The 59,443-nt window shown below is 35.3% G+C and overlaps 1 protein-coding gene across 2 annotated transcripts; it reads left to right on the top strand.

Moving 5' to 3' along the window:
- Window positions 1-17,950: 17,950 nt before the first annotated feature.
- On the top strand, window positions 17,951-58,801 carry LOC149795485 (uncharacterized). Of its 2 annotated transcripts, none has more exons than XM_089965288.1 (7): window positions 17,951-18,113; window positions 25,393-25,663; window positions 28,885-29,998; window positions 31,552-31,632; window positions 38,480-38,888; window positions 41,467-41,669; window positions 43,801-58,801. In XM_089965288.1, the coding sequence occupies exons 2-7, from the start codon at window positions 25,631-25,633 to the stop codon at window positions 43,899-43,901; spliced, it is 1,941 nt and encodes a 646-aa protein (XP_089821414.1). In that variant the 5' UTR covers window positions 17,951-18,113; window positions 25,393-25,630; the 3' UTR covers window positions 43,902-58,801. The 2 variants fall into 2 exon arrangements, with proteins under 2 accessions (XP_089821414.1, XP_089821415.1); XM_089965289.1 differs by lacking the exon at window positions 17,951-18,113 and adding an exon at window positions 18,410-18,660.
- Window positions 58,802-59,443: the final 642 nt, after the last annotated feature.

The following is a 59,443-nucleotide window of genomic DNA, read 5'->3' as shown; positions in this document are numbered from 1 at the left end:
GCATGGTAACCTTATGTAAGAGATTAAGCCTAGCCTGCGGCAATGTTTAGACATCAAAACATGGCCTGTAATAATACCTTAATTTATACAAGACTTACGAACTGGGGCTGAGCAAACATGACAAACCCATGCATGAGAATAAAATCAGGATTTTATTCCCCCAAAATTGCTCCAGATGCTAAAGTGCATTACTACATGCAATAAAAGAAACAAAATTATAATGACACTGACTATGGACACGAATATACACACATATAGTTATCTACAGAGCAATCTATGCCATTTCAGTGCTCCTGTTCATGAAATCAGTGCCTATGATCTCGGTTCCTTTCAGGTATCTGATCTGCATCACATCAAGTATCCATCTGACAATTTCGCCTGCACAAGACAGGCGATGGGTTGGTGGTCAGTCTCTAATTTGAACTTCTGCCCATATAAGTACCACTTGAACTGTGATATCCCGAATACGATTTAGAGGCATTACCTCTCTGATACAGAGTAGTTCTTCTTGGCAGCAGACAGTTTCCGACTGCCGTTCACGACAGAAAAAAAGCATCTCCTAGTGCTCTTGCAGTAATAATGCTCCCAGGCCTGTGTCACATGTGTCAGTGCAGAGCACGAAGTCTTTGGACAGATCAGGTAGACGGACAACAGCATTGGAGTTCAGCCTATCCTTCAACGTTAGGAAAGCATGCTCACATGCATCCGTCCAAATAACTTTACTCTGGGCCCATGTCCTGGTCAGGTCAGACAATGGCCCTGCAATCGCACTGAAATTGGCCACATACCTCCGGTAATACCCGACCAATCCCAGGAATGACCTCACCTCAGTTTTCTTGGTGGGGCATGTGGCGTTTCTCAGCTGCTCCACCTTCAACTTCTCTGGGGACAGTGTGCCTTGACTCAGGGTGTGTCCCAAATAGTCCAACATCCAGAACCCAAAGTTTCATTTGGAAGAGCGAGCCATCAATCCTGCCTGACATAGATGCTCCAAAATGTCAGCTATCAGAGTGAGGTGCTCACCCCACATCTCTGTTGCTAGCAAGAGATCATCCATGACGCTGTTAACGCCCCTATTGCGCAAGGGCTCCAACAACATTCACATCATTCTAGTGAAGATGCTGGGCGCATTCTGGACTCTGAATGGCATGACTAACCATTGGTAGGTCCCAACAAGAGTAGCAAAAGTGAGCTTTGATCTATCCTCCTCCATTAAAAGAATTTGCCAAAAGCCCTTGGACAAAACAAACTTCGAAAAAATATTTTGCTTTTGAGACAAAAGCAAAAGTATGTTCTGGGTCAGGTAGTATTTTGACTTGAAATTCTGTCACCTGATTAAGCTTCCAGTAGTTTACTTAAAACTGATGTGTGCCATCCTTCTTTTGCACTAAAACTACAGGAGAGCTGTACAGAGAATTGGTGGGCTCGATTACTCCCAGAGCAATCATCTGCTTAATCTCTTCTCTTACAACTTGTCGGTTCACATGGGGCAATGGGTAGGGTTTCCACTGGACTGGCTGGTCGTCCATCAGCTTTAACCCAAACTCGACAAGTGACGTTCTCCCAGGTATTTCTGTAAGCACATCATAATACCTTACCAGAAACGTCTCTGTCTCTTCTCGCTGCTCCGCAGTCAACATGTGGTCACACTTAACATCCGAGGGTGTCTAAGCCCTCATTAATGGACAACTTGGGACAGTGTTTGCACCTTCTGTATCGCCTTCAGCTCCTCTGATATTAGGACTAAGCTGCAACATATAGGCAGGATGTCACACGATCTAATGCCTGTTCCGATCCAAAATGTCAGATCTTCTCTCTTGTCACAGTAACCTTGCACAAGAGATTAACTCTTGCCTGCAGCAATATTTAGACATCAAAATATGGCCAGTAATAATGCCTTAGTTTATGCACGACTTACAAACTGGGGCTGAACAAATGTGACAGTATGTTTATTACGTTCATAATATGTGAAAGCAGGCAGAGGAATATAGATAAAAAATTCAATCCCTAGTAAAGACATTATAAAATGAATATTTAACTGTGAAGTCTTCAGTAACTTTGAAGTTTATACATTACAGTCCAAATATAGAAGTACAACACAGAAGATGCTGGCTGGTGTCGAGACCATAATTGTGATTTTATATTGTATTTCTTCTTTTGCTTCTTGTTCTTCTTCTTATCATCATTATCATCATTACTATTATTATTATTATTATTATTATTATTATTATTACTGACGTTGCTACCATCATTTGTTCTCTATTTTCAGTAGTATAGTACAGTAAAAAGAGGCATCATTTTTGTTGTTCGTAGTGGTGATTTCAAAAACCATCATCAGTGGATTTGATTTTTTAAATGAATAAGTTTACATAACACAATTTTACCATGCTTTAAAGATTTTATATGTCTGATCTTTTACTGTATACAACTTTTACAGAATTTCAACATCTTTACTTTTTAACTTTTATTGATAAGAACTTAAAAGTTTTGGAAGGCTTTATTTTCCTATTTATTTTGTCTGTGCATGTGGGTGCAATTATTTTTATATTTTCATTTTTGGAATTTTTCTTTTAATTGACACTATATAGCTGGTACTGTGTTGATGCACCATTCAACCCTACCAATAATAAAAGTACTACCATAATAATCTTGAATTAATTTTGTTTTTACCAGCTTTGTTACATGATGCAATTACTATTGAATAGTTTTGATTAGATTATGTCAACTTGTATGTACAATGTACTGAGATTTTGTTAACATATGTACATCTGTTTGTACAGAAAACTAACAACAAATGTCAATTACATGGTCAACTATAAGGTTTGCCATTGGTGGAAGAGTGTGTGGCATGTTATTCTAATTAGCCATGAAGCAGTCCTTCAATGTGTATTCATTGTGTATTCACCAGCCATTGCAATTTTTACCTTCTTCTCAAAAACCACAGAACCAGTTTCAACCAAACTTGGTAGCGACTATCCTGGCATGAAGGTCTTTAATACTGGCCCAGATGATGCCTATCTGCCATGCAATATGGCTGCCATTACTAAATATAGACAAATGTTCATAAGAATTCTTTTAAAAAACTACTCAAAAGAATTTAACCAAGCATGTGACTTCTGGGCAGAATTACATTTTGTTTGCAGGAGATCTTGTGTTGTCCTGCTTTAAAACCAGAAAATTTTAAACACTTGAATGCATATATGCGTTTATGGTCAAATATTTTGTTTAGCCATTGCTGGGTAAAGGCCATTATGGCCACAAAATTATTTCAGTGATGGTATTTATGATAAGAGCCTAATCTCAAAATAAAATCAACTTTACTTTACTTTTCTACTTATCTACTGATATTATTATTATTCCCATTTTATAAAATTTACTTCATTCTATTTGTAATTATTTGCATTCATTGCAATAATTGTCATTCTTTTAAACTGAAAGAGATAGATAAGGAGAAGGGGTCAATAACTACTTAAAAGTACTTCAGGCTTTGGATCAACTGCAAACCTGTACAAAGGACATGCCTTAGTAGTATGTGAAACTGCTCCATTGGCCAAATGGTTGGAGCATCTGCCTAAGAAGCAGGAGGTAGTGGGTTCGAACCCCGACCGAATCATACCAAAGACTTACAAAAATGGTACTAACATCTGCCTTGCTAGGCACTCACCATTAAGAGATTAAATGTTAGGACTGGTCAGCCTCCTGTCAGGATAATGTGACTGGGTTGGACATCATGCTACATGTCTGTGGCATGATGCCCCAGTACTAGACATGACTATAAACTGCCACACTGCAGACATCGTAGCAATATGACTGAATTTTTTTTTAAAGCTACATTAAATCTAAATCACACACACACACACACACACACACACACAAGAAACAGCCACTTGATTCAAAATCACATTATGAACTTTTTACTTTTGAAACTGCCCATTTAAGATCATGAGGACATAAGACCATATTCCGATTTCATATTATGGCTTCCAGAGTGGTAAGAAGTTCAACCAGTCACCTGCAAGATCACTTCATAAATATGCATGGGTTTCACTAATTACTGAATCAGTCCAAGATCTTGTTAACAGAAACATGTATTCAAAGATTGATCAAAAACAGAATCAGTGTGGCTTCAAGAGTGGCAACTTATTATGCCAATATGATGCAAGATTACCTAATTAATAAGCATGGATCTTGCTCATTGTCAAACCAATATATTGTGAATTTAATTCCAAATAATCATAAACATCCTGTCACAAGTCCAAAAATATATAATGTTTCAAATGAACTACAGTATCCTTCAATGTCCTGATGTGCCACAATGATAAGATCCAGAATGTCTTTGAATGAGCTCAATCCAAAAAGTCAATGATCACATTAGTCATTTCAGTGAGTCATTGAAATAAATAACTTCCCTCAAATTATATCCAAACATAAATTCAAACTCTGACCAAGGACTCCATAAACTGACATAGAGCAGCAATGAACTATTTGTTCATCAAATAACTATTTACACACAGAATCACTTGACCTATAAGATAATAAAAACACTAGTCTAACTTTAAAGAAACTTGACCTTGAACATTTGATATGTACACATGTTGTTTACAACTTACAGTCATTGACAAACTTTAGCTGAGTAAACACTCTCTTTGGGGTTGTCCATTAATTATGTCAACAAAATGGGGGGAGGGGGTTTGAAGAAGTTTGACAATTGTTGACAGGGGGAGGGGGAGTTCAAGATAAATTGACGTCAACAATGTTATTTTTTACAATAAATTTAATAAATCAAAAAATAGGAAATTAGTCGGTGCATTGGTATGGCACACGCTTGCTCGTCAACAGCCCACCAGTTTAATCCTAAACCGGTTGAGCTCTTGCTGTGGATGGTGGACCGGATGAAAATCCGAGGTATCAAAAAGTTATTGCTGTGTCAATTCATCATTTTGTGAAGCAGAACCTCGATGCATTGTTCGTTGCAACGAATGCGCCTGGTAGGAGTGCATTTAATCAAGTAGAAAGGTGAATGGTTCCTTTGAGTCGAGAATTGTCACGCCTAATTTTACCACATGAGCATTTTGGAAGCCACCTTGACTCACAAGGTCGAACAATTGATGAAGAATTGGAAAAATCAAATTTCAAATATGCTGGCGAAACACTGTCAGAAGTATGGATGCAAGTAACTATAGATAATTTTCCAACAGTGGCAGAGTATATTGTGCCTGAAGTGTCTGAGCTTGAGGCAGAAAATTTGCTAACTAAGGGTCAAGATTGGTGCAAAAACCATGTAAGAACAAGTCAATACTTTTTACAAATTGTAAAATGCCATGATGTAAATTGTTGCCAACTGATTCGAAGCTCGTACTTTGAGATTATCGCCGACAGATTCATTCCACCACCAATTCCAGTCTGCCAAACTAGTGAAGGCCTTAAAGCACCAGATGCATCTAAGAGCGACTAACACAGATTTCCATCTCTTTTCTTCAATCAGTCTTTGAAAGTTGATAACATGCTACCTCGATCGGCAAAGGCATTCAAAATTCTTCCATATGATCTATATTGTCCTTCCATTCAGTTGTCGTTGCTTGAACGGATCTGCAAAATCTGACACCTCTGTGTTGCTTCACAAGTCATGTTGAAGAAGCATGTTCAACAGCACCTACAACGCGATCTTGGGCCTAGGCAATTACCACATGCTCCTCAACTACAAAGAATTCTGCCAATACGAGTGGCTGCCAAAAGACAGAGAGAGCTGATGGCAATTATTGCTCATGGAGAGATGTTAAGCGCAGAATGGTTAGATGAAGATGATGTTGACTTGTCGGGTGTATCGGTTCCACAAGAAATTAATGAATCAGCCAATATGCCCATTATAACAATTGAGGAACATTTGGCTTCCCCATGGGAAGATGATAGAAGCTAGAATATAAACTCGAGATTTTTTCATGAATTCAAAGTGTTATAGTCAATTTGAAATCTGTTAAGCAAGTAAAAAAAATGTATCAAAATTTATTTGTAGATCTTTTAATTTCCATAATTCTATTTTTAGCATAAAAGCCAGACGAATAAAATATTGTCAGTTTGTAGGGGGTGTAAAATTTTATTAGGGTGGTCACTGAAAGTTTGACAGTTGTTGACAAGGGGGGGAGGGAGGTAAAAAATTGCCTAAAAATTGTTGACATAATTAATGGACATCCCCTTTACAACTTACTACATTGACAAAAGCATACAAATTAAATTAAATATACATATCAAATTTACAAAATGTACAAGCCTTACAATATAAGAGTCAAAATTTGGTTATCATATTGTGTCAATATTGTTCTGCTTAAAGTAATGGTGGCCATATTTGATTGTGGATCTATATAATAAATGTTGAAGGCCTTTAAGCTAGGATGCTGTAAGTCAAGATCGGTAAAAATTTGTTTTCAGAAGATGTTATTACTACTGTTTTATTTTCAAATCCACTGGCACTTTTATAGTTAGATCAAGTGTACAAACTTACAAACTATTCATGCCAGGATGCTTTGTCAAATTTGGTCAAATTGTGCCTTTTGATAATACATCTTTTTCTGACTCTTTAAAAAATGTATATTTTAGTAACAGTGGCCATGTTTGATGACAGTAAATTTGTATCAATTGTAGAAATTTGGAAGCCCTTTTTGCTTGAACAATTTCTGTCAAATTTGGTCAAATTTTGATTTTAAGTTTCTTTTGAGGTCGTTTAATTTTTTTCTTCTGTTTTAATCTTTTGTAACCATGGAAATAGCTGAGAACATTATAATATTGTTTGGATAACACTGAAAGGCTCAAGATGCTTTCTGTCAAATTTGGTCAATACTGTTGAGCAGTTCTATAAAAGTAACTTAAAGATTATTCTATTTTTTGTAATAGTGGCCATATTTGATGGCAGAGATCAGCATCTTTTGTACAAAAATTAAAGCCATCTATACCATGATGCCTTATGTCAAATTTGGTCAAATATGCTTGAACAGGTCAGTTATAGAGGATTCTGTCTAAATATATGTTTGGGCCTTCCTTACCTGAAAACTCCATATTATAAATTTCCACTGCAACATTTACAAAGTATAAAACAATCACACAATTTGTTATTCCAAAACCTCAACACCTGTGTTGCGCTGTCAGCTATTTGGATTAAATGACTGCTGACCTTGAGCTGGAAAGTGATTCGCTGAACCAGAAGACTCACAGGATATGATCTTGAATGGTAGAAGTAGGTTTTGTAATATGGGATGTGGTATTTGTACATGTCATAACAGCCATCTCATAACTCTTCCATATCGCCTTTGTATGAAGGGTATCAAATCCAACATATCACCAACCTTGAAAATCATTATTTAAGTAAACAATCAAGTTTATTTGGTCAGATATCTTCAGCCAGTCTAAACAGATCTGTACACATGTCCTGATTACTGAACTTTTGTCCTTGAAACTTATAACCAAAGAAAATGATCTTTTTCATGACGAGCTTTAAACATCATATTTTGTCCAGAGCTTGGAGATTTGCTTCAGCATCAGTGATAAATCATTACAATAAAATAAGCTTTAAAAATCTGACCCGTCATTTTTAAATGGATTTATACAAACAAATAATAGAGTTTGTAATACAAAGAAATAAAAATTGTAAAATCATTTTGTCTTCAATTTTTACATGAATATTCAAGGTAATGGTTCTTTTAGAAACTATTGTACAATATAGGAAACTAAGCTTCATCCCCTAACTTTTCAGTCAAGGTCAATGAGTATCTTTTCTCATTTTGTTGAAGGAAAACAAAGTTTTCACTCAGCTGAAATCTTGAGGGGTAAAAATCTTTGAATTAAAATCTTAAATGAATCATTGCAACATCATATCTAATGCTAGTCTTTATTCTTGATGTGGATAGTTTGTGGATAGTATTCATAATTATGTTTAGCTCTACATTTCTTTGTCTGCAGTGTTGACATTCCAGGAAATGAAAAAGTTGTGCCAATGGCCCTAGAAAAGTAAAAAAGGGAGGTAACTTAAACCAAAACAGAGGTTGCAAATATTGTAAGCTATTTCTTGTTTATGCAATAAACTTAAAACACAAATGTCTATCAATAACAACCTCTACTGCTAAAAGCCCTCCATACCAGGATCTGAATTGTTCAAATTTTTCTCCTCTAGAATTTCTTTTTGACATTTGTGTCATCGTTTATTTTTCCCTATACTTTTTGAAGATTTCGTTTTCTCTTATGTACATTTTCTGTCCTTGATCATCATCTATGTGTTCTTTATTGGTACCCATTAAAACTAATAAACATCAGTGAGAGATTTATGTCAGCCAAAAGAAACTGATCATCTTGTGTTTCTTTCACAATCAGTGCACTGATTTTGCCAGCATGCTCAATTCAATCTAAATTTGACTCTAATGATAATTTTTTTCTGTTGTCTTTTGTTTTGCACCCTACAGTTACCACAAAGGCAACTTTATTGTGTCAAAAGATGACCAGCTTAAGTTGAGCCCATGCTATTAAACATTATATTGATACTGACTTTCCAGTTAATCTCATTTTGTTATTGATAAATCACAAAAAATTCATATCCCTATGGGCACTATCGTTTCAATTTTCATTGATAAATCACAAAAAATTCATATCCCTATGGGCACTATCATTTCAATTTTCATTGATAAATCACACAAAAATTCATATCCCCATGGGCACTATCATTCCAGTTTTCACTGATAAATCACACAAAAAATCATATCTCTATGGGCACTATCATTCCAGTTTTCATTGATAAATCACAAAAAATTCATATCCCTATGGGCACTATCATTTCAATTTTCATTGATAAATCACAAAAAATTCATATCCCTATGGGCACCATCATTCCAGTTTTCACTGATAAATCACACAAAAAAATCATATCCCTATGGGCACTATCATTCCAGTTTTCACTGATAAATCACAACATATTCATATCCCTATGGGCACTATCATTCCAGTTTTCACTGATAAATCACAACAAATTTATATCCCTATGGGCACTATCATTCCAGTTTTCATTGATAAATCACAAAAGATTCATATCCCCATGGGCACCATCATTCCAGTTTTCATTGATAAATCACACAAAAAATCATATCCCTATGGGCACTATCATTCCAGTTTTCATTGATAAATCACAACAAATTCATATCCCCATGGGCACTATCATTCCAGTTTTCATTGATAAATCACAACAAATTCATATCCCTATAGGCACTACCATTCCAGTTTTCACTGATAAATCACAACAAATTCATATCCCTAGGGGCACTATCATTCCAGTTTTCACTGATAAATCACAACAAATTCATATCCCTAGGGGCACTATCATTCCAGTTTTCATTGATAAATCACAAAAGATTCATATCCCTATGGGCACTAACATTCCAGTTTACTGAAGGCACAGTATTGGGATTGTTAAGCAAAATGCCTGCATGATAGACAAACCCTCAGCACATCATGTCTAACACATCTTCAAAGTCTTGGCACTAAACCTTTCATTATAAAAAGTTCCATACAGCAGTTTATGATTCAAACACATTCAGTCATCTACATAAAATATAACTATGTTCCTTTCTTCTGTGTTTAGGAGGTTCAGAGGCCGTTCTGACGAAATTGCCTGTGTTACACTAATAAGACAAAATTGCCTGTGTCACACTAATAAGACACCATCTTTCTCACCATTTATGTTACTGTTTTCACTTTTTCCAAACTTGACTCAATGATACTCTTTGATATGTATTATATCTCACATAATAACAAATGACCATGTCTAGAATTGTGTTCAGGATCAGGGTTTGTACTGGGAATTTTCTAATTCTGATCAGGGTTTGTACTGGGGTTTTCTCTAATTCATTTTTACCTTTTATTTTTTAAACATCTCTGATAGTCTTGAGAAATTTTCAAGATGGCCACCATAGTTTTCATACTGGATAAAATATTAAGCAGTATTTAATTTAGGATGAACTAGACATCATCAGAAGTCTTATGGCAAAAAAACCATGTTCATAACTACCAGGGGCCCCGAGTGGCCGAGTGGTCTAAAGTGCTCACCATTACGGATCACTGCCATCTCACCTCTGCTTGTGTGGGTTTGAGTCTCTGATTTGGCCAATGTGGGTATGTGAGAAAGCTTGCCAGTAGCTCCTTGAGGGTCGGTGGTTCTTTCCGAGATTTTCACGGGTTCTTCTTCCACCATTATTACTGGCTGCCATGTATAGCCTATCGTGTGCTGAAAAATGGCGTTAAACCCTACAACAACAACAACATCATTATGGTGACTATATTGCATTTAAGATTACTATAATTTCATTTAGGACTAACTAGATATCATAAGAAGTCATTTGGTCAATCTGGATGAGTAGCAAACCCAATATTTTCAAGATGTCAGAGCAGCAGCATGTTCCTTTGGGACCGTCAAGGCACCATAAAAAAATATTTCTTGAAAACACAATGTCAATAAGACTTTCTGTTCAGGAGGCATAGTGATAAAATTATTTTCAAGATGACTGCCATACCTGATGTCAGAACCATATTCATTTGGACTAACTAAACATCATACAAAGTAATTTTGTTGAAAACCTCATACTGATATGACCAACTACCCAGGAGTAAAGGAGATTTCAAAATGGCTGTTAGTGTAACATTATGCTTCAGCATGCCATACTCCTCAAAGTCACACAATTCCATAAATCATTTAACATTACTGATCTACTATTATGGCCATTCTAATTATAAGTAATTCTCTATTGATATAAAAAAAAGGTCAGAAAAATTATGCATTTTTGTTTGGGAAAGTTTCTGTTTCTTAAAACTTATTTCTTGTTTGTATTTCTATGCACAATATTTTTTTGTTATATCAATGCATCATCTCGGTCCCAACGTATTGCATCACGATGAATGAAAAATTATGGACATTGTTAGCCAGTACATGCATTGGCAGAAAGAAATATTGTAATACTGATGTCCACTGATTAATTATTACACCTCTAGGTTTTAGCTTACCTGGACATAAGACCAGGAAAATTTATGATACAGATTAATTGTGCATTCTTTGTTATTTTTAACTTCCTTAAAAAAAACCCACAAAACCAATTTCAATCAAACATGACAGATAGCATATTGGAATGAAGGCCTTTCATGTTGGTGCAAATGTTGCCTATTACACATGAAATATGGCAGCCATTAACACATTAACCCCTAGAGACGACTTAACGGGGCAGGAGGTAGTAGCCTACTGCCGAGTTCTGTAGTATCATGGTCATGCATGATACACTAAAGTGGGTGGTATTATAGAAAGGTAGACAGATGTAGCTCTAAAATGATACCAAATAATCTGGAATATCTAGATGCACTACAAAATACAGATAAGAAACCTCATTTTTTGCACCCGACTTTTTTCTACCCAAAATTTGCCCGTGGTCGGAATCCGATTTTGTGTCTGGATTTTAAACTTTTTGGTCTCAGATCTAAGGCGAACTGGAATGAACTGCAAACAGACAGATAAGCCTTTGCAAAAAGTAGGGTAAGATCAGCATTTGGAATAAAGAGTGGTCTCCACACAAAAATAATGGCTCCGTTTAGCAACAAAAAAAAATTTTTTAAAACTTTATTTAAAAAATACAAGTTTACCCTTCGGCTCATGTGCGTGTCAAATAGCCAATGAAAGATGATGTTTCTAATACAACTAGGCAATATGTTATTGAAAGATCAGCGGGGATTTGGTGTTTTCGAATCTATTCAGAAATAGCTTTCAAAATGTGTTTCCTACTTGATTTTCAGACGAAAATGATGAAAAACTCCAGGGGTTAATGTGTTAATAAAAACAGATTAATATTAAAATGACTTCTTTTCACACCTATGGTTTTAAGTTCAGGTGGCCATAAGATTTTCAAGTCTATGCTCTTAAAATAGGTAAATGAAAAGAATGAAAGACAACAAGCTTTGTAAAAGTTAACAAATAATTTATTTCCCTAGAATACAAAATGAAAATGAGAAGGAAAAAAACTTTAGGTATTATGAACTAAATCCCAAAATAATCCAAGAATTACAGACACAAGTCCTAATAATATAAAGTCCTGAATAAAATTCAGTAAAAGTCCAGTATTAATCCAAAAACTAAAGGCAATGATGCTTATGTGGTAGCTTCTAAAGTGTTGATGTGTCAACAATCTTTTGTTGCATCACAGAAATATAATTCCAAGTTTTAATTCACTTTAAATTCCAGTGAATGTCTCTATCCAAGAATTTTATCAGAGCACATTTGTATTTCCAGAGAAAATAATCACTTGAATTAAATAATTGGAAGAAAATTGATTCCAGCCCAAAATTCAATAATTCAAAGAAAACAGATTCCAGCCCAAAATTCAATAATTCAAAGAAAATAGATTCCAGCCCAAAATTACTGGTCACAACATATGATACAACTTGATTGTGCTAAGACTAAAAGCATGAATGAGATAATCCCCTCAGCTACAAGTTTATATAATTCTCTACTTGACCTCAGGTCACAATTAGCATTTTCTATTTTTAAAATAACTATTAACTAATATATAATTCTCTACTTGACTTCAGGTCACAATTAGCATTTTCTTTAAAAAAAAACTATTACCTAATGGAAAATAACCTTCTAGAATGATCCTGATGTTTACAAAATAAAACTCAAACACGGATTACACTCAGGAAATTCCTAAACCTAAACCCAAATAAACATATTTACATCTTCCATTAATAATGATCATGATATGAAGCCCATATGAAAAGACAATAATTCAGCCATGTATTAGTTATTTACATGGAAAAAAATAAAAAAATCAATTTGGGTCAAACTGAAATGAACTCTGTTTTGGACAAGGTCAAGTCCAACATACAACGTTACTTTAAAATAGCATGTAGTGAAATAAAAAATTAAAGTAAAACTAACTCGCAAACAAAGCAAATTAAATATACATAACACTTCCCCTCATAAAGAAAAAGAAAGATTTATGCAATAAAGATTTCTTTTTACTATTAGTCAAATATACATGTGGCAAAAATATTACATAAGATAAACTCTTATAAATGACAAAATATGCTTGAAACAATAAATTTCTATACATGCAAAAATGCATCTGCTATTAAATTGTCTTTTCTCTTGCCATGCGCGATGTCATTATTATATTGCTGCAGCATCAAACTCCATATTAATAATTTCCAATTTTTGTTTTTCATCTTGCCAATTAAAGTGGGGGGGGATCACTAAAAGCAATAGTCAGAGAATGAGCTGATATAATATAGACTTCAAAGTGTTGTAATGCCAATATCAAAGCCAGACATTCCTTCTCAATTGTGGAATAATTTCTCTGGTGATTATTTAATTTCTTTGAAAAATAGTACATTTCTCACCAGCAGGTACATCAGGTGTTCTTCATTTTCTCATAAGAATCACATTTTTAATGAAATAACAAACACGTACTTGTGTGGCTTCAATTTCACTAATGGCCTTTTGAAACAAACAAATAATCTCAGTATCTTTTTCCTATTTGACGACAGTGCTTGTCATCTGTCACCCTGATTAAAATAAAGAGAATGAGTAGTTAAAAGAGGATCACTGTGATCAATACCCTTTGACTGATCCAAACAAGGAGTAAAAGTGACCTCATTTAAAGCCTAACCAATACATGTGTCAGCTAAAGAAATACTTTCCTGATCAACATCATTCTCAAGCTCTTTATTTGACATAGCTCTGGTAACTGCACAAGCTGGACAAAACTCAAGGATTTCATTTTCAATAGGATTGACAATGATGTGTCTGTGGTAAAACAAAAACCATAATATGGATTACAATTCCTAAACCTAGACCCAAATAAACATATTTACTTTTATTAATAATGCTCCTGATATTAAGCCTATACACAGAAATATAATTTAGCTATGTATTATTTGTTTACACAGAATAAAAGTTTCAAAAAATTCAATTTGGGTCAAACAGAACTGAACTAATTTTTGTACAAGGTCAAGTCCAACATACAATGTTACATTACAATAGCATGTAATGAAATAAAAAATTAAAATATAACTAACACACAAAGCAAATTAAATATATTTAACAATAAGACTAACTAAGCTTACTGTATGGCCTTGCCAATTGTACATCTTATGTCCTTCAGTGTGCATCCATAAGTTATTGTGATTTTTAACTTCTTCTGAAAAACCACAGAACCAATTTCAACCAGACTTGGTAGTGACCATCCTGGCATGAAGGCCTTTAATACTGGCCCAAATGATGCCTATCTGCCATGCAATATGGCTGCCATTTCTAAAAATAGACAAATGTTCACATGAATTCTTTTCAAAAACTGGTCAAAAGAATTTAACCAAATCTGAGCAAATAGCATCTAGACACATGCAGCTTTTAATTTGTTTTACAAATGATCTGATTCAGCTTCATATATGGTCACCATTACTAAAAACAGAAAAACCTCCTTTATACGACTTCTTAAAAACTGCTAAAGAGAAGTCGACCAAAATTTGACATAAAGTATCATGGCATGAATGTATTTCAAGTTTGTATAAATGTTGCTGATCTGCTCTCAAATATGGCTGCCACTGTTAAAGACAAAAATCATTCAACAAATTCTTCTCATAAATGCTTATTTGAATTTTACCAAATTTGACATAAAGTATGCATTATAACGCATAAAGGCCTTCTAATTACTAAATAATGCTGATTTACCATTAAATATAACAACTACAACTACAATTAGAAAATATTTCAAAACAACTAATCATCCCAGAAACTTCTTAAAGGAATTTGTGCAAACTTAACAAAATGAACTCTGGCAAGAAAGCCCTTAAATTTTCTACAGTTGATGCCAAAATGTTCAAAATTACTGCAAGCAGAAACTCTATCAAACAACATATCAAAAACCACTAAGGAGAATTAACCAAATATGAAAGAAAAGTCCTTGCATTGAGGGCTTTCAAGTTTGTATTAATGATGCCAATCCACCATCAAATATGGCAACTGTTACTAAAAATGTTAAAAGAATTAAGTAATAAAAACATTTTTCTTGATCTGAACAGACTTTAACCAAATTTGACAGAAAGCATCATATGTTCAAAAACTTCAGAATTTGTACAAATGATGCTGCTCTGCCATGAAATATAGCCAGTATTACAAAAAACAGAAAACATAACTTTATCTGAACAACCAAAAAATACCTAACAGAATTTGACCAACTTTGATAGAGAACACCTGGGAACTGAAGCATGTCAATAGTAGTCAAAATCTTGCAGATGTGTTGAAGACACCAAAAATAAAGGAAGCCTCACACATTTTTATGGCTTGCAACGTATCTTTATCATCTACACAATATATTTAGGTAGGTATACTTATTTCACAATATACTGTGGTAGGTATGCTTATTTCACAATATAATGTAGTAGGTATACTTATTTCACAATATACTGTGGTAGGTATGCTTATTTCACAATATACTGTGGTAGGTATGCTTATTTCACAATATAATGTGGTAGGTATGCTTATTTCACAATATACTGTGGTAGGTATGCTTATTTCACAATATACTGTGGTAGGTATGCTTATTTCACAATATAAAGTGGTAGGTATGCTTATTTCGCAATATACTGTGGTAGGTATGCTTATTTCACAATATACTGTGGTAGGTATGCTTATTTCACAATATACTGTGGTAGGTATGCTTATTTCACAATATAATGCGGTAGGTATGCTTATTTCACAATATACTGTGGTAGGTATGCTTATTTCACAATATACTGTGGTATGTATGCTTATTTCACAATATACTGTGGTAGGTATGCTTATTTCACAATATAATGTAGTAGGTATGCTTATTTCACAATATACTGTGGTAGGTATGCTTATTTCACAATATACTGTGGTAGGTATGCTTATTTCACAATATACTGTGGTAGGTATGCTTATTTCACAATATACTGTGGTAGGTATGCTTAATTTAAAGGTTTGTTCTTATAAAGAGATGCCTCATACTTCATGATGAACTGATATGATTCAGTTGCATTTTTTGTGTGCATATAAAACACTTGCAACACTTTAAAAAAATAGACTATTAAACTGAAACTGGGAATGTTGGTCATAAAGATGGACAGAAAAGTGTATGGAAGAAAAAGTCTAATAACCACTTTCAAAACTGTAGCATATTTGTAATGGTTTGAAGGTATTTAATCACTCTTGTACTATGAGCTTGTAAAACACGTAAAAATTCTTTATTTGAAGATAAATATTAGCATTTTAACGGTGGAAAATAATTACAATGAGGGCTATTGAGTGACGATTAAGCACATTTAAAAGAATACAGCCAAGTAATCAATCTGGATTGTTCAGAGCTTAATGCTTAGTTAACTGACCAGAAGAAAACTACAAAGATTGAATGATAATTTTTCTGAGACTCTTGGATAACGATTTTGTATATGGCACAAACAGGATGTCACAAAGTTAGGAACTGTTTAATTTGAAAATTCTTTATCCCCAAAGATGGATGGATGGATGGATTGTTAAAACTATGGACTTAAACTATGTGACAGAAAGGAAACAAATCCAACCAGTTTAGTAAAACTAACAAATAATTCATTCTCTAAGTTACAAAGTGAAAATTAATGAAGAATTTACAGTATTGGAATTTAAATCTTAAATAATCTTAGATGTAATATCACAAGTCCAAAAATATAAAATTTTCCTTGAATATCTTGATGTATCCCAATGATATAATCCAGAATGTCTTTAAATGAGTCCTCAATAATCCAAACGTTTTAGTCCAAAAAGTCAACAAGCGCCTTGTAATTCAAATGAACAATTAAAATTCTTCTGGAATTATATCTGGACACTTATACCAACTCTGATCAGGGAGTCCCAAAGAATGATATTAAAACGAGCATGATTAATGGTTTACCTCATCCTATACTAGTCTAATAAACCAACCCCACAATTCTGTGTCGATACCGATGGACGACCCGAAAATCAATATCATCATGGGGGAAGGGCTGATTTATAGACCTAATCATGTACCTACTAATTTCAGGGAAAAACCAAGGTCTTGCAGTTAGCTCCAGGTAAACATCTTTATAATAAAAAAAAGACAAATGTCAGGTAGGCCAAAACTCTACCCTCAATAACGGACAGCATTAAAACACAACATAATTGAATATATACATAACATTATTATTAAAATTTACAATTTATTATTTTTATTCAATTTTATTTTTATTATTATTATTATTATTATTATTATTATTATTATTATTAAATGTCCATAATGAAAATTATTGTTTTTATTAACTTTGGTTTCTAGTATTTTACACGCGTGTGCGTTTCATCAAGTGAAGTAAAATATGACAGGCAGGGAGACAAAATAGAGGCCAAAATAATCATGAATACCAACGACAAGCCTAATTTACAATTACGGGTCATTCAACACAAGTTAAATCCAATGTTCCTAACTGTTATGCCAAAGTATCCCCATGGTTCTCGCAAAACTTTACATAGGTATGAACACGGATCGTTACGATCTAAAAATTTGTGTCAAACCAGCAGAAACCTGTTGACGCAAGTCAAACGTTTTCTGACCGATTTGTACAAAGGTTAGCTATTTTTAGTAACAAAATGATAAAATGTTATTTATCCTCCATTATGTCGTTCATTCCAACTGGTAGTAAACCCTGCTGTTCCTCTCGGGATTATTTTAAATTCTGCCTTTTGAAACTAACTCCTAAATTATTCTGAATGTGGTAAATTGTTTTTACACGAGGGCAATCGAACTTTCTTGCATGTTCTCGAACTCGTAAACAAGCGCATTATGGGCGTGGTCTAAGAATAGGAACAATTTGATTGGTTTAGATAGTGACCTTCATCTTACATCATATGGGCACGTGACAATATTTCCCGCAATTCTGTAGAACCAAAACAAACTCCATGTTGGAAAGAATTCAGCATGTAAACAGTAACAGTTTGTCCTGAAAGTGGAAAAGTTCTTTGGCGGCATTGTGGATACTTGTAAGGAAAAAGCAAAGGAAGGGTTGATTAGAGAAAATGAAACTGATTTAGTCAGGTAAGTCGCTTTGTTTGATCATTATTTCACATCCAAAATTTTGACAGCTGCACCACGATTTCACAAATTGGGTCAATGGACGATTGTGTAACATAACGATGAAAAGTAATTTTGCCTTTGATAGATTTTTAACGAATAGATAGATGATGGTTATATTCGCACTTTCAGTTTCAGCAATCGCAAAAGGTTTGCTGTGTCAGCTGTTCTTTTTTTCTTTCTTGTTCCCTTAACAGGTCTTTTTACTGTAGGTTTACACTTTTGACCCAAGGATCCGGTTATGCTGTTTACGCGATCAGTTCTGTTTTTGGCGATGATTCAGTCAGATAGTGTCAGTATTCAGTACGGGAGGATGACACGTGTAACATACATTCATATTATGGAGGGAAAAAAAGACTATCCAGTTCTTGTTACAGATGGTTGAACCTTCACATCCTCTGTAACAAAACTATACTGATTGAATGTACATGTACAGTTATGGCTCCCTGTTCAGCTGAGAATGAGTCATCGAAAGTTACTGTACGGTCAAAACAGTGAGACTGTTTACTAGGTAAGTGGGGTCATTAAGATAATTTCATACCCCACAATTTTAATTTTGTTTACAATTATAAATATTATTAATTGCCTGTTGAAAATGAATGTGTCCATATTTTTGACAAGGATGTTCTTAAAGAAGTTTGATTTTTTTTAGCAAGAAATCTGAATAATTTGTTTTCAGTAAGCTGTGTATCAGATATATTACATGCATTCAAACTAGTATTATGAACAAAATATAGGTCATATTTATTCGAAATTTCCAACATTTTGTATTAATTTTTTTTTTGAATTGCTTGTATTAGATTACATTCTCTATCTTTAATGACAGTCAAAAAGGCAGATTCTTAACCTTCCAGTTACCAGGTTTTGTGAATGGCTTATGCTTTTGTAAGAATGAAGCCAATTGAATTTGGGGTAAAAAGCTCAAGGTCATTTTAACTGAATAAATACTAACATTAGTTACACTTCATATAGACTTGGATCAAACTTAGTAGCTGGCTGATAATTGTGGTAAAGATGAAGCCTATTGATTTTTGGATCAAAAGGTCATGTTCACTTTTAAAGAAGAAAACTGGTTTAAAAGAAATTCAGTTCCTGAATATTGTTGTGTGACGGGATTGTTGTGCCATCACTGTGGTAAGTGTGGGGAGGGGTGCTTCCAATATTTATTTTAATTATTATAGAATTCCCACCTAGGTTTGATTTTGGTTGGAAGTTAAACTAGTGAAAGATAGATGTAAAGCTCTGAGCCCTCAGTCAGTATTGCCGACAGTTAAATGATTGAATATACAAAAAAGTGAAATTCAACTAATAACAATTATATGACAATTCAATAATCAAATGATTTAAATTTCCCAAGTACTTTCCTTCTGCTTGACCCAGCGATAGCCTATTGCATTATTATATTTGTAGTGTGAGATAGCTTTCCACCTGTCCTTGTATTCTACTCATATGCGTAATCTTCTCTCATATTCCTCCAATTGCTTCTCCTCTTCCTCCTGAGTTTCTCCTCCTCCTTGATTCTATACCAACTAGACTTGTCGACTCCAACTGCTCTGCTTGTCTTACTTCTCTCTTCCGTCTTAGAGACTCAGGACTTCAACTGAACCGTAAGTTATGTTCCCCACTAAAAAAAAGCTTCCTGTGAAAACACAAGGACGGTATTCCTAATCCCATTACACTAAACAACATCACAACTATCAGACTCATTTCTTTACATTGCAACTCATACAAAGTCCACAAATATTCAAATATCCATACTCTGATATATCTATACATCCATATTAACTAATCTTACACACTTCGACCATTTTCCAAATTCACAATTCAGGCATGTGTAAAATCTAACATATCACATGAATAAATGCACTAGTTTACTATGAAGTAATCTAATAGCGAAGTACAAAATTAATTCTGATCACAAGCTAATAATCTACATAATTTTCTACATAATACTCCAACTCTTTTTTCAAAAACTCGTATTAACTAAACACTACAAGGGTAATTCTCCAAGTGGTCTAAAGCGCTCACCATTACGGATCACTGCCATCTCACCTCTGCGTCGGTTCGAGTCTCGGATTCGGCTAATGTGGTTATGTGAGAAAGCTTGCCAGTAGCTTCACGTGGGTCGGTGGTTCTTTCCGGGGTTTTTCCGGGTTCTTCCTCCACCATTAATACTGGCCGCCATGTATAGCCCATCTTGTGCTGAAAAGTGGCGTTAAACCCTACAACAACAACAACAACAAGGGTAATTCTACATACTAAACGATCCTAGTAATTAAGTAATCTGCAAAAATCGAGCAAATAACTTGCTGACCTTTATAAAAATTTGTATTTCCTATGAACCTCCTCTCTAAGTTTTCCAGCCAAATTATGAGTGGCTTTATCAGAGTAATCCTATTTGCTCAGCAATCTTCCCAGGAGAACTAAATTTTTGCTTGCTAGTTAGAAGTTATAATTCAAATCAAAATTCTTATCGCCGCCCTCAGTCTCAACTCAGATTGGATGTCGCTTTGATTCGATCGAATCAAACATAGCTGACATTGTCCTTCTCGCTGTCTGTGTGTGTGAGGACGGATTTAAAACATGCCCCCGTGCCTTGCGGGTTCCTCGGATCTTTGGACAAAGCTGTAACATGTAGGTGGGAAGTCACTCGATCTAACCCCTGTGCCGATTAAAGATGCCTGGTCATGATAACCTTGCATAAGAAATTAACTCTAGCCTGCAGCATGTTCAGACATCAAACATGGCTTGTAATAATAATACCATTGTTTATACAGAACTTGTGAACTGGGGATGAGCAAACATGACACCATGTACCTTAACTTGAGTTGGTGGATGGCTTGCATGGCTCAAAGAAAATCGTTTTGGATATTAAGTTTAGATCTAGGTCATGTACAATACACCTCACACGATTTTTTGCTACTCCTGCATGACAGTGGTGGTAGTTATATCATGGAGAGGATTAAGAAGGAGTACCTCCACCCTGTTCATATTGATGGAATTGTTGCTGCTTCACACAGAGGAGAGAACAATTTGGGACACAGAGATCTGTTTGTGTTGAATAGATAAAAGTTATGTCAGTGAAGAAATTACAAGTGAACAAGAATTAATGGAGTCCATTCTCTCAGGGTATATTCAACCTCATGCACACATGCTGGTTTAGTGGGTGCTATTGATTTCTTTATTTTAAATTGCAGTTGTTGTCAGACCAATGCGGTGGTATAGTGGTTAAAGCATCCGTCTTGGAAGTGGGAGGTCATGAGTTTGAACTTCAGCCGAGTCATACCAAAGACTTACAAAAATGGTACTAACAGCTGCCTCACTAGGTGCTCAGCATTAAGAGTTAGGGCTGGTCGGCCTGGTGTCAGGATAATGTGACTGGGTGGGACATCATGCTACATGTCTGCAGCATGATGCCCCAGTGCTAGACATCACTATAATCTGCCACACTGCAGACATTGTAGTGATATGACTGAAAAATTGTTAAAGCTATGTTAAAAATCCTAATCATACACACATACACGCAGTTGTTGTCCTTGGGAATTTAACCGTACATGATTACTTTTCCTGTGTAATAGTAGGACTAATTTATTCTGTTGAAAGGCCAATGCATAAGTTTGAATAAAATAGCAATTTAAAAATTAAACTGAAGTGTTTCCATGGATCATTTCTAGAAACTTACTAGACCACATTGTTTAAACTAGACTGGCAATGCATTTATATTTTTGACATGGCAGTAATAACTGTAGATAGAAGAAAAAAGTTTATTGAATTTTTAAACATGAATGTATTGAATATACAAATTGTTGTTCATTTTATTGTTAAGTATATAATCAATAAAACGATGATTCATTCTGGTTGTAAATCAGTGATATCTGGCCTTTCTGTGAGAGGTCGTCATGGATTGGCTTATCAGATGTCAGTGATGTTGACCAGACCCCTCTGTAGTGGAGAAGCACAAGATGGCCTTACTGAGTTATGGTGGTTGAGTGGGAAATTTATTGCAGAGTGAGTGTGGAGGAGGTTAACACCACCATCTCGATAATGTCTAAATGTAAAAGTTAAAGGTTATTGGGGCTAAAATAAAAAATGTTTTTTGCCAAATTACTTTTGTTTATGAAACAGGTTCCTTAACCAAACTTTTTGAATGAGACAATAAAAATTTTTTTTAGATTCAGGGGGTCATAAGGTGAGAGGTTGTGGTCTGAAATCGAGGTTACAAACAGGTTTTACCTAATCAATTCTGTTCTGTAGCAAGTTTTTCTTTTAGCCAGATATTGTGGATCGCTGGTAGATATGTAATAAAGAAACCTACAGATTTTCGGGTCACAGAGTCGGAGGTCATAGTCATGGTAAGATCAATAAGAAATTGGTTTTTGGACACGAAGTTTACTTCAAGAACACATACATTGACTAAACATCATTGAGACCTATTGGTCAATAATCTTCAAGATACAGCCATGCCCTACTAATGTCTGTTAAACATGGGTTGCTGTATAATGTGCAGGTGGTCAGTATATTTTGTAGAGAAAGTACCTGAGAAGAAGCACTGACCAATGGAAAGCTTCTTGCAGATTTTCAAAAATGCCCATATTGGTCAAGCTGAATTGAAGTCATGTGAATAGAGTTGTGTGGGTGATCAGTAAAGGCAAGTTCCCTAGACCACTTAGCCATGTAGGGACCCAATAGAAAATGTAAATAAGGGAAGATGAAATCTTAAGTAAATACACTGCTGCACTTATTTCCAAGTAACATACAGGAAGAAAAAATGTTGGCTTGCATGTCCAAAATAAATATAATGAATTCAGATTCAGGTATGGAAGGCTTTTAGCAGGATATGCTGTTAATGATAGGACTTTGTGTTTGACGTTTTTTGAACAAATAAGAAACAGCTATGGATTTTTGTGACTGCTATTTTGTTTTTAGCTACCCCATTTGTTTGCTTGATTGGGGTCCTTGGACCCTCATGTTTTACCTTTCCTGGAATTGTAGAACTGCAAACAAAGCAAGGAAGAACTTAAATAAAATTATTGAAACTACCATTACCCACAAAGTATGGGCTTAGCACCATTTTTTGCAAATGATATTACCATGGGAGCCAGTGTATTTGGTAATGAAAGAACCGAGAAGGAATAACTGATGCATGGGATGTTACTGGCAAGCTTTCTCCCATACCCACATTGACTCAGCCAGCGAGTTGAACCTGTGTAGGCAGGTGATATGCCAGTGATCTGTAAATGTTAATGCCTTAGACCCCTTGGCTACCCATGGCCACTACAAACTATGTTATTTTTTTTCTTTCTTAAATCCATCACAAATGACAGGTCTGGCTTTGTTTTTTCTTTTTTATTCTTTCAATGTTATTTAAGCAAACATACAAACTCTGGACAATATACACTGTATGATGTTTAAGGCTCTATCAGAAATTTTCATTAAACAAAAACAACATTTTCCTAAGAGCTAGCACTTTCAAGGACATGTCAGAAATGAGGACATGTGTAAAGAACTGTTTACCTTGGTCGAAGAGGGTGTTTACTCAACAAGAATTACAAGGTCATGTGGCATTTCATACTGTTCATACAAAGGGATATAAAAGTGTTATGAAATGATATGACATCTACAAACACCACATCTAAAAACCTACTGCAGCTGCTGTTCAAGATCACTTCCTGTGAGTTGACTTGTTTAAAATGTCAGTTTCCAAATCAAGGTCAGCAGTCATTCAGTACACCTGACTAGTTAGCAGTACAAAAAAGGTATTGAGATTTTGGGATAACATGGGACTTGTGTACAGTTGCAATTTTATGTTTGCATTTGTAGGACTTGACTTCAGATAGTACCAAATTACCAGTAATGTGCTTACATGCCAGTATCAGACTTCTTTGCACATGGTAATATTTGGTGAATTTTATTTCTTCTTTGAAACGTTTAATAATTATTAATTTGGTTCTACAGTTAAACCTGTCTTGAGGGACTGGATTCTCCATGCTCTAGTGTATGTATTATATAATCTTATGAGAGACCATTATTTTTTTGACAGAAGGGATGGTCTTTCAAAATGGCTTCTAATGTATTTAATTATAGATGTGTTAGATTATAACTTTGATACATCATTGTATTTAGTAACATTGCCAGCAGAATAAAAAATTACACGTGTGTGATAACCCTGAGAAGTAATTTGTAGTTTTTAATGTCTGTTGGTCCATCTGTTCATCCATGAACAATGTTTCCATACATGATGGTCTTTTTTGATAAATCTGATAGGGTGACCTTAAGGATATAAAACAAACCGGTCAGGGACAAATGTCACTGTGACCTGGAATACTCAGACAGAATAGTTTCTGTGCACGAAACTGAGTTTTACTGCACAATTGTACTTAAAGCATTACAAGTAGTTAGACCTCTGAAAAAAAGTTTCCTTTTGATTTTGGAGTCCAAAGGTCAAGGGTACTTACTGGCACAGGAAATTTAACTAGTGTGTTGATTCTCCACAACTACATTGTAAGTTATTGATTTCAGGGTTTTAATTATTCAGCTGCTGCTTTGGAGAAAGGTGGAAATTTGTCATATCTTGTGCATCCATTTGTAAGTGCATTTTAAGATGGAGTCCTCAATCCACTCACATCTCCCCTTTGTCTATATCGGTTCAAGTTTCACCTCGTTTAGCATGGGTATGTGAGAAAGTTTCTTCATATCGTTCTGTGGGTCAGTGGTTCTTCCTGGGGTCTTGGTGTTCTTCACTACCAAATATATATATTACTCTGTAATAGCTTATCATGTGTTGAAAAATTGCGCTAAACCCACGAAAACAACAAATGATAGTGTTGGTCTGCTGATATGAACAAAGGTTTTCGAAACTTTTTGGGTTTTTTTTCCCCTCAATAAATTTATAAAAATTACATGTGAGATCAACATATCTGACCATTGGTATGTGTAAAAACGTGCAAGTGTCAGCAAATGTCAGATGAGTGATTCAAAATTCAGACCACCAGGTCAGACACTGTGGATATGAAGTTATGGCCCCATGGTCATAACTTGAAAACTATCAAAATATACATCCTATAGTCATATATGTATATACACCTACTGGGCTTGAAGAAATTGCTGAATTAAGATATGCGAATACAATTGGTCCCAGAATCTGTTGTTTCTTCTGTGACATTACCCAAGAAACAGATTTTGGAGGTGCATGGGACAAACATTATCACAGGTATAATTTCTAAACGGTTTGTTTTAATTTCAGATCATTTCAAAGACAAGTCACAGCGTATCGTGTTCCATCATCAAACAAAACAAGTCTTTTAAAAAGGGTATTACAGAATCAGTTTTTCAGAAGACGGTGTGATAGTCAAAAAAATACAGGATCATCCAAGCCAGTCTCAGTTTTTATATCACAGACTGGAAACTTGATTAATCTTGGTCAGCAGAGTTGCTTACCACCTTTAACAGATACCAAGTGTCCGACCACGCACATACTCCCGATGACTGTTGCCAGTGAGAGGCAGAAACAGAAGGTGGGTAAGATTTAAAGTGCTGTCATTCAGTAATCCTGACAGCATCAGAACTAACATGACATGTAAAATTGACACGAATACTGTAATCATTCAGATAAATGCCCGGGACACGCAGAAAATTAATTTTAGCTCACCTGGTCATTGGGCCAAGTGCCTCTTGTGCATTGTTCTTCACTTGTCCCTTTGTCAACAATTGCTTATCAACATTCTCAAGTTCCTATTTCTGATGTATTTGAATCAGACTTGGGAACATGGGTTTATCAAAATCTCTGGAGAGTTCAGTAAAGAGTGAGGAGATCAATGCATACAAATGAGGTGAGCTTGCACCCGATTGGCTAACCTTGCTACCACTCTGAATTTTCAAGATTATGGTTAGTTCTTTTGACATTGTTTTTAATGTGAAAGTTAAAAAAAATTAAAACTTTTCAACATTGCTCATTAACTTGTCAGATAAAGTGATTACATTTAGTGTATGTAAAGTAATTCGGGGGGTGGGTGAAAATTTACATAGTATGGTAAAGTATGCAAAAATCTATGTACCAATATATTTTGTGCTGTGGTTACAAGTCAGAAGTACATTCAAGATCTTCATTAAATATCCAGTTGTAGAGTTTACAAAGTTCCACAGATGTTTAATTTTAAACTTCAGCGAGTCACTTTATCTCAAAAAAGATGATATGCCAACATAATAGCCGTTTTTCCATTTAATATATTCAGTTCATTCATAATTTGCAAGTATTGCTATGATGGCAATTTTTGGAGAACATTTTAAATGATGACAAAACTTGTGTATATTGATAAAGACAGGCTTCTTTTTTGTTGTTGTTGGTGACCTGTTATTCACTGGGTTGACACTTTCTTTATTCATATTAAGTCTTTTACATAGGAAGAAGATGCAGTGTACAAGCAGTGGAACTGTAGTTCCTCTTCAGTGATATACACTGTTACCTGGATAGCGTGTACAGTGGGATCCCAAAACATGAATCACTGCATAAGCAAGGGTGCTTGTTACCTATGAAAAATTGAGAAAGTTTCTGACGAAGTTCTTTGCTTTTCATATAAACAATCTTGAAAAGATCCTTAAAAATAATACTCCAAGGAAATGTTTGTACACATCATGTGTGTACCAGCAGAAATCATGTATATTGTTGAAACTTTATGTGTATATGTGACCGGATGTATTAAAACATTATTTCTGATTCAGGAAGAGACAGATTCTTGGTTTTGTTTTTTAAATATACAAGTTTATTTCAAGAACAACAAGATCAAAACATTGGTTGTTTTTAATATGATGGTTTTATCAGTAAAATGTTGATAATATAATTTCATTTTGAAATAAAATGGAAAAGTTGCTTTCATGGCTAAATACACAAAAACAACAGCTTTGTGTCCTTGAGTTGTCTGCTTCAAATATTACAACCATTATATGTACACGTTTTTAATTTTGGGAAAAAATTCTGGTATTGTTTGAAGAAAATTCTTATATCCATAAAATTGATATATCCATAAAGATTAGGATAAATGTGAGGATTATTCACAAAATTATGGAGCCAGAATTAAGTATAAAATGAAACAAGAGACAAAACTTGTAGTGTTTCCTTTAGTTTGCAGCAGTCAAAATTTGATGCAAGAAAATTAAATGTAGTGTATCATGATGCAACAGTATTTACGCTTTTTTATACAATTACGGAATCTCTGTATTTATGGATGATTCAGAGTCTTTCCAATTTATGATTTGAATAATTTTTACAGGGTTGACAATTTTTGTCTTTGGTCACCACATGTTAATGTTGAAAGCTGTGTGTAGTGCAATACTGGTGGCAGTACATACCTCTTTAATTAATTTTAACCATTTGATTTGAAGAAAAAGATCTTGTAACACAATTCACAATATATAATTATATTCAGCTGTCTGACAAGAAAGAAGCTGTCAAAATAATTTTGAGTGGGTGTAACTATTCTAATACTGTTCCTTGTATTGTTGCTTTTGAAGCAATCCTAAACGCACAAAAAACTGGAGACAAATTGTCAGCTTGAATGAAAAAAACTAGGAAAAATGTAAATGGGATGAAATGTTTATTAATTATCTTGTGCAGAGGTTTTATTTCACTTTTTGCTTCATCTAAATATGTAATTAATATGAATCTCCACCTTTTCCAGATATCACTGATATGAAATGGTAATATATTCTTTGTCCATGTATCACTGTTAGGAAATGTTATATCTTTTTTCCAGATATCACTGACATGATATGCTAATGTATCTTTTTTCCAAATATCATTGATAAGAAATTCTGTTGTATATTTGTTTTCTTTTTTCATAGGCAGTTCATGATATCTGTTAATTTCTCTTTTTTGTAATTAAATCTTTTAATTTAAACATCTGTGGAGAAAAGTAAAAGATTAGCATCAGACAGTTTTAAAAGTTATGCAAATATTGTATTATTTATTATATGGTTCTGCTTTCTTGTACTCTGTCTACTGTATTCAGTTTTGGAAAATAACCTAGAAAAAAGTAATCAGTAATCGAGTAAAAGGAATGAAAATTTAAGTCATATTTCCTGGCTTTCACTCCACTGCCTCATGGATCAGAGATGTGCAGGGGGATTTGGTTATTGTTACCTATCCACTTGTGGTATTTTTGGTGTTCTCAAGATTCCTCCACATGAAAGAACACCACATGCCTACATGTACTTTACGTAACATCTCATACCCACGATCTTTGCATACAAAATCCATTAAAGTCTTAATTATTTTGTGCACTTTATTTTTTCTTTCAGAAAATTTTCCTTAATAAAAAAATTTACATTTTAAGAATGAGCCAGTAATGGTAGTATCTTTTTAACTATCACTGTTCGTATCGAACAGCATTGCATCTTGGGGACATTCACCAACCCCAAACTGCCCGTGTCTCCCTAAATGTAACTATTCTCCATATCTTGATCATGTTGATAGTTATTAGGGGGACATAGGTACACAGAATATCACCATGGCAACTCTAACAAGGTGCAACACTGCATCTAAAAATTAGTAGCGTACAAAGAATTATTTACAATATATTAAGATACTTGAATGCTGTTGTGTGAGGCAGATTAGTCACTGTTGACTATCATCTGTGGTCCCATTATCATCAGCTCATGTGACATGCATTTTGGTTGTATCATACACATCATAAACATTATAACAGGCTTTGAGTCATGAAGTTTTCGTTTTCTGTTTCAGGTCATTGGTGAAATCACTATGGATGGTTTTGCCCCTACATCAGATTGTATTGACTTTCTCAGCCCAACTGGTGACACCATATCCAACACAGATCTGTTGGATACATCAATCTATGCTTCCAGTCCAAACTCCCTCTACATGTATGATCAAGAAAAAGGAGACATGCAGAGCTCATTTGGAATACCTCCAACCCCAGGCAGTTTTGCTTATTCAGATGACTTTGATTTAAACAGTCAGTATGAGATGTCGCATGATATTTCAGCCTCACTTTTACCCAGTGTGCAGAAAAATACAGCTGCTGTAAGCTCATGTAAAGACACTGGTCACATGTGGGGAGAAATGGGGAAAATGTCAAAGATAGAAGGAGCACTGCAGTTTAGCTTGAATCCAGCTACGTCTGAACCAACTCTTGCTGAGCTCAATGAGACAGAGTCATTTCTAGATGGCCTACTGGTTGATAATTTTTTGTCAATAGATCCTATGGACAGTGATTTTAAAGGCAAAAGTAAAGACAATACATGTTCAGCAACTGGTTCTTTCTTGTGTGATCCTCATAAACTTGTCAAAGAAGAGAGTCCTTTGGACAGTATGTCAGATTCAAACTATTACACAGGTTCCAGCCTCCAGTCACACTGGCAGAATGAACTGACTTCCATGTCTTCAGCACCTAGCCTTTATCTAGTCAAGAGAGAAACAGCGACCTCCTCTCACAGTCCAAAGTCTTGTACAGTTTTATCACCTGATAACCTGTCAGGAAATCCAATGAATAATGTGAGTTTCCCAGTCAAGTTGGAAACGGATAGCCTGAGCAGTGTGCCTAAGACTAAGGGAGATAATCAGAGCAAATTGCTCAAATTGTTACAGAAAAATAGTGGGTCGTTCCTTCAAGAAGAGTCTTTAAACCTTAAAATGCCCGTAACAGTTGCTGCTGTTCCAGCAGCATCAGTTGTGGGGCCAAATTTGAGAAGAAAAAGGACATCGGGTACAGCTGGATTAGAAAGTATGGATGAAAAGTGGGAGGAACTAAAGGAAATAATCTTCACCAAGGGAGACCAGAGTACAGAGAGGCAAGGGGGCAAGCCAGAATATGTAAGGGTGAAGAGGGAGAGATATGGTAAAGTGTTAAATTTCTAACCTATGTTCTCACCATATGCCACAATTTTTGTTTTGATATAGTTAAGATGACAGTATAAATGTAACTAATTTCAGCAGACATTTCAATGAGATAAGGGTATTTCTGTACTATATTTGAAGTTCATAATGTTGATGGATTTTTACCCTAGCTACTGAGAAATTGATAAAAGCTGGACAAAATAAAAGATTTTTTTCTGACAAATAAAAAAATACCCCGGAAATATTCAATTGCTGCTTGATGACGGAATAAAAATAATTGAACTGATCAGTGAGCTAAATTTATTGAGTTATTATTGGCATTTTAAGAGAATTCTTCAGTCACTTAGATACCATTGCTGTATGGATCATTTGGATGCTTGTACAAAAACTTTTTTTTGGTAGCCAGTCCAAGTTCTTGAGCAATAGGAATGGTCAAGTAGACTGGTTACCACATTTTGCTCAAGTGGATTTTGAAAAAGAGAAATTCAGTCCTTTGTATGTAAAAGTATATAAATTTAAGGGATTCTTGTAAACAATTTTAAACAACTGTATTCAAAAAACCTTTTCTTATTCAAACATGCAGTTAAGCAAAGAATTTCATGGGGTATACCTGGTTCTAGTGATAAATCTTGTGGTTTCTGATGTTTATCGGTAGTTGGTCATAAATGAACATAGTGCTGTTATGGTATTTAATATGGCTGCAGCATTGGCCATCTTGAAAATCTTTATTGCTATTTCTCATTTCTAAATTTATACATACACAGAAGAGATGGTAAACACGTACAATAAAGTACAGTATCAGCAAGTGGTTTTCACTGAAATACTTGTATTATCTAGGTGGCCATGTATGAAAATGGCAACTATCTGACTTGCAATATAACCACCACAATAGCCATGTTGCTATGGATATACATGTATTTCAACATCAGTGGTCATAATGATAATACACTTTCACCAGAAGACGTATTATATGTCTGGTTCATCCTAAATGGAAATGATGCCAGTCTAAAATCCAGTATGGCCACCATAGCTTCAGTCTTGAAAATCATGTTACTTCTCAAACAACAATAAGTCCTATGAACATGGAGATTCCACCATTAGACATATTATGATAACTTGTTGGTCCTAATAATTGCTCCCAAATTAAAGTGGTGCCAATCTGACATTCACAGCAGCAGACTTAAAAATGTTAAGTTGTTATTGCTGAAGAATATCAGAGATGGTTTCATCTCTCTGTAGCTAAAAGGAAGAAATGGTCTTAGTTCTTTTGGATCAGTAGAGCATCTGGCCTGTTGAACAACTTGACTTTTAGTACATGGTCATACATATTATTTGGGAGTTACTGAAGAGTCTCAACATAATAAACAGCTTTGAGTTTTCAAAGCCAAAATAGTTTTACTTCATTCATAATTCTGCCTTAATAAAAAGAGAATTTCAAAAGATCTTTTGTTGTTACAAGTCTGGGAAGTGTTTTTCAGATATTGTGATCATAATAGATTTTAATTTGAAATGCTAATAAAAGATATCAAGAGATTTTTTTTTTTTTAAATTCAGATTCTGGAAGTTCCATCATGTCATATGATGAGTCGGACAGTGATCATGGAGATGGTGATGATGACTGGCATTCCGATTCAGGTACTAGAGATAGATTTAGCACAGGTAAATGTCAGAGATAGATTTAGCACAGGTAAATGTCAGAACTGCAAGTCATATTCAGTGTGGCATTTAACAGTTATTTGACAAAGAATATCCTCCCACTGAAGCTAAAATACAAAGAAAAAAAACAAGAAAATTGTCTCAACCACAGAGATATGAACAGATTAATTCATCTTCATCCTGCTACATGTAGTTATTCAGTACATTTTCCTACATTTCTTCTTCAAATACATTATCTAGCCATAATACCTTAGGAGAACTACTACTACCTTGAAAATCCAGCCCTTCCAGACAAAAACATTTTAGCTAAAAAGCAAAATGTTATCTGCCCACTGATACCAGGAGTGGTGCCAGGTTCCACGAAATCATCGGTTGCTATACCCACTCGTGCTGGCAAGCACACTCTTTGCAGACAGGGAGGCCTCACATAATCCATACAGGTGCTTGGGAAGTTTTCTACCTCAAAACAAGTTGGAGGAGTGTTATCTTCAAAGGGAATTATACTCCATCCCATCGTTAAATTTCAACTTTTTTTAGTTTTTCTTCAATGGGAATTATACTCCATCTATAAATTTCAACTTTTTTGTTCTTTCGGTTGTTGATGACATAGTTAACTTTTGAGTGTTATCACTTTGTCATCTTCACACACAGGTGTTTAGTACTTACTTGCACAGGTTGTGATGGCATCTCCAGACCTGCCAACTTTTGCGATTTTGCCTGAGTCATACGAAAATTAACCTTAAAATACAGAATTGCGGCATACAAACAAAAACTACAGAAAAATTATCGTTTGCGAAAAATCCGAATAATTGATTCATCTGTGTTTTATTTGGATCCAGGTTTCCTTTTAGAATTAGTTAGGGAACCAGACTAGCTTCACAGCAGCACCCCAGATGCTTTAAATGGCACCTATTTGTTCATGGAAGCATCTGCATGATCAAATTATTAAGTATATAATTTTTTTAAATGGCGTCACGAAAGTGATGCATGTTTAAGACAAAATGGAAAATAAGCTTCTAGAAAGTGTTAATAATCAACACAGAAGAATAAAATGGAATATTCATATTCTTGTGAATAAAAGATGGAAAGGACACAATTATGTTTATTGGACATCACCTACTAATTTGAGTACATCTCGTGGCGGGAGATATGATTGCTGTCATCATTAGTCCTACATGTAAGACCTTGATGCTGATATTTATGTTGTGGGGCATCAAGGACGTAGCACTAAAACAAAACTAACGTGCTTTGTATTACATTGTAGGACTACATATGAAAGGAAAAAGAATTTCCTCCAAGAATTGCTTCAAGTTGAGAGATAGCAACAAGCCATTGAGTTGCATATGGTTTGGAATTAAAGTTTGTGCAACAGTACTAGTGGTAAATAAGGTCTACACGTACTTTACGAACTTATAATTATGTTTTCCAGCTTAACATTAGCAGTTTTTGATATTTGTTACACCTTACTGAAATCAGATCAATCTCACAGAAAACAATCAGCTGCCGTACTGAGACGGACTCATCGGGGTTGGTAGGTCTGCATCTCATCACACTGCTATAACCATATTGATAGGTGCAGGTCTGGTGCAGGATATTTATTTAATATTGCTGTATAATTGCTGCTATGTCTGGATACATACAGGTAAGTTTTCTGTATTGTCTTGTCAACTTCATAGTTATGTACATGATGTTTTACTGATTGTACCTGTATTGAACACCTTTCAGGTAACATTGTCTCATACTGGATATTGTAGCATCTACGTTGCAAATACAGGGCCTTCCATTAGATTTAGGGTGGGAAGGTGAGTTGCTAAATTATGGGGTGGGAACATAGCTCTGTAATTCTGATTGCAGTGAGCCATGACACACAATCAGTAATACAGAATCAGCTACTAGTCAGATGAACTTGTCCAGTTTCACAGCTCTCATAGTGCTGCTAGGCACTTCGTGCGTACATTGCCAAGTTTAATGCATCAATACCCAATAACCCCGTTCATAAACCAGTTACACAATGATCAGTCTAGTGCTGCTAGACACTTCCTGTGGATGATTTCCAGATTTATGTAGGCACTCATAGTTCAGTCTTTCATCAGAGTTTGTCCTTATTATTCCTCTTAATCACCTGTCAGGTCTGCAGTTACTACATCAGGTGATCATTTTCTATGGAAGAATCTACTTTTTCCCTTTTGGATACTCATCAGTTGGTTCATAACATCAAGACTGTGTGATGAACATTGCATATAATGTCTATAGCAATCTTTTAATAAGTGGAACACTGCTAAGCTTCTCCAGCCCCAAATGTCACGTGAAGTATGTTTATAGAATGGCCCACTTCATAAATATAGAGGCCCAACATACTTTGGCCATGGCTGTAAGAACAGCTACAAACTTGCAACAGGTGAAACAAGATCTCGATCTCCATCTCCATATCCCAGGTTTGCTCACAACCTTAATCATATCGCCTCTTTCATGATCAGGCTGACAGAATTTGCAATAGGCCACAGAGAATACATTCTTGCCATCCCTCACAGTCTCAGATGCAGCAGAAGGATTTGTAAAATAACCAAAAAAATGTTGCAGGGATGTCCCTAGAGCACAGGCCAGTAGGAAGCAATCCTACAAAATTCACAACAATTAAAACAAAAAAAAAAACAGTTCTCCTGAACTGAGTGGAAGAGTCAAAGGGAGGTTGATCATCTCTGTCTCAAATGACATACATTCATGTCCCCCTTATTTCAGATCCTTGAAGGGGGAAGGCTACAATCTTTTGCTGCCAATGGGGAAGATTTACCATGGTGACATGGACCTGACAAGTAATTTCTGTGAGAATTCCTAAGTCGTTGCCTCTTTGGCTATAATTGTAGCACTTATGATTTGGACATTAACCTAAGTGCATTCAGTCAAATCTTTTACACTCTGTGGTTCCAAGATGAAATGAAACAATGGGTTCTAAATGCCATCCATTGGGGAGACTATGTAATCAATGTGGACCTAAGGAGGTGTGACTAAATGTCTCCATTCACATGGCTTCCAGAAGTTCTGTGATTTGCTGACAAAAAACAACAGGAAACAAAAGAACAGGCTAGTTATATATTGGAGCAAGACATGATTTCTTATGTTACCCTCCTCATTCTTAATTTCTTTGTCAACAAGGACATCTCTGACCTTGTACACTTTAAAGATTTTGGTTGATTTGTCTGGAATCAGTATTCAAGTAAAAAGGATATATTTTTCTCGGGAACAAGAATTGAATTAATGCAGTCATAGATTCTTTGCCTATATGGAATGATACATCTGCTAAAGAATTCTTTCACCTGCTGAGTTTTGATCTGTATGGCAGTGGACATCGTAGCCCTTGGCTGCTTTCTTGGGCATCCGTCACAATGAATCGATGGTCCAATTGGAGGCCAAACATTTGGCCATTGGACTAACTGTACAATCTGCACTGTATGGGGTTGTACCTTGAAGGCAAGAAACCTATCTGGAGTCACATTGGGGATACCTCTACTTGTACAAACTCCGACAATTATGATCAGCATGGATACAAACACAGAACTGGGGGAGCAAGTCTCCTACCATTTTGGGATGCCATATTAGTGTGGCCCCTGCAACATCATTATTTACATATCAGCTTTTAATTTGTGGCTGGAGAACATACAGGGGAATGGACTTTTTATTCTGTCTGACTACTACACTGTGGTGACTTGTCTCAAACAGCAAAGTGGAACAGAGTTCCCAGACGTTTGTATTGTTTTGGAATTTCTAAAGTGTTGTCCTCAATGTGAAGTCCATGTTTAAGTTTGACATAGCCTAGGCTGGCTAATGTATTGGCAGATTTGTTCCACAAGAACAAAAGGCAGAATGGTCTCACCAATCCTCATTTTTCACTTAGCAAATGCTGAATGGGACCAACCTATGGTGGACTTATTGGGGAGAAAGTGTAATGCCAAAATCACAACCTTTGTGTGGCCAGTCCCAGATCTAAAAGGCCTAGATAATCGGTGCTCTTTCTGTAGATTGGAATGGACATATATATATACTTCTCCAACACCTCAGGTTCTGAAGGTGATACAGGAATCAATCTCCTCCTGATTACTCTGCTCCATTGGGAAATCTTGGATCAGCCTCATCAATCTTTCATCAGCAACCACAATGGCAGGTGTTTCATCTCAATCCAGAGTTACTGAACCTGCACAACTGGAACTTATTAAAATAACCCCCTTATGGACTAACTGTTCTCTCAACAAGTGGTGGAGAATCCCTCCAGTGAGATAGTGATATGAAGGCAATGGAATCTATCTTAATGAAGTGCACAAGAACACTTTCTACTACTGCAGGCATCCATACCTGAGCTGCTAACTTCTGTGGCTCTCTGATGAGAAACAGTTAGCAACAATCACGATTGAAATCTTTCTTTCCATGAATATTGGCACACTGCATTATCATAGATGAGAGGATATCAGAAAACTCCCAAGACCTATCCTATCTTCTGTTCATTCTGGATGTCTCCTGGCCAATAACACTGGATTCTTGCCAAAGTGGAATTTATCAGTGGAATTAACCTGGCTAAAGAAGACACAATTTGAACTGCTCTACTGAGCTTAATTAATTCACCTCTCATACAAGTCCTGCCTCCTAATCACATTAGCAAATGGCATACAGGATCAGCAAATATCTTTCTTGTTGATGGACCCATCTACATGCAGTTCCGCCAGAATGGATCAATGTTACTTGTGAAGCCCCTTGGTTTCGTCGCCAGCTTCCATTCATGGATAATCAGATATTGGCAATAATTCCTGCCTACTCTTGACATTTCATCTCAGGGTCATCTACAGGATGCAGTGCAAGCTCTGAAGTAGTACTTAAGGTGAGACCAAACTATTGCATTGAGGGAGATCATGCCTCATGTCATCAAAAGAGGGGAAGGACGATCTATCAACATCAACACTTTCTTCCTGACTAATGTGGGCCATCTGTTCTGCATATTGGCAATAACCCCACAACAGTGAATCTGCTGGGCATATCGGCTCAAGAAATTAGGACAGTCTCCACAGATATTTCATATGAATGAAACTGTTCTCTATGTGTTATTATTAAAGCCATGGGATGGAGATCCAAGTATGCTTCTCCAGATTTTTTTCAGAGATCTTCCTTCCTAAAAGCTCAACTCGTTCTGGCAGAACTTTTACCCTTTGTGTAAAAGGTTACCTGTCCAGGTCGTTCTACAGCTTAATAAAGATGTGGCTTCACAGGTTCTGCTGGATTTGTGGGAAGGAAAAATTTTCCCTTTTCAAGACTACTTTTGGGTATTTATTTTCCAGTCAGACAGTCATTCTCACCTACTTCAGGTGACCAGAGATGTTCTCTCAAGGGTAAGTGGATGTATCCTTCCACCTCTTAACTATCCTGTATTGGACGTGTTTGAAGAAGAAACCAATTATTTCTGATAAAATAAATCTTTGATAATACTTACCCAGTCATAATACAGCATGTCTTCTGCTACTGTGTAACAGTAGTAACTGATGATTTCACAGGATTTAGTGTCAGTCCCAGAATCAAGGGGACATCACTTTAACTGCTACCTGGGTGGGAAGGTAACTGTTACATTTTTGTAGCTAAAAAGCTTTAGCTTAGGAGGACTGGATTTGCGAGGCAATAGGGTAAGTAGTAGTTCTCCTAAGGTATTATGACTGGGTAAGTGTTGATGAAGAAACATATGTTAATTAAAGAAAAGGTTCTTAGCAGATAATGTTAGAACTGTAGCTGTGCAGTTTTTCTGTGCATTGCGTGTAATGTGCATATATATATGTGTGTGTATTGGTGTGTCGTTCCTTGTGTGAGTATAAGATGAGAATGGTAGGGGCAGAATCGTTCCTCATGTGAGTATAAGATGAGAATGGTAGGGGCAGAGTCATTCCTCGTGTGAGTATAAGATGAGAATGGTAGGGGCAGAGTCATTCCTCGTGTGAGTGTAAGATGAGAATGGTAGGGGCAGAGTCATTCATCGTGTGAGTATAAGATGAGAATGGTAGGGGCAGAGTCATTCCTCATGTGAGTATAAGATGAGAATGGTAGGGGCAGAGTCATTCCTCGTGTGAGTGTAAGATGAGAATGGTAGGGGCAGAGTCATTCCTCGTGTGAGTATAAGATGAGAATGGTAGGGACAGAGTCATTCCTCGTGTGAGTATAAGATGAGAATGGTAGGGGCAGAGTCATTCCTCGTGTGAGTATAAGATGAGAATGGTAGGGGCAGAGAGAGTGATTAATAGATTATTTGTCCATTATTAACTTTCCATTGTGGCTGAGATACCAATGTCCACAGAACAGTGGAGATGCATTGTTATCAGTCATATCTGTCAATCTGCTTGTTTGTGTATACAACCATATGTCTGATTAATTTATCCTTGTAACTTAAATTCCATCTAAACATTGAGGATGACTGTTGTTCATGTATACAACCATATGCCATTAATTTATCTTTGTAACTTAAACTCCGTCTAAACTTTGAGAATGACTGTTCTTATTTGGCATGATTACAACAGAGGTCTTGGGCCTGGATGCAGCCCAAGGGAAAGGGATGGTGTCAGATGTGACATTTTCATAAGGGCATGTAACTTGAAATTTGACAAATTCAATTAAATTTCTGTAGACAGTATCATACTATCCAAAAACTGCTTTTACATTCTACTATTGGCAGACGTCAACGATAGAACTGCTTTTACATTCTACTATTGGCAGATGTCAACAATGTGAGCAATCTCTGGCTCACTTGGGTTTCAAGTTATTCATCAGCAACATGGCTGCATTTGTTTGTTTTAATCTGCAGATGATGATGGTTGCCATGATGATGATCTGTCCTTGGGGCCCGGTGAGAGTCTTTTGGGCCATGATGAGAAACAGTATTTCTGGCAGTACAATCTCCAATCCAAGGGCCCAAAGGGGCAAAGGGTCCAATTCTCCTTAAGTTCTGATCCACATATTCTCCATGACTTTGAAGATCCAGTTTTTGACTCAACCATAAACAATTTATCTGGAATAGGAGTGAGCATAAAACATGGTGGGAAAGCTCGTAAAGGAGATGGAAATGACATCATCCCCAACCCCAAGAAGCTGTTCCAGATTGGTTTACAGTTGAGGAAAATCAGCAGACAGATTAACGAGTTTGCACCTGTTAGTGAGCTTCCTTCGTCAGCCAGGAGTATGACAAGAAAAGAAAAGAACAAGTTGGCTTCAAGGTAATACTTCTTTCACTTACAAGTTGAGTCCAACTTCAAACAACATAGACATGATCTGCTGATGCACAATGTACCAGTAGATCATGGTCTGTTGTGATACTGATTATTCCTTGCAAACTGCATAGACCCAGATGTGTCATCACATTATGCAACAGTAGATCTGGGTCTCTGCAGTTTGCAGTAGGATTCATTCCATAAGTAAGTAGTTGCAGTAGTACACAAATAGTGCTATTAAGTATGAGATAACTTGGGTTGCTTCAAAACTTTGGCCACCTTAACTTTGTGGTATATTCTGTACTATCATATTTTCCTTGAACACACATTATTTCAGTAAAAGTTTTATCTTGTGCTTAATTCCTGAAAATTATTTTACCTGGTTAACCTGAAATGAACTGTACATTGGAATATTCCATTACAGATCTTGCCCTCTCTCACTTTCATTTAACTTTACTGTGCACAGTATCTACCAGCATTTATTATAATTATTACCTATGTTTTATAAATTTGTTTCCAAAACTGGCATGATTAAATTGTATATTGACTTAAATTTAGTCACTATTGTCAGCCTAAAATAATCTAGATCTTCTTCAGAATAGGGGTGACTTTAATCTCAGAAGTATTTGTCACTAATGACCCTCAAACACTTTACTTTGCAACTCACTGACAATCACAATCCTTGACTGTTTTCGTTGCCAGATGCATTATTTCAAAATAGATGTTTATTGTAATCTTAGAGTTTTATCATCTTTTGTGACTTTGGACCTTGCTAGCATCAAAGAGACATGGCTGGACCAATGAAAAGTTGTAAGCCTGTTTTTCAATATTTTCTTACATAATAATGTACCCAGAAGGGCACATGGGTCAAGATTTGGGGGACATGGGATGACAAAACCTGCAATCTCACACTCTGTCCATACAGAACACACTAGAACCGTTATGTTTTGTAAGTTGTGGGCAGAAATCCTTTCCATATAGATGAATTACATGAGTAAAATTTGATTTCATCCATTTTGCCCATCATTAAGCAGGACATGAAAAATACAAGACATTTCCAAATAAAGTTGACAAGTGGTCACCATGACAAGCAGCTTATCATAACATGATGAGCAGCCATTTTTAGGTCTCTGCTAACAGGTTCACTTTACATGTGTAAATACAATTGTTGCTGCAGCATCCACTGATTGCAGTTTGGTCAGGGCCGTGTGGTGCTTTTTGCTAATACAAGTAGACTATAATGATTTATAATCCACGATTTTACCACCTATAATAAATCTTGTAAGGGGATGTTATCACCTGTAACCTTGTAAGGGGATGTTATCACCTGTAATAAATCTTGTAAGGGATGTTATCACCGGTAACAAATCTTTTAAGGGGATGTTATCACCGGTAACAAATCTTTTAAGGGGATGTTATCACCTGTAATAAATCTTTTAAGGGCATGTTATCACCTGTAATAAGTCTTTTAAGGGCATGTTATCACCGGTAACAAATCTTTCAAGGGCATGTTATCACCTGTAATAAATCTTTTAAGGGGATGTTGTCACTGTAATAAATCTTTTATGGGTATGTTGTCACCTGTAATAAATATTTTAAGGGCATGTTATCACCTGTAATAAATCTTTTAAGGGGATGTTGTCACTGTAATAAATCTTTTAAGGGGATGTTGTCACCTCTAATAAATCTTTTAAGGGCATGTTATCGCCTGCAGTAAGTACTTTAGGTGTATAGAAGTTATCCAGTAAGCTAAAATGCTCTGCATGGGAGATAATATTAATAGTAGCAAAATCCAAAAATATCTTATTTTTACCTAAAAGCCTTATATATGATATTTCTCTTTTCATTTTAGTGCTGTTTAGAAAATATTAGTCTGAAGCTGTTAATGGTAAAAGTTGTTTTTCTTGCTTGATGGCATAGAGTTCATTATGGTATTGTCAAAGATGCCAATTGTATCTGACTTCATGTTGCAAAATTATTTCTATTTTTAGTGAGAATTGCACATTTTTAATTTTATATATGAAATTCATGAAAACAAAACATGTTTGAGATAAACTGTTGAAACACTTTGTATTGTTTTGACACAAGTAGGAATAAACTTTCTTGAGCACCAGTGTGATAGACTTGTATCTAGAATAAGGTTTGTCAATGTGAAAACGTTATGTATATAACAAGAAACCATTGAGTGAGCCCGTAATTATATGAAAAATGGTAGCAGACATAAATGATGCAAGTAATTCATGAGGACTAACGTTTGTGGTTATTGTTTTGACCAAAAATGTTCAAGGAATTAAAGATTCTGGGATTGGAGGAATGGATTCACTATTTATGATAATTGGGCCTTGATTGTTTCTGACTGTACAGGTTTGAATAGTCGCCTAGGAAGATGCAGTATGATAGTGTATTTCAGTTACTATGGCATTAAGATTCCTGCCAAGTATACTGTGGGGTTGGCATCCATGCATCACTGTACAGTAAAAAAAAATTCCAGTTTACGTCAGAATTTACAGTCATGTCGTTCAACCAGTTAGACTTCTCAAGTACGTTAGAATTCATCGTTGTCATTTGTCCAAAAATATTACAGGGCATGTCGTATGAAGAAAAAGGCACAGCACGAAGCCAATAAAGTTAAGCTATATGGTCTGGAACAGGAACAACGGCAGCTGCTGGATGTTCTTCGTAAGATTCGCCTGCTACTAATCAACAAGCTTGGGGTAAAGCAGGAAGAAGGGGTGGTTTCGGAGAAGCTTACAGAAAAATTGGAGAAGCTTATCAAAGAACATCTTGGTAAGAAGCGTAGTTTTTGTCAAGCCATTGTTTTTGTCAAGCCATTGTTCTGCTGATGGTAAGAGATAGCTGTAGCTTTTTGTTTCTGTCGTAAATGTTACCGCTTTTGTAACAAGTTTTTGAAAGTCTGTAACTTCTATACCACTTGCCATATTTTGCTGAAACTTTAATATGGTATTATATACCCCTTTTTTGTATATTAATTCAACATTGTTGGAACTTTGCACTATTTTTCCATTCATACAACATTGTTGGAATTGTGCAGTATTTCTCCATTAATTCAACATTGTTGCAGTACTTCTCCGTTTCTGCAGAGTACCTTATTGCACAGCAGGTTACCAAGTTCATGGTGCTATGCATATGTGATTGCTTGGTTGTATTTTTGTAAGTGGCTTATTTGCATATGTTTTTGTATCCCTCGTTAGCAGAAATGTAGCTTAAGTTGGCATCAAGCAGCTTTCCTTTGTATTTAATAAAAAATGAATTGAAAAGAGGTATATATTAAAGTTGATAAGTGGCTGTCTTTAAGGTTGCAATTTGAAATAACCCCATAGATGCTATTCAAATGATACTTCAGAGAAGTGCATGACTGTTGCCGAAATGCTTTGGCCTCAAAAGAGGCACATATTGCAAAGGTAAATATTGCTTTTTTTTATAGGGAGATGATGCAGGTTTTAAAATCACTCCGAGATTCAAAGAATGACATATTATAAATCTACTTTATTTTGAATGGGAAAGCGTTACCCAATTTTTCTGAGTGATACTGTTTCTTAATATCATGCATCATTGCTCAGAAAAGCTGTTATATATTTTCCTATACAAATTTTATGACTTAAAAATGGGGGATAGTTTATAAGTTTACACTGAGATATGCTTGCAGGAGTGGAAAAATTTGCACAAAGCATAGTTGTTCACCAGAGAACGTGGCTGAAAGATCAAGTTGTCAAGCATGTTCATCTGTTAAATTTGCTAATGCAGATCCAATACAAATGATTACTCTGCAGTAATTACATTTTTTGCCAGGTGTTAATTAAAATTAATAACTCAGTTATTCGATAAATGATACCCCAGAGATGGATGATTTAATCAACTTGAGGGTTTTAATATTTATGACTTGTGCTTTTGGACAACAGAGGACCTCTATCAGACATATAAAAGAACTAATTTCTAAGTTCCAAGATTGACAATATTTTGACTGTCAATAAAATATAATTTGTTCTATATATGTAACATTTATAGTCAATTCTTTCTGTATGTTGTCTAGAGTAAGTGTTTTTGTATATATTCAGGACACATGGTACTAATTGTATGGAAAAATGGGATCCAGCCTGGAAATGGGTGAACATAAAATAGAGTATATATGGGTTTGTGTGGCCAGGATTGGTTGATGATGAAAGTTATTTTGTACGAAAAAGAACCTTTTGAGAGCTTATCCTAGTTGTAACTGAAAAAATAGACATTGTTTTCGTGATGGAATTTCAGTCCTTTAACAGTCTTGAGTTTGGAAAACTCATTAATGAAATTAGCACCTGACTCTTTGGTACAGAATTGAAAGCACATGTTTCAAACACATGTAGGTCCAGAAAATGCTGTGGCTCGTATCCTTTCCTCAACACAGAAGCTGACATCCAGGTTTCATCTATACTGATAAATATAGGTTTGATCATGAGCACTCAGAAATTTAAAGTTATTGAAATTTTAATATCATGGTGTTTGCATAGGTTTACTATGAGAACTGAATTAGTACCATGAGTCCTTCCAAATTCGTTACAAATGTTTTCAAGCTTTTCTCCTGGTAAGAGTTTTAAGCTTATGCCAAATATATTTATTTTGTTGTTTGCACCAATATTTTTTTTTCATTTACTAAAATTTGTTTTTTAATTCATTTATTATTTGAATTTATTTCATCTTTTTTTTGTTTCCTTTTATGCTGCATATGAATGTATCATCCAAGTTACCACATCATGTTTTGAAAGCTCAGTTATCACTCATATCTTTAAAAAAAAAGAAGAAGAGACGCACTCTTCATAATTAGTTCAAAATTAGTATTTTAATTTTATCTTCATAACAGTGTTTCGGATTACACTATTTTCAAGGTGCTATATTGTGTACGTTTACAAATCTTTTACAGATGCACAAATTGCAGGCAATACAACAGAGTATGTAAATAGTGTCATTAGGTGTATTGAGCAAGGAGACAGTACTGGTGGTATAATTCACATCCCAGAATAAATCCCCACTTGAGTCACTGGTACAAACGCTTACCATGCCCAAACCTTCCTGTGATCATCACCACCTCATCGATGGATGCTGGCTAATGGACATTGTGGAAATAAAAACAGACATCACAAGCCATTGGATTTCTGTGAGTGGTGACAGAATGCTACCGATTTGACAGCATCAAACCTCTGCATAGATTTTCATCTATTCAATCAAGCTTTTAACTCCAACGTAAGTGAAGATGCATCCCACTTGAACAGCATCAGTTATTGGGTGGAGAACTTTTTGTTCAAGCCCTTTGATCACATAGCCAGCATGTGGTTATTATTAACTGAAAAAGACTTGAACAGAGTAACCCACACATAGAAAGGACACATTTGTATATAGTACACCTGTCCATGAAGGACAGCATGTATATAGTCTCATGAGTGCTTTTTTATATATGACTTTCACTGTACATCTCATGACAAATTATGAACATTGCAATTTGGGTGTTTTTCTTTCATATGATAAGGACAAAAAATATGGAAGTGTGGATTGAAAAAAATAAAAGAATTCCGCTTCTTACAATGAATTCTGGAGATCATGGTAAAATTATTTTAAAAGGACTTTGCTCATATAAAACAACTGATCTTGTATTCCAGTATATTTTGTCCAGAATGTAATAAAACAGAAACAAGAACTGCTTGTTTAATTGTCAGAAACTGATGTTAATGATAATTTGGAATACTGTCAAATCAAGGGTTTAGGGCACAACAACAACTACAGCAATGAAACAGCATTAAGTTACTGACCTTGTAGATCCTGTGGTTTTTATCTCCACTGACATGACCAAAATTGATGTATAGGCCTTAAAGAATAGAATACAGTGGCACATTTTTTTTAACTGTAAGGGTAGGTATCTGTCACACTTTGTATACTAGATTATATGTTGGTTTGAATAAGGCTTTCTTTCAAATGATATATATGATTGATTCTAAACTTATTGGCTGTGTCATGCTAAGGAAATGGAAGCTAAGCACTTTTCCCAAGAACATAATGAGCATGGTGGCCTGGGCAGCTGTTGAACCCAAATCCCTTGGGTTACAAGTCGTATGCTCTGCCAGTTTGAACTACTGCAGCACCATCAGTACTGGTAATATCTTGTTGACCATAAACATGACAAAAGCCAAAAAATATTGTCACTTCCTTCTTTAAATTGACCTAACAGCACCTACAAAAACCCTGAAAAAGTCTTTTCAAAATAATGCAAGCTTTTCATTAAAAATCGAGACCAAGGAAAGGTGAATTAAAAAGGCACTCAATATTTAGTAAATTTGAATTATTTCAGTTAGATCATGTGTCATAGTAATGTAACAAATCATTTGACCATATGCTTCATCACTTACTGGGAATGTTTTCTTATACAGCTTTGTTTTTGGAAATAATTTAAAAAATACTATTTCCTTTGTATCTAAGAGCTGACATGTGATCATCATACCAGTATTAATTGTAGAAAAATTGTTCATCAAGTGAATAATGCTTAACACTGCATTTTAATCGGAGGTGGAAACTTCGAGTGTTGCATGTGAATCACAATGGGTTTTTCTGATACAGTGTATGTATGGACTATTAATGACTTACCCCATCCCTCTGCAAGTCACAAATAGAAATATCACACAATTCCAGTGAAATGCTGACTTGTACTAATGTTGGCAAGATGCGAAGAATTGTATATCATCAGAATGAAAACCTGTTGGACCTCTCTTGGTCTGATATTTCTGCCTCGTAGATGCTTATCTCTAAATTATGAACTTAAATCGTGCATAACTTCATAAGCTCTCATCCAGTTTTCAACAATTTAACATTTACACAAATTTCAGTGCATTTTAAACTTGCTGATCAAGAAGTAACGAATTTTAAAGAAATAGAGGTTGCTAGTTATTAATACATTGCTTTAATGGGGATCCTTATATTACCATTGGTGTTGTCATGGGGATTTTTTGTTTGGACCCGAGCCCCCAATCGAATACCATGGATCAATGAACACAGAGAACTGCTGTATAAGCATTTATAGAAAATAATTGTTGTACATCGTCAAAAAAAATTACAAGCATCTTAAAATAATCACACACACACACACACATACATACATACACATACATACATATATATATTACTAATAAACAGTTTGCCTTTTTGTGTACAATATATATATATATATATATATATATATATATATATATATATATGCAAGTGCGTTGTATATTAAATGTTTGTAAATATGTTTTAAGAATTTTTTTAAGTATGTGTATACTATGTATATGCAGGCTGGATTAACATTGACCTAAATAAATCATCTTGAAAAAAATATTATAGCCTTTTCCTGTGTACAGCATTTCATGCAGATGTGCCATGCTTATCAATGCATTAAGTAGAATGTACTAGATGCAAAGAAAGCAAAGGTTCAGCAGATGGTATGGTTGGTTGAACAGATAGTATGTGTGGAAGACGCTGGGTGAATACATTAATGACATTTTCTAAAGACTCATTTGGCTGTCTTCGTGTGTGATGAAGCTAATTGTTGCTAAATAAACGAATCTGTATTCAAGTCGGATGATGCTGATTTTCTTTCATTCCTTTATACATGTGATACAGTTTGCCCATGTGATAAATTCATGTGGGACACGTGTCTGTTCCATATGGATCGACTCATTGACACAGTAGATTACATCATTATGTTTATGATGTCATGAACATAATGTTTACAACTAATTTCTGGTTGTAAACTAAAGTTTTACGCTTTTTCTAATGATGTAATCAGTTTTAGAAAATACTGTATTTACAAAGCTATTTCCATATTGATGATATGCCTTCCCTTTTTCAACACTTACCCAACAATTTTTCATTGGGAAGAATGAGTGAAAAAAAGTCCATCATGTGCATGGATAGGAAAATCCCACCCTCTAAATCAGAATTTGTTGACTGAAATTCAGCATTGGATTTCCCCACAAATTTTGGCTGTTAGATGGAAGTTCCCTATCATACACCAATATATAAGATGATTCTATTATTATTATTATTATTATGTGCCTAACAGTAAACAGCATAGACTCCTATCTGACATTGTATAATGTGCAAAAAAGTCAAGGTCAGTCTTGTTTTTGTGTGTCAAGTTTCATGCTGACAACGTTTGATTTATTGTATGATTGAACAGCGGCTTATACCTCTGACAAGCTGTAGCATACACATTAGTAAATATGTGCTGTTTTTGTTTGGTTTTAAGTGAATGGCTTAGACACCAGGTATATTACAGCTTTTTGCTACAGTAAATCTTTGCTGTTCATTTTAGAACAGTTTAGATCCCTGGTATGAGCAGCATTATGCAACAGTAGCTTTATGGCTCGTACTCTTTTGAGTTTAGTTTTAATGGAGCAGGATGACATTCATGATATGTTAATGTATTATGCAACAGTAGATCTATGGCTATGCTGTTTACAGTGGTGCATATTTTTATTGTGTGCTTATCTATGACAGTTGGACACGTAACAATTGTTGGCATATATGGCGCATGACTATACATTTTTTTCTGTTCATCCACTACCTTGATTAAAGTCAGTATTAAATTTTTATTAGATTAAATTCTTTGTTAAAGATTTTACGTTATGACTGCCATGTATACCACTTACTTAATGGTCGAGTCCAGCTGCAAACTATACTAAGATCTGTTGTTGCATAATGGTCTGGTAGATCTGAGTTTATGAAGTTTGCTATGAGAAATCAGGAGAACAAAAAACACCAACCCTGCTTTGCCAGTGCATAATGTGATGGCAGTTCAGGGTCTCTTATGTTGTTTTCAGTTGGACTCCGCTTGTAAGTGTGTGTATATAGTATATAAAAGGTGGGCTCAATAAAAATGGGGTATACATGTTTGTACATGTATTAATACAGTAAACCTGTGTGGGTTCATTTGCCTTTTGAGGGTCGTGTGATAAATTGGGCAGATGCTTGTTGCCTGTTGTACATAATCATTAAGTTTGTCAAACCTCCACACATTTTTATGACAGTCTTTCAGCGTTGTGCATATCATTGTGTAAATATACTTACATTTCATTGAAATTGTCTGATCGTTTGGTTAATTTTGGCTTATTTAAGCTACCTACTGTTAGAGCCAGTATTTTTCTATACATGTTAGCTGTATTCTGTTACAGCATTGTGATTAAATATCTCAAAACATCTATTTGATATATCAGTGTCTGTTTGCTGTTTTATGTTCATTACTTCCCTTGATCTGTATAACAGAAAATTCAGTGCATACATCTTTGAAGATTTTATTTTTTTTAATGTCTTTACAAAAGAATAGTATTGCTTATTCAAGAGTAACAACAAAAAACATAAAAGGGCTAATGTTTTTTTTAATTAGAGACCTTACAATAATCTGGTTTTACATAATGGTATACTCGCTTCTAAAGTGTTACCCATGTTTGCCGTGTTGCATTCTGTGATGGTATGTCACACCAATCATGAATTTTGGTGTCTGCTCAATAAATTCTGAACGACCTTTCTTAGTGCAGTCGAATACAACATAAACAACAAAATTCATAACTTTTTAAAAGATGGGTTGTGACAGCTAAAAGGGAGGAAAGCATCTTGACATTTTCCAATTCTGTTCATTGTGTTCACAATTTTCACGGTGTTTTAAGCAGTAGTATCATGATTGGTCATTTTCATCAATCCCACAATGCCAAGCGAAACATAGCAGTCTATTTCCACGTGCAGCAGTTAAGTTTTGGGAGAAGGTTTTAGCAATGCTTTGATTGCAGGCTTGACATGCAGTCTCTGACCTTCTTGTTAAACATGTATTCAGAATGTCTGTGATATTTTGCTTCTGATTAGTTGAAATGTTTTCATGCTTGACCAATAATATTTTCAGTGTTAAATTCTGAACAATCTGTAATTACTGACATTTGGAAATATTCATAATTATTCAACAAAAGAAACAGAGTTATTATCTCAGATAGCTCTATGTTATGAATAGAGTTATTATTCCATTATTTTTGCAAGACCCCAGTAGCCTAGTGGTTAGCATGTCTGCCTCGAATGTGGGAGGTCGTGGGTTCAAACCTGGCCAAGTCATACCATTTTATTTTTAATTTAAAAAATGATACTAACAGCTGCCTCACTAGGTGCTTGGCATTAAGAGGTTAGTTTTAGGACTGGTCCGCCTGGTGTCGGGATAATGTGACTGGGTGGGACATCGTGCTACATGTCTGTGGCATGATGTCCCAGTGCTAGACATCACTATAAACTGCCACACTGCAGACATTGTAGCGATATGACTGAAAAATTGTTAAAGCCATATTAAAAATCCAAATCACACACACTTATTCACACAAACACCAAGAGCTTGTTTTCATACAGTGCTCATCCTTTTGATCAGTATTTGTTACGCATAATAGATTTGGATATTTTATGAAACTTATTTCCAGAACATTCCTTTTGAAAATGTGTGCATATCTTATAATTTAGCATTTGACTCTTTGACCAAAAAAAAGCAAACAGATGCAGCAAGTGGCAAAAATAAAGCACTTAAAGATGGAAATAATGGTCTCTTGCTATACTGCTGTACAGAGGAACCATAAAAGTGCATATGTACTACATTATAGTCAATACTGTATTGTATTTTGGGACTTTACAAACAGGACTGTGTAGTAATGGGTATGTTTCATACAAAACAGAGTATAAGTGTATTTTATGTAAAATTGCATTATGAATGTATGTAATCATAAGTTGGAACAGACTTAAGTCAAGTCACTTGAGTAATTGCACAAATAAATTTCCTGTCAGCATACATGTCATGTATTATGTCAGTGATCGTCATATACTGAGTACATTATGGCAAGGGACCGCTTGTACAATTTGTATACTTGGAAAAAGAAATTTTGTTGTAAATCTTATTGCCGTTAATTACTATATAATTATATAGTAAATTGGTTGTATCACTTGTACAGTTAAAAGTGCAGCATGTATAACAAAGATCTTTCCAACCTTTAGAGTGTATGGTTATTTAACAGTGAAAGAAACCAATACATGTGTGCTGTGTGTTATACAGTAAATCCTCACTATAATGACCCTCATTATACCACTACCTCACTTATTACGAGGGTATGGTCATGAATCCTATTTGTACCTAATTTCACATTATTGTACTTCTTGGTTTAAAACAACTGATCATAATGTGATTGCATGGCATTAAATATTTGAAGGCTACATTTTGTGTTTTAATAAATTATCAAGACACAGTTTTGTTGGAATATCTCATTAGTAAGGCATCTTCATTTGTAACACAGGTCATTTGTATGGCTTTCATGAATAATATCATAAAGACGATGGACTGTATTTGCCAGTGTTTAGAATCACACTGACCATGACTGTTCCATACGAATATATATGCTACCCATGGAAGGTGGTTTTATTTGTTTAAATATATATCATGGTACTCTGATTACTCAAAGAGTTCATGTGAAAATGATTCTGAAAAATTTGAATTGCATATATGGGTGACTATTCCATGTTGAAAGTGCCTTCCCTGTGTCCCAAGTGTTTTTCCTGGAACAGTCCTCAGAAATAATGGCACATTGTTGATTTTTGCACAACAATAAAAACCTTAAGGAGTAAGTATTCTATCTTGTGTGGGACACATATCCTGCATCTTTTTATGTTCAGATACTTAGGATTCTAAAGTCTCATTTGATAATGTTAATTTGAGCAAACTAATTAGCAGGTATAGTGCATTACCCTGCTTCATACGATATGCACCCAATTATAGTTAATATGTATATTTCTTTGGTAGTATAGAGTGTTTGTGAAAGAATTACTGTGGTTGTGTAGTTTGGGAACTGTTTATGCTGTGTTCACCAGGGGAGTTTATATGGTGGAATTGCTCAACATGATAGTTACCCATACGCATTAATGCTTTTCCAAGGCCCGTTTGAATTGCAGTGCCTGTATGAGTATGAATTATAGTGCCAGTATGAATTGTATGAATCGCAGTGCCTGTATGAATCGCAGTGCCATATGAATTGTATGAAATGCATTGCTTGTATGAATCGCAGTGCCATATGAATTGTATGAAATGCATTGCTTGTATGAATCGCAGTGCCATATGAATTGTATGAAATGCATTGCCATAACTAAATGATCTAATCAGTGCATTTTTACACTCCCATACAAAGTGGATATCTGAACTACCATCTGTCTTCAGCATGTTACTCAAAAGCTTTTACCCTGACCATGTGTAATCTGGCTTCCAGTGATATATAATGATGACAGCCGCTTCTGCAGATTTTATGAATCTTTGAAACAGAAATAAACACACCTTGTCTGATTACTACCAACTCGGTGTAGTACCTCACCTCTAATAGTACACAAAACAACGCTTTATATTACTGTTTTGTTGCTGGTGCCATGTCACATGGGCTAACATGTCAAAGGTCAAGTGGCTTGACTGAGGTTATTTTTTCTGCATAATTATTTTGTTTTCAATAGTTTCCAGACTTCTAAAAAGCTTCATAATGCTGAGCTTTGTCATCAGTGATTATGTTGTTTTAAGGCACCAGTAATCCACTTCTATGAAATCAGTACTTTACAGTTTACATCATCTATATGTTATAATGCCATCAACACGATGTTACTTGTCACTTGGGTATTTCCAAAGTGGTCTAAAGCGCTCTCCGTTACGGATCACTGCCATCTCACCTCTGTCTGTGTGGGTTCGAGTCTCGGATTCGGCTAATGTGGGTATGTGAGAAAGCTTGCCAGTAGCTTCTCGTGGTTCTTTCCAGGGATTTTCCGGGTTCTTCCTCCACCATTAATACTGGCTGCCATGTATAGCCTATCATGTGCTGAAAACTGGAGTTAAACACTACAACAATAACAAAAAAAAACTTGGGTATTTCAGAGTGCAAAGAGATTTGATATAAAATGATGTTGCTTGTGACTTCTATCTCTTGCTAAATAATAAGAAAGAAAATTTCTTGTAAAATTTTAATAATTGCAATAATGGTCATATGAAACAAATGATGAACTCAACAAAAAGTGTGCAGGGATTAAAGGTTTACAACAGGTCTTAAATCCAGTGTAGGCTTTCTGTTGCAGAACAAATGTGATATCAATAATTTTGTAATTCTGGGAAAAAAATTCACTCACCAACATACCAATGTCTCTTTATTTGATAATAGGAGTCGGCTCTTCAGCCTGTGTGACAAGTTTTAACGACTCCTTCAGCTATTATTTTGTGAGCAAATAGAGGAGATGCTTTTACCCATCCTTTCCTATGTAATGACTCTTTCTTGGGATAGATCTTCAGCATTGAGTAGAGCAAGAAAATGAACACTGTTTTATTGATTATTTTAGTGATATTTGGTCACTTGTATCCTTAGGTATAAAAAAAGCAGTTTTAAAAGAAGTTAATACTCCACCATTTCACAGGCAATTATCCTTTAAGATCATTGTAGTGGAGGGATACAGTAGCTGACTTGGCGAGCGTTTCCAAGTCATGAGTTTTCGGGGTGGATTATGAGTTGATCATCATAAATTGACTGAATGACTCTTTGGTGGTTAAAGTACAAAAAATTGTGATTTTGTCACAGCCCATTACATTAACTCATCTCTGGTATGTTACACATTAGAAAAGAAAAAGTGGAAGATTTAATGTCAGCATAACTTGTTTCTTAAAAATGAAGGAGGTTGTAATTTTTAAAGATACAATTAAATGGATCCTTCAGTTAGGCCATGTTTGTATTAAGCAGTGGGCTGGAAGCCTTCTGCTTAAGATCCTTTCAAGTTTAAAATAAATTTTAGGACCCATTTATTTATACAGTTAAATAGATTTGCTTGGAACAAAGCTGTTATCTTGGCAGTTAAATTTTCCCTGTCATTCAGCTGGCATGTTCATGATCCTGCTGCCTCTTTGCTTTGGGTGAGCTTCTACATCTCTCTCACCCTCATTAAGCCTGTTGAGACTAAACTGGGATGAAGGAGTGTTCTATACCAAAATTGGGTCACTGTAACATACTTTTTGAGTTCTTCAACATTACTGTCAATAATGATTTGCTCCAGTCCTATCATGTGAGCTGCTTATAGCTAACATTGATAAAATCAAGATCATATAGACATACTAAATTTGACTTTTCCAGGAGAATTTCATAACTGCAGACCCTAAGGGCTGCCTGCCTACGGATAAGGCCTCTTTTTTTTTCCAGTACCTTATTACAGGGTTTTTTTTGTACATGTTCTGCTATTTCTTGAAGAAAGTCAATAATTTTAATAAATAAACAATTATTATTAATTGCATTAATCCAAAATTCCATTTCATATTTTGTTGGTTATGACTAAATTGTGAGGAGATTGCTTTGGTGAGTGCTTTGGTGCTAAATAAAGCATTTCATAGACCTTTAGTACAATTGTAAGGGGGGCCCCGAGTGGCCGAGTGGTCTAAAGCGCTCTTCGTTACGGATCACTGCCATCTCACCTCTGTCTGTGGCGGTTCGAGTCTAGGATTCAGCCAATGTGGGTATGTGAGAAAGCTTGCCAGTAGCTTCTCGTGGGTCGGTGGTTCTTTACGGTGTTTTCCCGGGTTCTTCCTCCACCATTAATACTGGCCGCCATGTATAGCCTATCGTGTGCTGAAAAATGGCGTTAAACCCCACAACAACAACAACAACAACAATTGTAAGGATGTAGTTAAAAGTTTAGATGCTAGACATCACTATAAACTGTCACAGTGCAGACATCGTAGCGATATGACTTGAAAAATTGTTAAAGCTACGTTAAAAATCCATATCTCACACATATAGACCTTTAGTACAATTGTAAGGATATAGTTAAACGTTTTTTGCCATGTGCTACACAAAGACCATGGATACAAGTCTGCGTGTAGTTTTGTTTGCTTAATATAAGATGGTAGTTAGGTCTTTCATTTGTGGTAGATACGGAAGGTTTGTATTAATCTCTGGTCACTTTGTATATACATCTGTTTTTTGTTTTGTTTTTAGCTACAATTATCCTAGTGAAATTTTACATTTCTGTAGAAGTTTTTTCATTGAAATGTTTGTTATGATGATATCCATTTTCACTTTTTATTGAAGTTGTTGTTCTGTTTGATTTTCACTGTCTTGTTTACCTGTTTTCCTTTGTTGCTTCAATTTAATTCTTAGTGTATCATTTCATGATTACGAGCTATAGTACTTTGTATGTCCAGCAATTCGGCATTATTATTTTACTCTTGTCCACAATGCAAATATAATATTGGTGAGTCCAATCTTGTTATCTTGCCACTATTCGGGTCATTATATGGAAATTGTCATGATTTGGTCAAAGTTAGTACAGTGTTGTGTACAGTACACACACACCATTATGTACATCGTAAACCCATATCTCATTGTCATAAGAAGAGCTGGGCACAAAGTTTTAACTAGGAATCTGCCTCTAAACATGAAAAATCAAACCAATACTTAAAATTGCTCTGTCACATCAAAATTTAGCATTACATGGAGATACAACTAGATAGTCCTGAAAATTTAATGAGTATGATCTCACATGGACCTAAGTTACACACGATTAAAAGCGAAAAGATCTCAATTTCAGCACAAGTTCATATTTAGTGCTCAGACAATTTTGTGACTTTCCATATGCCAGAAAGCAATGGTGAACATTGTTCATTATGATTTCAGGTGATTTTCTGATTGTTTGTATCTGTATCAGGTATCAGTGTGGTTGAGCTACTCAGATTTCTGATCTTGTTTTGAGCTGGAGTCAGTTTTATGTTCAGACAGTTTGTTGACTACAGTACTTGGTTTTGGAGATTCCATAATATTTGTCTTGGGGTGTTACTGTCTTGAGTTGCAGTTAGTCATTATTTTGTTTCTTCAGTAAGGTGAAAATTGCCAATATTCACCTATAGTGTTTATATAATTTAGTTAAGCAGATTTCAGGAACCATTCTGAGCATGGCACTCCCTCACTTTTTGGCCCTTCATCATGTTTCTTATGGGTATAATTATGGATCCCATTTGATAATGTTGTATTTGAGTTGTTAAAATAATGAACTTAACTATAAGGCAGTCACACTATATGACATGTATCTTACTCCATTGACAGTGGTATGATGAATAAGTGCTGGACTAGACTGGATGGTTAGCCATCGTCATCATTATGAAGACTGACCAAAAATTAGACACATTCATAGTACAAAATAATGATCAGACTTTTCTTTCATAAATGACACAAATTGCACTGGACAATCCTTTTTTTTTTATATTTTATCAGGTTGTCTCAGTGCTTCATTGTGTGAGCATGTACTATAGTTGGTTGTAAAATCAGTATCTTGTTACGGCAGTTATTATCCACAAAAGTAATTTAGAATCATTTTATAATTATTAGGATAGGCTATATTATATTATATGCTGCAGAAAGTTTCTTTGATGAAGAGACTATTAAGCTATGCTGCTACCCCATCCACATTGCCAGTTATCAGACACAGTGCAAGTGTACTTTCACCTTAGCAAATTCAGGAACACTAAATACTGACTAGAGTGATGAAAAGTTGGAAGTAAATGTAAAGCAGTAATTCACCCAAAGATGGACTATAAGCCTAACGAAAAACCAATTAAAACCACAGCTGTTGCATCATCTTGTAATAATAGATCAAAATGATTACATTTAGACATTGCGAGACAAACAGATGGGAGAGATGCATTAATAATACAAGACTAAATGCAAGTAAATACAATGGCTTTAGTATATCTTCATACAGTAACTACTGCTCATGTGGCCTAGTGATTAGAGAGTCTGCCTTGGAAGTGGAGGGTCATGGGTTCGAACCCTGACCAAATCATACCCGAGACTTTAAAAAAATGGGTGCCCAGCATTAAGAGGTTAGTGTTAGGACTGGTCAGCCTGGTGTCAGGATAATGAGACTGGGTGGGACATCATGCTATATGTCTGCAGCATGATGCCACAGTACTAGACATCACTATAAGCTGCCACACTGCAGTCATCGTAGCAGTATGACTGAAAAATTGTTAAAGCTACATTAAAAATCCTAATCACACACACACACTCATACAGTAACTTTATTATTTTTATATACCTTTTAGATTCATATAAAAATTACAAGATTTGTGAATTCAGAAGAATGAAAATAACTGATTTGTCCAGTCTTGTACCAGAAATATGACACTACATTTGAACTAAATCATATGCTTTTTTAAAAACCTTATTCAGCAAAAAATAAGTTATTTACAAAGCTGCTTGCTTGCAAAAGTAAGAAGAAAATATCTTAAAAAAAAAAAAAAAATGCCCAGAAAGTTAATTTAAATGATCACCAACAGAATTTTAAAACACACACCATTACATTGAAATGCTGTGTGTGTGTTCTGTCATTTCATAATGAGCGCATATTTAAATATAATGTTGTTCCTTGTATTTTCATTGTTCTTAACTGCAGTTCTGCGATCAAGAAAGCACCTTTCAGTTGACATGATGTATACAAAATGTAACTGATGTGGAAAGTGTGTCAACATCACAGTGATGCCTATACCCGGTAGTATCAGCTACCCACATCTCATGCCAGTTGGTCATGACTGGTATAGTGAATTGCATTATGATATTTCTTGACAAAAAGAAAAGGAAGATGGTACTGTTCTCAAGTTTATTAACCTATAATACAAGCCATATAAATGGCATAGGGTGCACATTTCTCCAGCTAACCCAGCTTTCAAAGGGTTAAATTAGATAATGTTTGTGCCCCATTATCTGTCTGGATAAACTGTACTTGGTTAATGTGTAGTTGCATCCTGTACATTAATAGTAATCAAATGATTAAAGTATATGTCCTTGCCACTTAGTTTCATACCACTCGTTGCCTAGTGGCTAGAGCATCCGCTTCAGATGCGAGAGGTCATGGGTTCGATCCCCAGCTGAGTCATACCAAAGACTTACAAAAATGGTACTAACAGCTGCCTTGCATGGTGCTCAGCATTAAGAGGTTAGTGTTAGGACTGGTTGGCCTGGTGTGAGGAGAATGTGCCTGGGTGGGACATCATGCTACATGTCTGTGGCACGATGCCCTAGTGCTAGACATCACTATAGACTGTCACACTGCAGACATTGTAGCGATATGACTGAAAAATTGTTAAAGCTACGTTAAAAATCCAAAACACACACACACACATGCCACTTAGTTTCAGCTTGAATCTAAAGAATACAGATTTGTACCTGTACTCTGGCCTTTTAGTTCCATCCTTTCTGTTGTACCTGTAATGTTTGTCATTTATTTTAACCTCTACAAATAAAAAAAATTAATACATTTTTTTCGTTTAGAGATTTTTGTACATAATAAAAATGTACAATTTTTTGCATTTACAAACGCTGAGCTGAAGATCATAATTATTATTTTACCACTCTTTATTTTGACATCAGAAATAATATACAGTTTGTGAAAAAATTGCATACATTATGAGTTTTACTTTAAACAGAATTACTTAGGGTCACTTCAAAATATTTTAAAATTAAAGAAGACATCATATGCACCAAATGTTACATTTGGTATTGTTTTAAAGTATTAGTTCTGTTTCACCAGGCTGTCATAAAAGGAAGAAAAGCATGGGAACTGATTCAGATAAAAGTAGATTGTGCTATTTAGTTTTATCCTGGAAAACCCATCTGAGTGTTTGTATCATTGCAGGATATGCTTTTAATTCAAACTGTTGTTCAGGACAATGAATCTTCAGTAAACTGGGTAACATCCTTGGCTGGCTATACCATGTGGGAGCAGGCGGATTGGTATCAAATTGTTCCATGTTGAGAGAGAGAGCACCATGAATTTTACCATATATAATCACTTATAAGATAATGTGCTGGTAGATCTAGGTCTGTGTGGTTTGTTAGGAATAAACAGTAGAACAATGCATTATGCTATGATGGATCAAGACCTTTGTTGTTTGAAGTTTGACTCATAAAAGTACAGACAGTAAATAAATTAGTCGTCATTAGTGTAGAAGTTTTGGACTTGTGAGTATTTTAATAACTCCTGTGCCAGTTTCACAAAATTTTAAACATTTAGCAACTACAGTTGTAATTGGAGAATGATCCATTCAAGTGAAATCCTGTTTTTTGTAAGCCATTATTAAATGCCAAACTAAACAGTGTACATATTTGCTTTTGAATATAGTTGAACCAGAGCCAGACAAATTGCTGAATTAAGTGAATTGGAAGACTTATGGTCACTGCAGTCTAGTTACATTATACACATGGTAAATACCAATTTGCATATTTTATATTCAACTAGGATTGTAAAAAGGATACATTGGATTTGGCTGTGATGTTAACAGCTATATCACATTCAACTGAAATATGGTAATGACTATATTTTATTTAACCAAGATGATATGCATTGTATGGCATTTAGCTGATCCACAAAACGCACTATCACATTTGACTGGTATTGCATTTGATCAGGTGCCTACTACCCATTCATTTAAATGCATCACCCTATTGCCCATACCATAGGTCAGTTGAATAGAATATTGTTGTCACAGTAGAATGTAAAAATCAGAATTCGGTATTTACACCATGCTATAATTTATCTATTGTTGAGAAGAAATCTGCATTGTTGATGAATATTTTGTTAAATACAGATGTATTTCAAGCTGTGATGATCTTTTCTATGAAATGTGTTCATGACAAGAAGCCTCATTTGTGTATTTTTCACATATTTGTACGGTAAGAATAATATATCTTATTTTCACTTGAACCATTGTCTTTTATTGTACACAGATGATGTATTTCATATTTTAGAAGAAAGTTCAAGATAATTGAATTACCTTAAGTCTTTCAGAAGGTTGTAAGTGTAAATAAAGTAATGGCATGGTTCAGCTGTGTGCGTTTTCATTATTTATAGCCCTTTATTATTTATAGCCTTTTATTATTTATAGCCCTTGTAAAGATTCAGCAACTGATGAGTGGTGTGGACATTGTAGTTATTGGTACCTAACCAACGACTCTTGCCTTTTGTGTAATTTAATTATTTCTGGCAGGGCTTATTTAAAAGAACATTGTTCAAGGTATATGGGGGAGGGGGTCGGCCGACTGGAATATTGACCTTGCCCATGGAAAACTTGAGCTTGCCACAGGCATACTATTCCAAAACTGTAACCAAATAATGAAAATTAAAATCGGGGGTATTTTAAGGGAGAACAAAAATTAATCTTGCCGAGACATGATAACAGATTTAGCGCGTAGATAAACAACAATAAAGCTATTTTGTAATATTTATTTGAACTCGCAACTTGAGGATTTATGAGCACTTATTTCACACATTCATTAATTAGCTCGGCCAATGTGGGTATGTGAGAAAGCTTGCCGGTAGCTTTTCGTGGGTCGGTGGCTCTTTCCGGGTTTTTCTCGGTTTCTTACTGGCCGCCATGTATAGCCTATCTTGTGCTGATAAATGGCGTTAAACCCTATGACAACAACAACATTAATTAGCATCTAGTCACCTTGAAATCGGCTAAG

The sequence above is a fragment of the Sinohyriopsis cumingii genome, chromosome 7 (assembly GCF_028554795.1).
Source record: "Sinohyriopsis cumingii isolate HCF-2022 chromosome 7, ASM2855479v2, whole genome shotgun sequence".
In the NCBI taxonomy this organism is placed as follows: Eukaryota; Metazoa; Mollusca; class Bivalvia; order Unionida; family Unionidae; genus Sinohyriopsis; species Sinohyriopsis cumingii.
Note: the sequence above shows the minus strand (reverse complement) of the source record. Positions and strands in the feature narration are given on the sequence as shown.

Coding starts and splice junctions, on each gene's coding strand:
- LOC149795485 (XM_089965288.1), top strand. CDS start 25,631: ATGACTGTTGCCAGTGAGAGGCAGAAACAGAAG. Junction 31,633..38,479: donor TGACTGGCATTCCGATTCAG/GTACTAGAGATA, acceptor TTTAATCTGCAG/ATGATGATGGTTGCCATGAT. Junction 41,670..43,800: donor GCTTATCAAAGAACATCTTG/GTAAGAAGCGTA, acceptor AATCTTTTACAG/ATGCACAAATTGCAGGCAAT.